Source organism: Salmo salar, chromosome 14, assembly GCF_965601325.2.
Source record: "Salmo salar chromosome 14, fSalSal1, whole genome shotgun sequence".
In the NCBI taxonomy this organism is placed as follows: domain Eukaryota; kingdom Metazoa; phylum Chordata; class Actinopteri; order Salmoniformes; family Salmonidae; genus Salmo; species Salmo salar.
The window spans coordinates 100,261,124-100,333,212 of record NC_138304.1 but is presented as its reverse complement, the minus strand read 5'-3'; the positions used below and the strand labels follow the sequence as shown (position 1 = coordinate 100,333,212).

Genomic DNA, 72,089 nt, shown 5'->3' with positions numbered 1-72,089 from the left:
AGACAGGACTGAATGTATACCAGATAGGTAAAGGAAATGTCCTAGTAAATCACGCAATGCCTGAGACCTGAAGACTTGCGGAAGGTCCTAGATCCATTGCGTAGGGCTTTAGCTCAGTGGGCTAACACACTCTTATTTTGTGCAGAATATGTCAAACCCAGTCGGTATGAGATCTAAGTGAAAGATGATGGAGAGTTTTATAACAGGAAGTTGCTCTCTCTCTCTCTCTCTCTCTCTCTCTTTCTCTCGCTCTCTCTCTCTCTTTTAATTCTATTCAACGGGCTTTATTGGCATGGGAAACATATGTTTACATCTCTGTCTCACTCTCTTTCACACACAGACAAATTGATTTCACACCTAAAGATGTAGGATCTTATTTTGAGACAGTTAATTTGAAAATAATCTTTCAGCAACAGTAAATGTGAATTATTATGTGGATTATTTTTGTAGGCGTTGATACATTTTTCCTAAGGGAAAATCAACTCTGAAATTGGTGTGGAAATTACAAACTTCAGAAGCCTTTTTTAAACCTCAAATACACTACAAGTTTAAAATGTCCCGCATTGCAGGAAGGTTATTAGGAGATATTCAGGACAAACTCGGCATGAGAGAAACACACACACAAACACACAAAACACACACAAACAAACACACAGTCCAGACATACTCTGTCTATATGCACCCTGAAATTATACATTGTTCATCCCCTATTCACCTCTTCAGAAGAAGAGGAAGGGAGAGAGAGAGAGAGAGAGAGAGAGAACACACACACACACACACACACACACACACACACACACACACACACACACACACACACACACACACACACACACACACACACACACACACACACACACACACAAACAAACACACACACACACACACACACACACACAAACAAACACACAATGACAAAAACATCAATGTACGCATTAAACCATCATCACCACTGGTGTGAATCTATACAGTACAGGTCTATATTTCTAAAAGCTTGAGGACATTTTCTCGAAGCTGGAGCCATGGCAACCATAGGGTGTGGAAGGCAGGGCTATTTAAGGAATTCTATAACAACCATAGAATATGGAATCCAGGATGATTGAATGGAATTCCAGAACGGTTTCTTGTCTGTTCCATTTCTCTCCTGCCTTACACTGGCCAAGTATTGAACAGAATCAAATTGAATTGAATTACATTTAATTGAACTGAATGAAATATAATTATTATATTTCATTCAGTTCAATTAAATGTAATTCAATTCAATTTGCAGTATGCAATATGATATGATACAATAGAATAAATGGAATGCAGGGAAAATATGTCCTGGGTCTGTTTCTCACCCTGGCTACAGGGTGTGTGAGCGGTCGTTACAGTCCATTCCCCTTTGAGACAGCTGCAGTTATCTGACCTCCTGTGTTTCCATCCCTCCGTTTAACACAATACTGATGATAAACTCTGTCTCTCCATCAGCTGTCCCTCCCTCTCTTTCTACTCGGCTCCTATGACCTTTCATCTTGACTTTGTGTTATTCTGATTTCATGGAATTTATTTCCATTTCGTTATCTGTTTAATCATTCTGTCATTATAATCTTCTTGTCTGTCTTATGACCATTCTCCGTTGTTTCAGACAGTGCTCAGGTCCTCAGGTCTTAGGCAAGGTTACTGGTCATTATACGAGCATGGTCGCTTCCTACACACTGAAAACAGTCTGTGTGTGTGAATCAGAATATATGTGTTGTTCAGATCGGATTCATCTTAAGACAAGACTGTCAACATACTAAAGGAATAGCAGGAAGTTCACTGATTGATTCTGCTTCCTGAGAAGAGAGCAGAGATGTCATGGTCCCATTATAGAAACATCATTCACATGGTGCTACTCTGCAATACCCTGCAGCTCTGCAGCTCTTTAAATTAGGGAGTGTCTTTCTAATGGTTGAACTCTCTGCAGCTCTGTAAATTAGGGAGTGTCTTTCTAATGGTTTAACTCTGCAGCTCTGTAAATTAGGGAGTGTCTTTCTAATGGTTTAACTCTGCAGCTCTGTAAATTAGGGAGTGTCTTTCTAATGGTTGAACTCTGAAGCTCTTTAAATTAGGGAGTGTCTTTCTAATGGTTGAACTCTCTGCAGCTCTGTAAATTAGGGAGTGTCTTTCTAATGGTTAAACTCTCTGCAGCTCTTTAAATTAGGGAGTGTCTTTCTAATGGTTGAACTCTGCAGCTCTGTAAATTAGGGAGTGTCTTTCTAATGGTTGAACTCTGCAGCTCTTTAAATTAGGGAGTGTCTTTCTAATGGTTGAACTCTGAAGCTCTTTAAATTAGGGAGTGTCTTTCTAATGGTTGAACTCTGCAGCTCTTTAAATTAGGGAGTGTCTTTCTAATGGTTGAAATCTGAAGCTCTTTAAATTAGGGAGTGTCTTTCTAATGGTTGAACTCTGAAGCTCTTTAAATTAGGGAGTGTCTTTCTAATGGTTAAACTCTCTGCAGCTCTGTAAATTAGGGAGTGTCTTTCTAATGGTTGAACTCTGCAGCTCTTTAAATTAGGGAGTGTCTTTCTAATGGTTGAAATCTGAAGCTCTTTAAATTAGGGAGTGTCTTTCTAATGGTTGAACTCTTGGCAGCTCTGTAAATTAGGGAGTGTCTTTCTAATGGTTGAAATCTGAAGCTCTTTAAATTAGGGAGTGTCTTTCTAATGGTTGAACTCTGAAGCTCTTTAAATTAGGGAGTGTCTTTCTAATGGTTGAACTCTCTGCAGCTCTTTAAATTAGGGAGTGTCTTTCTAATGGTTGAACTCTTGGCAGCTCTGTAAATTAGGGAGTGTCTTTCTAATGGTTTAACTCTGAAGCTCTTTAAATTAGGGAGTGTCTTTCTAATGGTTGAACTCTGAAGCTCTTTAAATTAGGGCCACTTGACCTGAATAGGAACTTCTGGGCACTAGTTATAATATGTGAAGGTTCTTTGACAGCCTCCCCTTTAAGACTGTAACATTTATAAAGCACCAAGACCAATCCGTTTACATCCAACAATGTTAGGGACCTCATTGTGGACAGGTTGAGAAGTGCTTGAGGAAGAGAAAGAGAGAAAGAGGAGAATGTAACACAGGAGGTTGGTGGCACCTTAATAGGGGAGGGTGGGCTCATGGTAATGACTGGAGCGGAATCAGTAGAATTGTATCAAATACATCAAAAACGTGGTTTCCAGGTGTTTGATGCCATTCCATTTGCTCCGTTCCGGACATTATTATGAGCTGTTCTCCTCTCAGCAGCCTCCAATGGAATGTAAGGATGAAGGCTTATGAGAACTTAACTACCATTAACTAAGTTTCTCCCCATCCGACCACAACCGCCCACTGGGAACAGACGTGAGTTCAACGTCTAGTTTTGATTTACATTTGGTTGAGTTGTCAACTAACGTGAATCCAATGTGAAACCAACAACAAATGTCACCATCTCATTGGTTTTAGGTGAAAAGTTGGGTGAATAAAAGACGTAATGCCTTTATGTTGATGACTTTCTGCAAATTCAATCTGTTTTTTTTTCACGTTGATTCAACGTCATCACATTTCATTTTTGGTTGAAATGACGTGGAAACAATGTTGATGCAACCATTTTTTTTTTGTTGCCCAGTGGCCGCTGCTTTGCTTTTCCTTTAAATCATGAGATTAGAAATGGTGCATGAAATGGTGCATGAAATGGTGCATGAAATGGTGCATGAAAGTCAGCCACAAAGACGAGTGACTGACTGACTTGTGTCTTGGAGCTGACTCTCTTCCGATTTATCTCAAACGAGTAGCCTACTAATCCCCAATCGTTTGAAATGCAAAGTAAAAGCTTATGTTCCCTATAAACCTCTCCCACGCACACACAGGAACCTCTGTACCCTGATTATAAAATCTGCATAGGGAGCGGTGGGTGTCGTTTCGGGCCTCAGAGTGTGATGGCACTACAGCAAGGGGTTGTGGGTAAAGCCTGTCAGTTAACGAGATGTAGCAGAATCTCCCAGGATCCTCCCTGACTGAGAGACAAGACGTCAAACCCCAGCCAGGAAGGTTAAACTCTCTCTCCTCTCTCTCTCTCTCTCTCTCTCTCTCTCTCTCTCTCTCTCTCTCTCTCTCAGAGCACCACTTTATCCCTATCCCTATTTTCTTCTCTCTCTCTTCCTCAGGACAGAAGACCACTGTGTTTGGAGATGGAGCACCATCTACTGGTCAGGTCTGGTAGGGTGGAGCAGCTGGATCACCATCTACTGGTCAGGTCTAGTAGGGCGGAGCAGCTGGATCACCATCTACTGGTCAGGTCTGGTAGGGCGGAGCAGCTGGATCACCATCTACTGGTCAGGTCTGGTAGGGCGGGGCAGCTGGATCACCATCTACTGGTCAGGTCTGGTAGGGCGGAGCAGCTGGATCACCATCTACTGGTCAGGTCTGGTAGGGCGGAGCAGCTGGATCACCATCTACTGGTCAGGTCTGGTAGGGCGGAGCAGCTGGATCACCATCTACTGGTCAGGTCTAGTAGGGCGGGGCAGCTGGATCACCATCTACTGGTCAGGTCTGGTAGGGCGGGGCAGCTGGATCACCATCTACTGGTCAGGTCTGGTAGGGCGGAGCAGCTGGATCACCATCTACTGGTCAGGTCTGGTAGGGCGGGGCAGCTGGATCACCATCTACTGGTCAGGTCTGGTAGGGCGGAGCAGCTGGATCACCATCTACTGGTCAGGTCTGGTAGGGCGGAGCAGCTGGATCACCATCTACTGGTCAGGTCTGGTAGGGTGGAGCAGCTGGATCACCATCTACTGGTCAGGTCTGGTAGGGTGGAGCAGCTGGATCACCATCTACTGGTCAGGTCTAGTAGGGCGGAGCAGCTGGATCACCATCTACTGGTCAGGTCTGGTAGGGCGGAGCAGCTGGATCACCATCTACTGGTCAGGTCTGGTAGGGCGGGGCAGCTGGATCACCATCTACTGGTCAGGTCTGGTAGGGCGGAGCAGCTGGATCACCATCTACTGGTCAGGTCTGGTAGGGCGGAGCAGCTGGATCACCATCTACTGGTCAGGTCTGGTAGGGCGGAGCAGCTGGATCACCATCTACTGGTCAGGTCTAGTAGGGCGGGGCAGCTGGATCACCATCTACTGGTCAGGTCTGGTAGGGCGGGGCAGCTGGATCACCATCTACTGGTCAGGTCTGGTAGGGCGGAGCAGCTGGATCACCATCTACTGGTCAGGTCTGGTAGGGCGGAGCAGCTGGATCACCATCTACTGGTCAGGTCTGGTAGGGCGGAGCAGCTGGATCACCATCTACTGGTCAGGTCTAGTAGGGCGGAGCAGCTGGATCACCATCTACTGGTCAGGTCTGATAGGGCGGAGCAGCTGGATTACCATCTACTGGTCAGGTCTAGTAGGGCGGAGTAGCTGGATCACCATCTACTGGTCAGGTCTGGTAGGGCGGAGCAGCTGGATCACCATCTACTGGTCAGGTCTGGTAAGGCGGGGCAGCTGGATCACCATCTACTGGTCAGGTCTAGTAGGGCGGAGCAGCTGGATCACCATCTACTGGTCAGGTCTGGTAGGGCGGGGCAGCTGGTGTTGTGAATCAGGCCGCTGTGGTGTTGAGACCGGCTACTTCCCAACACCAGGGTCTCTCCTTCACATCTCACCTACGACCCTCAACTTAACCCCTGACCTCCAAAGCTGTGTCTACATTTTTTTTGTTGTCAAATACCCTTACCCCCGCAGTGAAGAAGCTGGCGGCTACTTCCCAACACAAGGGGATCTCCCTATCCCTGACCTCTGGTGTTGTGTAATGTATGTTGTGGTTATACGTAATGAAATGGAATGCAATTTAATTACTAAACACTTTAATTGTCAGCTATTGCTAGCCTAGTATTACTTGTTGTTTTCCAATGGTCTTGTAAATTGCATTCGATGGACAATAAATACAGTATGTACTGAATTGTAGTAATAGTCCTGTGTATATTTTTGTCTTTATACCATGTTATCAATATGAGGTGTTAAAAACCTACTAGGTTGTAAGGTTGGGGCTTTAACATGCAACATTCTAACAACATTTGAACAACATTTGAATAATGAATAATCCTCAGCATTCAAACTGTATCTTCTCTGTTATTTTATCACCTCATATGTTTTACTTGGTCTTGATAGTGTGGCGTGAGCGGGTCCACTCCTTAGCTAGCTAACTAACTAGAACAGGGAGGGGCAACTCTGATGTGGGTGAGAGCCACGAAAAAATCTGAACTCATCATGAGTGGCTGCAGTGGGTCGGGGGTCTGCGTACCCACATCCGTACCCACATCCGTACCCACATCCGTACCCACATCTATACCCACATCCATACCCACATCCATACCCACATCTGTACCCACATCTATATCTACATCCATACCCACATCTATACCCACATCCATACCCACATCTGTACCCACATCCGTACCCACATCTGCACCCACATCTATACCCACATCCGCACCCACATCCGCACTCACATCTATACCCACATCCGTACCCACATCTGTACCCACATCTATACCTACATCCATACCCACATCCATACCCACATCCATACCTACATCTATACCTACATCCATACCCACATCTATACCCACATCCATACCTACATCCATACCTACATCCATACCCACATCTATACCCACATCCGCACCCACATCCATACCCACATCCGTACCCACATCCGTACCCACATCCGTACCCACATCCGTACCCACATCCGTACCCACATCCATACCTACATCTATACCCACATCCATACCCACATCCATACCTACATCCGTACCCACATCCGTACCCACATCCGCACCCACACATGCAGGCCATTGCCTTTTGGGGGCCATGTTGTTTTTAATATGATGTCTGAGTGACTAACAAAATCAATTTGGGCCCCACAGTCGGTAATTCAACCATGATTACTATAATTTTAGATAGCTGGCCGCTAGACTAATTGACCAATCTAGAAAACGTTAGCTGCATTGAGTGACTGTCAGTGACTGACATATAAAGACAATAACTGCTGATGCATAACAACATTTCAAAATCGCACCTTGTAAATTGCTGCATCCTCTGACCATCACCTGGGTCCCGTTCAGGGCCTAAAATTAACATCCACCACCTGCCAAATGCGGGTAGATTTTGTCCTACTCTACACATCGTTTCTTTCATACTGTAAGCTTTGCTCAGCTGTCATTTTTCCTTTTGAATTCTCATTCGATTTTTCCATCTTGATATTGTTAGCTCTATTTCACTTCTTGTTGCCTGTAATATTTATCATTCAAAATAAAGCTGTGATAGAGAATCGCCTATAGACTGACTTTCACAATTGTTCCCATTTAAAAGGTGCAACTTTAGGACATTAAACATTTAATTAGAATAGCCTATTTGGGAAATACTTGTAATTATTTTAACATGTCTTTATGCTTTTGATAGGCTATTTTAATTAGTAAGATTAGGCTTTTTTGCCGTTTGGTTTTCAACGGCATGGAGGTGGATGCATACGTCATCACACTAAACTTTACTCAACTGTAAGGTTCGTTCAAACTACTCCTTCGATTTTTCTATATTGCCATTGCTTGTTATATCTCTCATTATTACATAAGGGCCTATCATGTTTTTAGATGATTAAAAAACATTTAGGTAACTTCGTTAGATGAATTCATTGTTTGATTATAAAGTAGTGTGGCGGGAGAATGCCAGAAGCCAGGCACTCTAATGTACTTGTCCTCTTGCTCAGTTGTGCACCGGGGCCTCCCACTCCTCTTTCTATTCTGGTTAGAGCCAGTTTGTGCAGTTCTGTGAATGGAGTAGTACACAGCGTTGTACGAGATCTTTGGTTTCTTGGCAATTTCTCGCATGGAATAGCCTTCATTTCTCAGAAAGAATAGACTGACAAGTTTCAGAAGAAAGTTCTTTGTTTGTAGACATTTTGAGTCTGTAATTGAACCCACAAATGCTGATGCTCCAGATACTCAACTAGTCTAAAGAAGGCCAGTTTTATTGCTTCTTTAATCAGAATAACAGTTTTCAGCTGTGCTAACATAATTGCAAAAGGGTTTTCTAATGATCAATTAGCCTTTTAACATTTACATTTACGTCATTTAGCAGACGCTCTTATCCAGAGCAACTTACAAATTGGTGCATTCACCTTATGATATCCAGTGGAACAAACACTTTACAATAGTACATCTATATCTTGTTTGGGGGGAGGGTAGGGGGGGAGGGTTAGAAGGATTACTTAATCCTATCCCAGGTATTCCTTAAAGAGGTGGGGTTTCAGGTGTCTCCGGAAGGTGGTGATTGACTCTGCTGTCCTGGCGTCGTGAGGGAGCTTGTTCCACCATTGGGGTGCCAGAGCAGCGAACAGTTTTGACTGGGCTGAGCGGGAACTGTGCTTCCGCAGAGGTAGGGAGGCGAGCAGGCCAGAGGTGGATGAACGCAGTGCCCTTCTTTGGGTGTAGGGACTGATCAGACCCTGAAGGTACAGAGGTGCAGTTCCCCTCACAGCTCCGTAGGCAAGCACCATGGTCTTGTAGCAGATGCGAGCTTCAACTGGAAGCCAGTGAAATTTTTTTTATATAATTATAAACTTGGATTAGTTAACACAACGTGCCATTGGAACACAGGAGTGATGGTTGCTGATAATGGGCCTCTGTATGCCTATGTAGATATTCCATTAAAATCAGCCGTTTCCAGCTACAATAGTCATTTACAACATTAACGATGTCTACACTGTATTTCTGATCAATTTGATGTTATATTAATGGACAAAAAATGTGCTTTGCTTTCAAAAACAAGGACATTTCTAAGTGACCCCATAACTTTTGAACAGTAGTGTATATATATATATATATATATATATATATATATATATATATATATATATATATATATATATATATATATACACTGCTCAAAAAAATAAAGGGAACACTTAAACAAAACAATGTAACTCCAAGTCAATCACACTTCTGTGAAATCAAACTGTCCACTTAGGAAGCAACACTGATTGACAATACATTTCACATGCTGTTGTGCAAATGGAATAGACAACAGGTGGAAATTATAGGCAATTAGCAAGACACCCCCAATAAAGGAGTGGTTCGGCAGGTGGTGACCACAGACCACTTCTCAGTTCTTATGCTTCCTGGCTGATGTTTTGGTCACTTTTGAATGCTGGCGGTGCTTTCACTCTAGTGGTAGCATGAGGTGGAGTCTACAACCCACACAAGTGGCTCAGGTAGTGCAGCTCATCCAGGATGGCACATCAATGCGAGCTGTGGCAAGAAGGTTTGCTGTGTCTGTCAGCATAGTGTCCAGAGCATGGAGGCGTACCAGGAGACAGGCCAGTACATCAGGAGACATGGAGGAGGCCGTAGGAGGGCAACAACCCAGCAGCAGGACCGCTACCTCCGCCTTTGTGCAAGGAGGAGCAGGAGGAGCACTGCCAGAGCCCTGCAAAATGACCTCCAGCAGGCCACAAATGTGCATGTGTCTGCTCAAACGGTCAGAATCAGACTCCATGAGGGTGGTATGAGGGCCCGACGTCCACAGGTGGGGGTTGTGCTTACAGCCCAAGACCGTGCAAGATATTTGGCATTTGCCAGAGAACACCAAGTTTGCCAAATTCGCCACTGGCGCCCTGTGCTCTTCACAGATGAAGCAGGTTCACACTGAGCACCTGTGACAGACGTGACAGAGTCTGGAGACGCCGTGGAGAACGTTCTGCTGCCTGCAACATCCTCCAGCATGACCGGTTTGGCGGTGGGTCAGTCATGGTGTGGGGTGGCATTTCTTTGGGGGGCCGCACAGCCCTCCATGTGCTCGCCAGAGGTAGCCTGACTGCCATTAGGTACCGAGATGAGATCCTCAGACCCCTTGTGAGACCATTTGCTGGTGCGGTTGGCCCTGGGTTCCTCCTAATGCAAGACAATGCTAGACCTCATGTGGCTGGAGTGTGTCAGCAGTTCCTGCAAGAGGAAGGCATTGATGCTATGGACTGGCCCGCCCGTTCCCCAGACCTGAATCCAATTGAGCACATCTGGGACATCATGTCTCCCTCCATCCACCAACGCCACGTTGCACCACAGACTGTCCAGGAGTTGGCGGATGCTTTAGTCCAGGTCTGGGAGCAGATCCCTCAGGAGACCATCCGCCACCTCATCAGGAGCATGCCCAGGCGTTGTAGGGAGGTCATACAGGCACGTGGAGGCCACACACACTACTGAGCCTCATTTTGACTTGTTTTAAGGACATTACATGAAAGTTGGATCAGCCTGTAGTGTGGTTTTCCACTTTAATTTTGAGTGTGACTCCAAATCCAGACCTCCATGGGTTGATAAATTGGATTTCCATTGATTCTTTTTGTGTGATTTTGTTGTCAGCACATTCAACTATGTAAAGAAAAAAGTATTTAATAAGATTATTTCATTCATTCAGATCTAGGATGTGTTATTTTAGTGTTCCCTTTATTTCTTTGAGCAGTATATATATATATATATATATATATATACAGTATCTCACAAAAGTGAGTACACCCCTCACATTTTTGTAAATATTTGAGTATATCTTTTCATGTGACAACACTGAAGAAATGACACTTTGCTACAATGTAAAGTAGTGAGTGTACAGCTTGTATAACAGTGTACATATGCTGTCCCCTCAAAATAACACAACACACAGCCATTAACGTCTAAACCGCTGGCAACAAAAGTGAGTACACCCCTAAGTGAAAATGTCCAAATTGGGCCCAATTAGCCATTTTCTCTCCCCGGTGTCATGTGACTCGTTAGTGTTACAAGGTCTCAGGTGTGAATGGGGAGCAGGTGTGTTAAATTTGGTGTCATCTCTCTCACACTCCCTCATACTGACTGGCCACTGGAAGTTCAACATGGCAACTCATGGCAAAGAACTTTCTGAGGATCTGAAAAAAATCATTTTTGCTCTACATAAAGATGGCCTGGGCTATAAGAAGATTGCCAAGACCCTGAAACTGAGCTGCAGCACGGTGGCCAAGACCATACAGCGGTTTAACAGGACAGGTTCCACTCAGAACAGGCCTCACCATGGTCAACCAAAGAAGTTGAGTGCACGTGCTCAGCGTCATATCCAGAGGTTGTCTCTGGGAAATAGACGTATGAGTGCTGCCAGCATTGCTGCAGAGGTTGAAGGGGTGGGGGGGTCAGCCTGTCAGTGCTCAGACCATACGCCGCACACTGCATCAAATTGGTCTGCATGACTGTCGTCCCAGGAAGCCTCTTCTAAAGATGATGCACAAGAAAGCCCGCAAACAGTTTGCTGAAGACAAGCAGACTAAGGACATGGATTACTGGAACCATGTCCTGTGGTCTGATGAGACCAAGATAAACTTATTTGGTTCAGATGGTGTCAAGCGTGTGTGGCGGCAACCAGGTGAGGAGTACAAAGACAAGTGTGTCTTGCCTACAGTCTAGCATGGTGGTTGGAGTGTCATGGTCTGGGGCTGCATGAGTGCTGCCGGCACTGGGGAGCTACAGTTCATTGAGGGAACCATGAATGCCAACATGTACTGTGACATACAGAAGCAGAGCATGATCCCCTCCCTTCGGAGACTGGGCCGCAGGGCAGTATTCCAACATGATAACGACCCCAAACACACCTCCATGACGACCACTGCCTTGCTAAAGAAGCTGAGGGTAAAGGTGATGGACTGGCCAAGCATGTCTCCAGACCTAAACCCTATTGAGCATCTGTGGGGCATCCTCAAACGGAAGGTGGAGGAGTGCAAGGTCTCTAACATCCACCAGCTCTGTGATGTCGTCATGAAGGAGTGGAAGAGGGCGCCAGTGACAACCTGTGAAGCTCTGGTGAACTCCATGCCCAAGAGGGTTAATGCAGTGCTGGAAAATGATGGTGGCCACACAAAATATTGACACTTTGGGCCCAATTTTGATATTTTCACTTAGGGGTGTACTCACTTTTGTTGCCAGCGGTTTAGACTTTAATGGCTGTGTGTTGTGTTATTTTGAGGGGACAGCAAATTTACACTGTTATACAAGCTGTACACTCACTACTTTACATTGTAGCAAAGTGTCATTTCTTCAGTGTTGTCACATGAAAAGATATACTCAAATATTTACAAAAATGTGAGCGGTGTACTCACTTTTGTGAGATACTGTATATATTTTGCGACGGAAAAACACTTTGTGTAAACTTAAATGACTAAAACTGTCACGCTTGCTCCCGCTCTCCCTCTCTGGCGCTTAAGGGCACCAGGCTGGCCTTCATTACGCACACCTGTCAGCATCATTACGCGCAGCTCGCAATATTGGACTCACCTGGACTCCATTACCTTGTTGATTACCCCCTCTATCTGTCTGCTCCTCACTTTGTTCCCTGTGTCAGCGTTGATGTCGTTATTTTTTCCCCTGTCCAGACGCTGTTCCTGTTCTGTTTCATGGCCATGTTTCATGTCCGTGTTTCATTAAATGTCCACTCCCTGTACCTGCTTCTCGTCTCCAGCATCGATCCTTACAGAATGCTGACGCCGCCATACGAAGCATCAGGGAGGTTTTTTGTTTTGTTGGTGACGTTGGGTCCGGATGCCGCCGCCGATGGAACCGGACGTGCCTCAGCTGGCTCATCGGGCTTTCACGCCTTAGCTGGCTCGAGAGGTTTCCTTGCCCCAGTTGGGTCAGCAGGCTCCCATCCCACGTCATGCCTCAACCTAGCACTTCAAGCTCCCATGCCTCAGCGGGATCGCCAGGCTCCCATGCCTCTGCCAGCTCGTCGGGCTTCTACGCCTCAGCCAGCTTGTCCAGCGGCCATGCCTTGGTCCGTCAGGCTCGCTGTGCACCGCGGTTCAGCTTAATCGAACTCCCTCATTGACGTGTTCGTCACTCCAGGTCGACGCCAACTGAAGCTGCCAATCCTGAAGCCCTGAGTCTGGCCCGCTCTCTCTTAGATGTGGAAGTGAGATTCATCATTCCTGAAGCCTTGAGTCTGGCCCGCTGTCTCTTAGATGAGGAGGTGAGATTCATCATTCCTGAAGCCCTGAGTCTGGCCCGCTCTCTCTTAGATGTGGAGGTGAGAAGCATTCTACCCAGTTGGAGGACTGGGGGAGGTTTGGCGTGGTCTTCCGCTTCATATGCCACTCCCACAGGAGCCTTATGGAATTACGGGGAGACCAAAGACAGGCTGGCCCTTCGCCAGTTCCTTACTGACACCTAGACAACCAGGTGAGGGGAGTTCCTTACTGAGACCTAGACAACCAGGTGAGGGGAGTTCCTTACTGAGACCTAGACAACCAGGTGAGGGGAGTTCCTTACTGACACCTAGACAACCAGGTGAGGGGAGTTCCTTACTGAGACCTAGACAACCAGGTGAGGGGAGTTCCTTACTTATCAGTGACCTTAATTCATCAATTAAGTACAAGGGAGGAATGAAAATCTGCAGACAGTTGGCCGTCCGTGGACCCGCACTGTATCTGTGAGCTGTTGGCTAGAGCAAACATGCTAATACCACAATGGGAACACTTACTATATAAGAACCATCAGTAGAGTTGAAGATGCCATGGAAACCCATTTAACTTGGATTTTTTTATTCGGTACATGGGAATTTAACCACAAAAGGTATTTTTATGTGCACTACGTCATTAAGCACAGCCTTTTATCCGCAACAAGTCAATTCCATGGTGGGAAAATGCACATTGTTTTTCTGCAGATTTTAGAACATTTGCATGAAAATCTGTCGCCAGTTGGATGGAAACATAGTTAGTGGTGTGTGTGTGTGTGTGTGTGTGTGTGTGTGTGTGTGTGTGTGTGTGTGTGTGTGTGTGTGTGTGGGAGGATGTGACAGAGAGGACAGCAGTTCTGGTTCAACTGTCTGAGAAAACATCCCACACACACACACTGGAGGTCCTCACTAACCTGCCTCGTCTGAAGGAACCTACACACACACACACACACACACACACACCACACACACACACACACACACACACACACACACACACACACTGGAGGTCCTCACTAACCTGCCTCTCTGATGGAACCTACACACACACACACACACACACACACACACACAAACACACACAGGAGGTTGGTGGCACATTCCTTAATTGGGGAGAACTGGCTTGTGGTAATGACTGGAGCGGAATCAGTGGAACGGTATCAAACACGTGTCATCCATGTGGTTGACGCCATTCCATTTGCTCCGTTCCATTAATATGAGCCGTCCTCCCCTCAATAGCCTCCACTGACACACACACACGCACACGTACACGCACAGCGACCGTCTCACCAACCTACCTGGCCCAAGAGCGGAACCAGTGAGTCGCACGTTTATGACATCACCAACGGTATGCGTGTGTAACCCTCTGTCTGCCAGACTTAACAGACATCGTCATCTACAGGGGTCTGTTCAGCGGTCACCTCAAGTCGTGTGTGTGTGTGTGTGGACAGACAGTGCCTGTGGCCTCATGTTGTCTAAGCGCATGGCTGTTGACCATCCTCTGGGCAAGCAGAATATCTGGCTATGGGCTAGAGTCTAGTACCACTACATGTTATTCTACAGCAAAAATAACTTTCATATTTTGTTTATTTGTATTTTTTAAACACTGGACTTGTTTGAGAGCGGCAAGTGTGTGTTTCAGAGGTCCTTTCTGTAGACTATTACCTGGTGTGAAGGCTGGCTCTAACCGTACCCTGTTCCCAGGGGGAGATGGTTCTCACCACTACAACCATCCTCAACACTACAGACACACAACAGTCCATCATCATCATCACACTCAAGAGGTGAATGACTGGAGTGAGTGTCTAGGACTGGCGGTCACCTCTACATACTGACCGGTCTCTCTCTAGGGTTGAATGGCTGGAACTCGTTTACCGAGATTTACCGCCCAAAGCCCCTCTCTTTTCCCGGGATGAATCGAGAAACCAGTAAATCATAATCAAGTATTTATATGAACAGCATGGGGTGAAATGGAACTATTTTCTCTACAGCCTCTGCACGACGAATCATCAACGCTCAGGGTGGGGACAGACAGCTCATCTCAGGGTGGGGACAGACAGCTCATCTCATGGTGGGGACAGACAGCCCATCTCATGGTGGGGACAGACAGCCCATCTCATGGTGGGGACAGACAGCCCATCTCAGGGTGGGGGCAGACAGCCCATCTCAGGGTGGGGGCAGACAGCCCATCTCATGGTGGGGACAGACAGCCCATCTCATGGTGGGGACAGACAGCCCATCTCATGGTGGGGACAGACAGCCCATCTCAGTGTGGGGACAGACAGCCCATCTCAGTGTGGGGACAGACAGCCCATCTCAGCTATTTTGGGCTTAAAATGTCTTTCATGTAGGGCTCATTAAATGTCTTTCATGTAGGGCTCATCAGGGTCAGGTAGCATCAGGCTCAGGTAGCATCAGGCTCCGGTAGCATCAGGCTCAGATAGCATCAGGCTCTGGTAGCATCTGGCTCTGGTAGCGTCAGGCCCAGGTAGCATCAGGCTCAGGTAGCATCAGGCTCAGGTAGCATCAGGCTCAGGTAGCGTCAGGCCCAGGTAGCATCAGGCTCCAGTAGCATCAGGCTCAGGTAGCGTCAGGCTCTGGTAGCATCAGGCTCCAGTAGCATCAGGCTCAGGTAGCGTCAGGCCCAGGTAGCATCAGGCTCCAGTAGCATCAGGCTCAGGTAGCATCAGGCTCAGATAGCATCAGGCTCAGGTAGCATCAGGCTTGCATTTTAGATCAAAACTCTAATCAAATCCAGACATGGGTCTATTTATATGCTTTATTTGCTTTTGAATGACATTTTCTGGTTTTGGCGGGAAATACCGGGTTACCCAGGAGAAAAGGGATTTATTCTGGGGATGGAACATTTGTAAAATACCTCTTTCTTCTGTCGCTCTCTCCCTCCCTCTCTCTTGCTCTACAGGACAGCATAGTGAGTACTTGGCAGCAGTCTGTCGCCTCCTCTCAGCAGTGATCATCCCCAATCCCAAACTGACCGTCCACTACACAACGGTCGACTCCTGTCAGGAACAGCTGTTCAGTCAATCAAAGCGTCGGTTTGTGTGTCTCAATAAAATCACAGTGAGAGCATTGTAGACATTATTTCTTTAGCTTGATAAAGGTCCCAGCTAGATCGAAACATTGTTGGTTTGTGTCTCAATAAAATCTATGTGGGAACTTTCTGACTTTGTTCATTTTCTTTACATTCCGATTAGTTTCCTTTTCGAGTACGTTATCATTCTCCTTATTATTACCCTTCAAAGTTATTGTCGAGAACCCGGTTCTCCGTTCTATCTACTGTAGGTATGATGCTTGGTTGTATAATGCATTGATTGTTCTTCTGAAACAACAGTCTGTTATTTTGTGTTTCTTTATTAAAGTGAAAAATTAAACTCAATTACTGACTTTGTTATCAGTAACATGTGTTGGGGATTTGTTTGTTATGAGTAATGTGTTTTGTGGATTTGTTTGTTATCGGTAATGTGTTTTGTGGATTTGTTTGTTATCATTAATGTGTTTTGTGGATTTGTTTGTTATCGGTAATGTGTTTTGTGGATTTGTTTGTTATCAGTAATGTGTTTTGTGGATTTGTTTGTTATCGGTAATGTGTTTTGTGGATTTGTTTGTTATCAGTAATGTGTTTTGTGGATTTGTTTGTTATCGGTAATGTGTTTTGTGGATTTCTTTGTTATCAGTAATGTGTTTTGTGGATTTGTTTGTTATCGGTAATGTGTTTTGTGGATTTGTTTGTTATCGGTAATGTGTTTTGTGGATTTGTTTGTTATCAGTAATGTGTTTTGTGGATTTGTTTGTTATCGGTAATGTGTTTTGTGGATTTGTTTGTTATCAGTAATGTGTGTTGTGGATTTGTTTGTTATCGGTAATGTGTTTTGTGGATTTGTTTGTTATCAGTAATGTGTGTTGTGGATTTGTTTGTTATCAGTAATGTGTGTTGTGGATTTGTTTGTTATCAGTAATGTGTGCTGTGTATTTAAAAAAAAAAATATCAGTCATGTGTGCGGTGTATTTTTTTTTTTATCGGTACTGTGTGCTGTGTGGCTGTTGGTAAAGTCAAGGAGCTAGCAATGCAAAGTTGTGGGTCCAACCCCCACATACTAAAAATGGATGCAGTCACTCTACTACCAGTAGTTTGAGATGGATGTGCCTGCTGAGTGGAGTAATTATGTGGTGAAGATGGTTATGCTCCCTGAGCGCCACTAGAGGGCGTATCCTCTGCTTTAAAAAAAATATATATGTATATTTCACCTTTATTGACCAGGTAGGCCAGTTGAGAACAAGTTCTCATTTAGGTAGACCAAGATAAAGCATAGCAGTGCGACAAAAACAACAACACAGAGTTACACATAAACAAAAATACAGTCAATAACACAATAGAAAAACAAATAAAAGATCTATGTACAGTGTGTGTAAATGTAGAAGAGTAAGGAGGTAGGCAACAAATAGGCCATACATAGAAACAAGAAGGTGGAGTTGGTGTCTTGATATGTTCCCTCATTTAGAGAAAGACCCTAATCTGTGCAGGTTCACTGAACTATGGGAAGGGAAAGGGTCTAGGAACAGATGGAATGGAGCACAAAAGTTTGTAGGGGGAATCACATTAAACATGCTTAGGAATGGATTTTATCTGGTGTCTGTATATCCTACATGAAATATTCATCTCCTAAAGTCTATTCTAAAGAATATATTTCTCTTTGTGATGCATGCCTTTTCTACATCATGTTTTTCTATCTGCGTGTTCTGTAGCATTGCACCCCACTGACTCCTAGCATGTCTGTCTCGACAGTGTGTAGGCTTTTAAACCTCCCTCTCCTGTCATCTCTGGGGTCTTAGCATGGAGGGACACACATAATCATGTGATTTAATGGTTTGGAAAATACAATGTTAGGACAGACGCTGGCACTCGAGTCAGCTGAGGAGAGCACAGACACACCGGCTCTCTCCCTATGTCTCCAAACCCATGTTTTACTCCGTCTCTCTCCCTATGTCTCCAAACCCTGTTTTCCTCCATCTCTCCCTGTCTCCAAACCATGTTTTCCCCTGTCTCTCTCCCTATGTCTCCAAACCCTGTTTTCCTCCATCTCTCTCCCTATGTCTCCAAACCCTGTTTTCCTCCATCTCTCTCCCTATGTCTCCAAACCCTGTTTTCCTCCATCTCTCTCCCTATGTCTCCAAACCCTGTTTTCCTCCATCTCTCTCCCTATGTCTCCAAACCCTGTTTTCCTCCTTGTCTCTCTCCCTATGTCTCCAAACCCTGTTTTCCTCCGTCTCTCTCCCTATGTCTCCAAACCATGTTTTCCTCCTTGTCTCTCTCCATATGTCTCCAAACCCTGTTTTCCTCCTTGTCTCTCTCCCTATGTCTCCAAACCCTGTTTTCCTCCTTGTCTCTCTCCCTATGTCTCCAAACCCTGTTTTCCTCCGTCTCTCTCCCTATGTCTCCAAACCATGTTTTCCTCCTTGTCTCTCTCCCTATGTCTCCAAACCATGTTTTCCTCCTTGTCTCTCTCCCTATGTCTCCAAACCCTGTTTTCCTCCTTGTCTCTCTCCCTATGTCTCCAAACCATGTTTTCCTCCGTCTCTCTCCCTATGTCTCCAAACCATGTTTTCCTCCCCCTCTCTCCCTATGTCTCCAAACCATGTTTTCCTCCTCTCTCTCTCATTCTCCAAACCCTCTCTTCTTTCTAATTATATCGGGCAATAAATAACATTCTAAATCACCTGACATTTTTGTTATTGTTTTATCAGACGTAGGCCTATTTGCCTGTGCTTATGGCACACATCTCAATCCCCAGCACTAGAGCCTTCCTCACCCCAGCACTAGAGCCTTCCTCACCCCAGCACTAGAGCCTTCCTCACCCCAGCACTAGAGCCCTTCCTCACCCCAGCACTAGAGCCTTCCTCACCCCGGCACTAGAGCCTTCCTCACCCCAGCACTAGAGCCTTCCTCACCCCAGCACTAGAGCCCTTCCTCACCCCGGCACTAGAGCCTTCCTCACCCCGGCACTAGAGCCTTCCTCACCCCGGCACTAGAGCCTTCCTCACCCCAGCACTAGAGCCCTTCCTCACCCCGGCACTAGAGCCCTTCCTCACCCCGGCACTAGAGCCTTCCTCACCCCGGCACTAGAGCCTTCCTCACCCCTGCACTAGAGCCTTCCTCACCCCGGCACTAGAGCCTTCCTCACCCCTGCACTAGAGCCTTCCTCACCCCGGCACTAGAGCCTTCCTCACCCCGGCACTAGAGCCTTCCTCACCCCGGCACTAGAGCCTTCCTCACCCCGGCACTAGAGCCTTCCTCACCCCGGCACTAGAGCCTTCCTCACCCCGGCACTAGAGCCTTCCTCACCCCGGCACTAGAGCCTTCCTCACCCCGGCACTAGAGCCGTCCTCACCCCGGCACTAGAGCCTTCCTCACCCCGGCACTAGAGCCGTCCTCACCCCGGCACTAGAGCCTTCCTCACCCCAGCACTAGAGCCCTTCCTCACCCCGGCACTAGAGCCCTTCCTCACCCCGGCACTAGAGCCTTCCTCACCCCGGCACTAGAGCCTTCCTCACCCCTGCACTAGAGCCTTCCTCACCCCGGCACTAGAGCCTTCCTCACCCCGGCACTAGAGCCTTCCTCACCCCGGCACTAGAGCCTTCCTCACCCCGGCACTAGAGCCTTCCTCACCCCGGCACTAGAGCCTTCCTCACCCCGGCACTAGAGCCTTCCTCACCCCGGCACTAGAGCCGTCCTCACCCCGGCACTAGAGCCTTCCTCACCCCGGCACTAGAGCCGTCCTCACCCCAGCACTAGAGCCGTCCTCACCCCAGCACTAGAGCCGTCCTCACCCCAGCACTAGAGCCTTCCTCACCCCGGCACGCCCACGTGCAGCGCAAGCAATACGCCAAGCCCCTCCCCTCTTCCTAGCCACGGCTGAAGTGTGTGCCCATTCCTCCAAGTGGTATTAAAGGAGTTTTGTCTGGAAGGAATACAGCTTTTGTCAAAATCGGCATCTCATTGCAGGTTCAGGAGAATTTACGCAGCATGTTCGAATAATGAACGTTAAGGTTAGGAAGCTGTAACTCATCTAGACATGACTGTTTTTAGGGCCTGAACGAATTCACATCGGAAAACCGGCAAGGGATACTGGCAACGGAGGAAGTATCACTCTCTCGTCTCCTGAACCTGTGTTGGGATCAGATTGGCCTTTGTGACATTAAGAGAAGTAGAGTGAATATTATTTAGCGTAAAAATCTAATAAAAATGTAAGGTAGTATGATTTATTTATTTGTTATTGTTATTATTATTTTACTACCCCGTACAGTAGGTGGCAGCAATACACCTTATGGGTATTGTCTGCCAATAAACCTTGACGAAGAAGAAGAAAAATAATGTTTAAAGCATTGGAGGATCAGTGTACACATGCCTAAGGCCAGGCGTGAAGCCGGAAGGTCGGTGGAAATGGAGTCCCTAGAGAAAGGAAAAACAAGATGGCTGTCAGGAGAAGTGTTATCATAAGGAGACGTATACTTGGAAAATGGAGGAGGAATGGAGGGAAAAAGAGAGGGAGAGGAGGTCTAAGAGAGAGAGGGAAGAAGAGGGTGAGCTTGAGTCAGATAAAAACGGTGGAAAAAAGGGAGATGGTTTGTTAAAGAAGAATGGTAGAAAGTGTAAGCAGAGGGGGCTGAAGACAGGAGGAGAAATGGGAGTGAGGGTGAAGTATCGGAGGTGGTAGGTGTGGTGAAGTTATCGGAGACCGAGGTATGCACCGAGGATCAGGATGAAGATGAGTCTGTGACAGTAGGAGTGAAGTTTATGGAAAAAGTGGACTCTTGGCTTTTGGCTGATCCATTTGTGGTTTCACGGTGGGCGAAAAAAAGAGTTGGGTAATGTGGAATCGGTGAGGGTAACTAGAAGTGGTCTAGTGATAATTGTTTGTGTTTCTGTTGGTCAGAGGGAAAAGGCGCTCAGAGTAAAACGAATGGGAGCAAGAAAAGTGAATTGTTTCATTTTCAAAAAAAGGGCACCAATGGAAGGAGTGATAACTGGGGTAGCAGTAGATATAAAAGTTGACCAGCTGAGGGTAAAGAATCACGGTGTATGTGATGCTCGTAGTTTGATGAAAAGCAGACAGGGTGGAGAGAGTAGGGAAACAGAAGAGTCATTGTCTGTTTTTTGGGGGTTTTGAAGTTGTCTTTGCCCGACAAAGTGAATTTAGGATCTACAGTTGAAGTGGGAAGTTTACATACACTTAGGTTGGAGTCATTAAAACTTGTTTTTCAACCACTCCACAAATTTCTTGTTAACAAACTATAGTTTTGGCAAGTCGGTTAGGACATCGACTTTGTGCATGACACAAGTAATTTTTCAAACAATTGTTTACAGACAGATTATTTTACTTATAATTCACTGTATCACAATTCCAGTGGGTCAGAGGTTTACATACACTAAGTTGACTGTGCCTTTAAACAGCTTGGAAAATTCCAGAAAATGATGTCATGGCTTTAGAAGCTTCTGATAGGTTAATTGACATCATTTGAGTCAATTGGAGGTGTACCTGTGGATGTATTTCAAGGCCTACCTTCAAACTCAGTGCCTCTTTGCTTGACATCATGGGAAAATCAAAAGAAATCAGCCAAGACCTCAGAAAAAAATGGTATATCTCCACAAGTCTGGTTCATCCTTAGGAGCAATTTCCAAATGCCTGAAGGTACCACGTTCATCTGAACAAACAATAGTACGTAAGCACCATGGGACCACGCAGCTGTCATACCGCTCAGGAAGGAGACGCATTCTGTCTCCTAGAGATGAACATACTTTGGTGCGAAAAGTGCAAATCAGTCCCAGAACAACAGCAAAGGACCTTGTGAAGATGCTGGAGGAAACAGGTACAAAAGTATCTATATCCACAGTAAAATGAGTCCTATATCGACATAACCTGAAAGGCCGCTCAGCAAGGAAGAAGCCACTGCTCCCAAACCGCCATTAAAAAAAGCCAGACTACAGTTCGCAACTGCACATGGGGACAAAGATCATAATTTTTGGAGAAATGTCCTCTGGTCTGATGAAACTGTTTGGCCATAATGACCATCGTTATGTTTGGAGGAAAAAGCGGGAGGCTTGCAAGCCGAAGAACACCTTCCCAACCGTGAAGCATGGGGGTGGCAGCATCATGTTGTGGGGGTACTTTGCTGCAGGAGGGACTCGTGCACGTCACAAAATAGATGGCATCATGAGGTAGGAAAATTATGTGGATATATTGAAGCAACATCTCAAGACATCAGTCAGGAAGTTAAAGCTTGGTCGCAAATGGGTCTTCCAAATGGACAATGACCCCAAGCATACTTCCAAAGTTGTGGCAAAATGGCTTAAAGACAACAAAGTCAAGGTATTGGAAAGGCCATCACAAAGCCCTGGCCTCAATCCTATAGAATATTTTTTGGCAGAACTGAGAAAGTGTGTGCGAACAAGGAGGTCTACAAACCTGACTCAGTTACACCAGCTCTGTCAGGAGGAATGGGCCAAAATTCACCCAATTTATTGTGGGAAGCTTGTGGAAGGCTACCCAAAACGTTTCACCCAAGTTAAAAAATGCAATGGCAATGCTACCAAATACTAATTGAGTGTATGTAAACTTCTGACCCACTGGGAATGTGATGAAAGAAATAAAAGCTGAAATAAATCATTCTCTCAACTATTATTCTGACATTTCACCTTCTTAAAATAAAGTGGTGATCCTAACTGACCTAAGACATGGACTATTTACTAGGATTAAATGTCAGGAATTGTGAAAAACTGAGTTTAAATGTATTTGGCTTAGGTGTATGTAAACTCCAACTTCAACTGTATAAGTTATCCTGTATGAGCGTAGGTGCCGAATACATTACGATGTTACAGGTGTCCAGCTTATGGGCACGTGGCAGCAGTGTATAGGAGGGAGGGTCCAAGGTGTGAGAAGTGTGCAGAAGGGCATGAGACAAAGGAATGTGTAGTATTGGTGAAAGTTGTAGAATGTGTTAATTGTAGTGGTGATCATGGAGCTGGTATTCAGAAATGTCCCGTGCGAGAGAGGCAGGTTGAGATTTTCAGGGTAGAGTAGAGAAAAAGTTGTCATATGCTGAGGCAGTGAAGAAAGTAGAGGATGATGGGTTAAGGGGGAGGAGTGGTGAGAGTAGTAGAGATATACCAGTACAGAGGGACAGGACAAAAAGTGAAATACATTTCAGTAAGATTGGATATTTTGACATTTATAGTAATGGTTATCAACTGTACTGCAGGGATGGAACGTAAGTGGCAGAAAATAGAGGTTGTGGTGGAAGCTGCAGAGAGGTATTTGGGTGTGTGAGATTTGACGTCAGAAGAGTTACAGGACGTGTTAATTGGAATAAATACATTTAATTAGTGGAGTAGGGTGGTGTTAATTTTATTTTATGTCATTTAGAAATTAGTGAGCGTAGTGTTAGATGGTAGGGTATTTATTTACTACATTTTTATTTTTCAAGCAAAGTATAAGGGAGTTGTACTCCAGTCGAGTAGGTGGCGATAATGCAACTAATTGGATGCCAACCGCTGTTAAAACCCATAGAAGAAGTACAGACGCCTATATACAGGACGGGACGGAGAGCGCGGCCAGCGGTAGGAGCGCATCGGGTCCTGTTTATATTTTATACCCCGTTTATCAGAACGGAAAATAGAACTATAGAGCCCGATTGGGCCTACAGATTTGTTTTAAACCAGCATTTTGATTGGAGTTCCGTTTGGCTCATGCGATTGAAGGGGCTCGAGGGCTCGTACCTTTCCCCCCTCCAAGGTTCCAGAGAGGCGCGTGGAAAAGCCCTGTGCACAGATAGAAGGGGGGTCCTAGCGTATGTACGTAGCCTAAATGCATACATCCCCGGGTCTTCGACTGTGTGGTTTTAAAAACGGAAACGGTTTTGTTTATTTTGTCGCCAAACGTCAATGAGATCGCGTTGCTGGTGAGCCAGTGCTTTGATGAATAATTTACGGTCTTGTGGTCCGAAAGAGAGCGAACCACAGCCACAGCCGTTTGTAAACCTCTGACGACGTCGGAGAGGGCCCGGATGGTGGACTAGAGAGAGCCGACAAACCGGGTCTTGAAACGGGACGAAGTATTTTGACGTTTGTCGGTAAATTCATTAGGGGCGGTGAGAAGGGGTGATGGTGTGTCGTTGGAGGAGAGAAGGAGCTTTGGGCACCTTGCGGAGGATCCTATACAAACTCTGTTTTCGGTTTATTCTCAAACCCCGCCACATCTAAACCACAACAAAAAAATGAAAACTAATATCAATCAACTCTAAATTACTATTTTCGACATGCGCTCATTAAAATAGTCCATCCAAGAAATAATAGAGTAGGTGTATGTAAAGTTTATTCATTGTAATGAATAGTGAGTAGTCGCCAGTTGTTCTAAAGATTCATCCAAGTGTAGTGATTTGAATCATTGTGAACTGAAATGAATATTGCACATTTGATTTTCTATAGGAGAATATTTAAAAATCATGCAATACAGAATTTTAAAAGGGCGTTTCTCTCGGCCTGTATCTGCATATCTGGCGTCCGTTGAGGGTTATGTTTTGGAGAGAACACATACAGGCTTATCCTATGTGGACCATTTTGACAAATGTTTACTTAAAAAAACAACTTATCTACCTCAAACCTCTGCCTGTTTTCCACAGAACACGACTGGAGAAACAAACAAATGTTTACTAAATGAATACCTCTAATACCACTAATACCTCATAAGTTCTTAGAAAGCGTAGCCTTGTTTAAAGCACCTCCGATGGCTTCATTCTCAGAGTCCGACCTGCAGACCTGTCCTCTCTGCAAGGAGCTCTGTGGCTCCTCCTCCGCTCCCATCTCTTGCAACTCCTCCACTTCCTCCTCCTCCTCTCACTCGTCGTCCTCCTCCTCCCGGCGCCTCCATGTCCTCCCCTGCCTGCACGCCTTCTGCAGGCAGTGTCTGGAGGGCAAGCGCAGTCATGGGGACCCTCTCAAACTCAGCTGCCCCACCTGCAACCAGAAGGTCTCCATCTCCGAGGCCGGAGTGGACTCTCTCCCTTCCTCCAACTTCCTCTTGAGTAACCTTCTGGACGTGGAGCAGCTCCAACTCGGCCAAAATAAGAACGGTCACCGGGGGGACAGCGGGTGCTCCATACCCAGATTCCACCGCGCCCATAGCGGGCTCCGCCCGAACCGTCTGGGAGGGCCCCAGTGCAGCTCCTGTGACGAGGGGAACCCGGCCAGCTTCCACTGTCAGGACTGCCAGGAGTACCTTTGTGATAACTGCGTCCGAGCCCATCAGAGGGTCCGCTTGACCAAAGACCACTTCATCGAGAGGCTGGCAGAGAGCCAGCATGCAAGCCGAGGCAAGGCCAGCCCCATCGCAGGTGGAGGAAGGGGGGTAGGGTTGTCCCTGACCCAGCCCTTCCAGTCCAACTCCTCCCTGCTGCCTTTGTTCCAGGATAGGATGAGCTTCTGTCAGCACCATGACAACAAGGTAGGGACATGGGAATGATACACACACACACACACACAGCTATGTCGAAAACAAACACCAACATAAACTGTGTATAACCCCCCCCCCCCCCCATATCACAGCAACTTAAAAAAAACGGTCACTCATAGGTGTTGTTTACAAGATGGCTGCTGTTGGAAGTATTAACCTGTCACTCATAGGTGTTGTTTACAGGATGGCTGCTGTTGGAAGTATTAACCTGTCACTCATAGGTGTTGTTTACAAGATGGCTGCTGTTGGAAGTATTAACCTGTCACTCATAGGTGTTGTTTACAAGATGGCTGCTGTTGGAAGTATTAACCTGTCACTCATAGGTGTTGTTTACAAGATGGCTGCTGTTGGAAGTATTAACCTGTCACTCATAGGTGTTGTTTACAAGATGGCTGCTGTTGGAAGTATTAACCTGTCACTCATAGGTGTTGTTTACAAGATGGCTGCTGTTGGAAGTATTAACCTGTCAGTCATAGGTGTTGTTTACAAGATGGCTGCTGTTGGAAGTATTAACCTGTCAGTCATAGGTGTTGTTTACAAGATGGCTGCTGTTGGAAGTATTAACCTGTCAGTCATAGGTGTTGTTTACAAGATGGCTGCTGTTGGAAGTATTAACCTGTCACTCATAGGTGTTGTTTACAAGATGGCTGCTGTTGGAAGTATTAACCTGTCAGTCATAGGTGTTGTTTACAAGATGGCTGCTGTTGGAAGTATTAACCTGTCACTCATAGGTGTTGTTTACAAGATGGCTGCTGTTGGAAGTATTAACCTGTCACTCATAGGTGTTGTTTACAAGATGGCTGCTGTTGGAAGTATTAACCTGTCACTCATAGGTGTTGTTTACAAGATGGCTGCTGTTGGAAGTATTAACCTGTCACTCATAGGTGTTGTTTACAAGATGGCTGCTGTTGGAAGTATTAACCTGTCACTCATAGGTGTTGTTTACAAGATGGCTGCTGTTGGAAGTATTAACCTGTCACTCATAGGTGTTGTTTACAAGATGGCTGCTGTTGGAAGTATTAACCTGTCAGTCATAGGTGTTGTTTACAAGATGGCTGCTGTTGGAAGTATTAACCTGTCACTCATAGGTGTTGTTTACAAGATGGCTGCTGTTGGAAGTATTAACCTGTCACTCATAGGTGTTGTTTACAAGATGGCTGCTGTTGGAAGTATTAACCTGTCACTCATAGGTGTTGTTTACAAGATGGCTGCTGTTGGAAGTATTAACCTGTCACTCATAGGTGTTGTTTACAAGATGGCTGCTGTTGGAAGTATTAACCTGTCACTCATAGGTGTTGTTTACAAGATGGCTGCTGTTGGAAGTATTAACCTGTCAGTCATAGGTGTTGTTTACAAGATGGCTGCTGTTGGAAGTATTAACCTGTCACTCATAGGTGTTGTTTACAAGATGGCTGCTGTTGGAAGTATTAACCTGTCAGTCATAGGTGTTGTTTACAAGATGGCTGCTGTTGGAAGTATTAACCTGTCACTCATAGGTGTTGTTTACAAGATGGCTGCTGTTGGAAGTATTAACCTGTCAGTCATAGGTGTTGTTTACAAGATGGCTGCTGTTGGAAGTATTAACCTGTCACTCATAGGTGTTGTTTACAAGATGGCTGCTGTTGGAAGTATTAACCTGTCACTCATAGGTGTTGTTTACAAGATGGCTGCTGTTGGAAGTATTAACCTGTCAGTCATAGGTGTTGTTTACAAGATGGCTGCTGTTGGAAGTATTAACCTGTCACTCATAGGTGTTGTTTACAAGATGGCTGCTGTTGGAAGTATTAACCTGTCACTCATAGGTGTTGTTTACAAGATGGCTGCTGTTGGAAGTATTAACCTGTCACTCATAGGTGTTGTTTACAAGATGGCTGCTGTTGGAAGTATTAACCTGTCACTCATAGGTGTTGTTTACAAGATGGCTGCTGTTGGAAGTATTAACCTGTCAGTCATAGGTGTTGTTTACAAGATGGCTGCTGTTGGAAGTATTAACCTGTCACTCATAGGTGTTGTTTACAAGATGGCTGCTGTTGGAAGTATTAACCTGTCACTCATAGGTGTTGTTTACAAGATGGCTGCTGTTGGAAGTATTAACCTGTCACTCATAGGTGTTGTTTACAAGATGGCTGCTGTTGGAAGTATTAACCTGTCACTCATAGGTGTTGTTTACAAGATGGCTGCTGTTGGAAGTATTAACCTGTCACTCATAGGTGTTGTTTACAAGATGGCTGCTGTTGGAAGTATTAACACACACACATCCAGTAAGAGTTAACTTTTCCAGTAAGGGCTCTTTTTTTAGATTATAGATATATAGAAACTCAGCAAAAAAAGAAACGTCCTCTCACTGTCAACTGCGTTTATTTTCAGCAAACTTAACATGTGTAAATATTTGTATGAACATAAGATTCAACAACTGAGACATAAACTGAACAAGTTCCACAGACTAACAGTGACTAACATGTTACGACAGAAATTGAATAATGTGTCCCTGAACAAAGGGGGTGGGTCAAAGTAAAAAGTAAGTCAGTATCTGGTGTGGCCACCAGCTGCATTAAGTACTGCAGTGCATCTCCTCATGGACTGCACCAGATTTGCCAGTTTTTGCTGTGAGATGTTACCCCACTCTTCCACCAAGGCACTTGCAAGTTCCCGGACATTTCTGGGGGGAATGGCTCTAGCCCTCACCCTCTGATCCAACAGGTCCCAGACGTGCTCAATAGGATTGAGATCCGGGCTCTTCGCTGGCCATGGCAGAACACCATGACCATGACGGACCAGACCATGACGGACCCTCCACCTCGATCCCGATCCAGAGTACAGGCTTCGGTGTAACTCTCATTCCTTTGACGATAAACGCAAATCTGACCATCACCCCTGGTGAGACAACCGTAACTCGTCAGTGAAGAGCACTTTCTGCCAGTCCTGTATGGTCCAGCGACGGTGGGTTTGTGCCCATAGGCGACGTTGTTGCCGGTGATGTCTAGGCAGGACCTGCCTTACAACAGGCCTACACGCCCTCAGTCCAGCCTCTCTCAGCCTATTGTGGACAGACTGATCACTGATGGAGGGATTGTGCGTTCCTGGTGTAACTCGGGCAGTTGTTGTTGCCATCCTGTACCTGTCCTGCAGGTGTGATGTTCGGCTGTACCGATCCTGTGCAGGTGTTGTTACACGGCTCTGCCACTGCGAGGATGATCAGCTGTCCATCCTGTCTCCCTGTAGCGCTGTCTTAAGCGCCTCACAGTACGAACATTGCAATTTATTGCCCTGGCCACATCTGCAGTCCTCATGCCTCCTTGTAGCATGCCTAAGGCACGTTCACGCAGATGAGCAGGGACCCCGGGCATCTTTCATATCTCAATCTTTGCAAGAGGGAGGAAATCTGATTTCATTGGTCCTCAACTCACGGCTCAGACACTTCAGGATAGATGGAGTTGGTCCTGAGTTAGCCTACCCTGGAGCAGGTTCCTTTTCAAGGATTTGTTGTCATACCTGGCTAAACGGTGAGCTCCTTTTGTGGTACCGGTTATCCTGAGTTGAACTCGGCAAGGTAACTATGGTCAACTCTAACTCCTCAAACCTGGCGCGCAGCATAGGGCTCTGGCGCGCAGCATAGGGCTCTGGCGCGCAGCATAGGGCTCTGGCGCGCAGCATAGGGCTCTGGCGCGCAGCATAGGGCTCCTGCCTCACCCCTCTCACCCTGCAGGGGTTGGGGGGGGGGCGGTGTCGAGGCAGGGGTTGGGTTGGGTGGGGGGGTGTCAAGGTTGGGGGGGCGGAGTCGAGGCAGAGGTTGCATGAGGGGGCGGAGTCAAGGCAGAGGTTGGGGGGGCGGAGTTGAGGCAGAGGTTGCATTGGGGGTGCAGTGTAGTGTAGAGTGTTGGTTGGTATTCAAGCAGGGTTGGTGGGTCTGTAAAACGAGGAATGCAAGTTGTTTGGAAATGGTAGTGTGTGTTAGAGACACACACACACACGTGTAGCCTACTCCCCTCTTGGAAGTATTGGGTTGGGGGTGGGGATGTTGGGGGGTGGGACATTGTATCCAATTTTACACCCGTTTCCACAACACACAAGTCGCTCTCATTGTTGCCCTTTGTCACACACATCCTCCAACCTTTGTCCATGTAAAAGGAGAGAGCCAAGAGACCCATTCCCTTGTCTACTGGTTGAACAAAATCTTCTGCTCGTGGTTGTTAGGCTAAAACCAGTCGTGAAAACACACACACAGGGAAATTGAGAGGGGGAAGGGGTTTGCCTCTTAATCAACAATAACTGGTGTGCTCACTCGAGCACAGTGGAAGTGTCGACCCATTGGTCACCCGTCTTGGAATACCTGATGGTTAAATGCCGACGCCTTCTACCTCCCGAGGGTATTCCACCTCGGGACAAGAAATATAACAAGCTGGCACTTAACGAACTGTATGAGGCTGTAAACAAGCAGGAAAAAAATCCTACACCGCTGTTATTCTACCCACAAGCAAGCATTACAAGGCCCTGTCTCGTCCCCCTTTCGGCAAATCAGATCATGACTCCGTACTTTAGCTTCCTGTTTACAAGCAGAAGCTCAAACGGGAAGTACCCGTGACTCGCTCCATTTGAGAAATGGTCACCAGAATCAGAGATTATGCTACAGGACTGCTTTTGCTAGCACTGATTGGAATATGTTTTGCGACTCCGCCGATAACATCGACCAGCTAACCACCTCCGTCACCGGCTTCATTAGGAAATGCATCGTGACGTTGTCCCCACGGTGACGGTTCACTGCTTCCCCGATTAAAAAAAATAAATAAAAAATAAATAGAATAAATAAAATAAAATACAAATAAAATAAAATCCCTGGATCAACACTGAGGTTGGAGCTAAACTAAAGGACAGGGTTACCACACAGGGCGATCAGACAACCCTGATGCTACGGCTGAGGACAGGAACAAGTACAAGAAGGCCCATTATGACCTCCGCAGAGTCATCAAATGAGCAAAAGGACAATATAGGAATGAGGTGGGAATCCTATTACACAGGCTCCAACGCCCGCCCAGCCGTAATCTGCCCAACGATGCCTCTACCACACAAACACAATGCATTTTATGCACGGTTCGACAATAACAACATCGTTCCGGGTGTGAGGGCCGGCAGTGGCCGAACTCCTTGCCATCCAGGACCTCTGTCAGGTGGTGTGATACGAAGGACCAGAAAACTGTAAGACTCCAACCACCCAACCCATAGACTGTTCTCTCTGCTTCCACGCGGTACCGGTGCGTCAAGTCTGACACCAGCAAGTTCCGGAATAGCTTTTATCCCCAAGCCATAGCTATTTAGCTAACCAAATAGAAAACAAAATGGCTACAAGGATATGCACACTCACAGGACCCTACACACACACACACACGACCACACACACTGACCACACACCCACTCACATACAATCCTCACATAAGCAGCTGCTATTCTGTTTATCATATATCCTGATGCTTAGTCACCTTACCCCTATACATATCTACCTCTATCCCTCCTGTATCCCTGCACATTGTAAATATGGTACTGGAACTGAGCCTGTATATAGCTTGCTTACTTTCTCATGTTCTCCTTATTTTTTATTTCTCATGTGTTTTCGTTCTACCTTGTTATTTCTAGTATTACATTGTTATTGATTACTGCATTGTTTGGTTTAGAGCTGCAAGAAAGGTATTTCAGTGTACTTGTGTTGGTAGTACCCAGCAGAATTGTAGTGTAGCAGCTGTATCTGGCCTCCCACAGAGTCTCTTCCTGTGTTGCGCTGAAATGATTCCCCAAAGGAACGACTGGCTTTAGGTTCATACAGCCGTAACATGGACCTTTTCTCATTTGAGGGAAAAAATCTGTCCTCCATTCTTGCACCGCCGTCCCCTCTCCTCCGTGAGCAGGAAACTGATGAGTTGTTGAGATGTCAGTTCGTTAGTAGGCGACCTTGGACGTTTTACCAAGGATAGGTTGAATACATAGTCTTTTTTATATATATATATATATATATATATATATATATATATATATATATATAAGACTAAGTCCTTCATGGAAGAGTTTTGAAATCTGTCACACCCCCTTTGAATCAGCTTTTGTGTTGTCTGCGGAGAAAAGCATTCACACGTTTAAGGTACGATACGCTACTTAACGTTTTATCTAGAAAATGTCTTGCGCAACTAACAATTCATTATTTATTTTTTTATAGCTTTACATATTTATTTTGGGATCTACCCCTGTAAACGTCACTTGCCTGATGAGTCTCAGTTCATACGAGCACATTTTCATTCAAGTTCCCTCTCCTTGATTACCTTCTGACCTTTGTCAAAAGGAGGCGAGAGAGGATGCAGGAGTTGAGCCAATCCAATTGAGAAAAGGCCCTGATCAGAGAGACATCGCAAAGGAGAGCCTTATCTGACACACACAGACAGTCAGTTTGTGAGGCCTTAGGAGGAAACTTGACCCAGGGCTGAGACCGATACAACAGCAAAGGAATTCTCGTAACTGAATTTGGGCCTCCTCAAGTTTCTCCCTGTACACACACACACACACACACACACACACACACACACACACACACACACACACACACCACACACACACACACACACACACGTCTGGGATTCCCTAGCTCTCTGCAGCTCTGTGTTTCTCATCAGAAGTATGTTGAAGACAGTAGTTATGAAGGTGATGGAGTAGCTATTGACTGTCCATACACCTCATGGAATATACCTTTTTCTGGTCTGGGATTTTCACACAGAGACACACACACACAGAGACACACACACACAGAGACACACACACACAGAGACACACACACACAGAGACACACACACACACAGAGACACACACACACACAGAGACACACACACACACAGAGACACACACACACACAGAGACACACACACACACAGAGACACACACACACAGAGACACACACACACAGAGACACACACACACAGAGACACACACACACAGAGACACACACACACAGAGACACACACACACAGAGACACACACACACAGAGACACACACACAGAGACACACACACAGAGACACACACACAGAGACACACACTGTATTAACCTTCGGTGCTGTGTGTCTGTGTGTAGGACAGGCATTGAACTTTTGAGTTTGTTTTTCTTCCTGCATCTCCCATCTGTGGGCACTTATCCTACGAAGATTTGTGTGTGTTTGTGTTTCTGAGCGGCCAGCAGAGTTTGATTATGTGAAGTCTTGACTTCTAGGCTATTAATTCACAACATGTGCCTCACAATTTGGAGAACTGCCCCAATGTTTCCTCAGTGTCTCCCTCATGGTGTGTCAGGGCAGCTTTGATGTTGATCTGTCTGCTGTATTGACTTAATGGATAGAGAGACACATTTATGGAGTCTGACCGATTTTATAACAGTTCACCAATTGTATTATCGGTAATGGACAAACTCAACCGGTTGATATTCAATAAATATAATGGAAAAAAGAGAATCTCATGCTGATCAGAACACTTGCTGCCATTTTCATGTCATTATTGTCACAATGTATGAAATCAACATTTGAAGCATAATTATTGGACAATTGCTGTTTTGGATGGACATCTAGGAGGATTCAGGAATAATGACACTTTCATTATACATTAGTTTTGTCCCCCAAGAAATGGGTATCGGGACCCCCCCCCCCCAAAAAACCATATTGTTCGGGCTCTAGACATTGGTTATGTTTCCCGCTGTCGCTTCTGACCGCCCGCTGTCGCTTCTGACCGCCCGCTGTCGCTTCTGACCGCCCGCTGTCGCTTCTGACCGCCCGCTGTCGCTTCTGACCGCCCGCTGTCGCTTCTGACCGCCCGCTGTCGCCTCTGACCGCCCGCTGTCGCCTCTGACCGCCCGCTGTCGCCTCTGACCGCCCCCGCTGTCGCTTCTGACCGCCCGCTGTCGCTTCTGACCGCCCGCTGTCGCTTCTGACCGCCCCCGCTGTCGCTTCTGACCGCCCCCGCTGTCGCTTCTGACCGCCCCCGCTGTCGCTTCTGACCGCCCCCGCTGTCGCTTCTGACCGCCCCCGCTGTCGCTTCTGACCGCCCGCTGTCGCTTCTGACCGCCCGCTGTCGCTTCTGACCGCCCCCGCTGTCGCCTCTGACCGCCCCCGCTGTCGCCTCTGACCGCCCCCGCTGTCGCCTCTGACCGCCCCCGCTGTCGCCTCTGACCGCCCCCGCTGTCGCCTCTGACCGCCCCCGCTGTCGCCTCTGACCGCCCCGCTGTCGCCTCTGACCGCCCCCGCTGTCGCCTCTGACCGCCCCCGCTGTCGCCTCTGACCGCCCCCGCTGTCGCCTCTGACCGCCCCCGCTGTCGCCTCTGACCGCCCCCGCTGTCGCCTCTGACCGCCCCCGCTGTCGCCTCTGACCGCCCCCGCTGTCGCCTCTGACCGCCCGCTGTCGCCTCTGACCGCCCGCTGTCGCCTCTGACCGGCCCCCGCTGTCGCCTCTGACCGCCCCCGCTGTCGCCTCTGACCGCCCCCGCTGTCGCCTCTGACCGCCCCCGCTGTCGCCTCTGACCGCCCCCGCTGTCGCCTCTGACCGCCCCCGCTGTCGCCTCTGACCGCCCCCGCTGTCGCCTCTGACCGCCCCCGCTGTCGCCTCTGACCGCCCCCGCTGTCGCCTCTGACCGCCCCCGCTGTCGCCTCTGACCGCCCCCCCGCTGTCGCCTCTGACCCGCCGCCCGCTGTCGCCTCTGACCGCCCCCGCTGTCGCCTCTGACCGCCCGCTGTCGCCTCTGACCGCCCCCGCTGTCGCCTCTGACCGCCCCCGCTGTCGCCTCTGACCGCCCCCGCTGTCGCCTCTGACCGCCCCCGCTGTCGCCTCTGACCGCCCCCGCTGTCGCCTCTGACCGCCCCCGCGCTGTCGCCTCTGACCCCCCCCCCCCCGCTGTCGCCTCTGACCCCCCCCCCCCCCGCTGTCGCCTCTGACCGCCCCCGCTGTCGCCTCTGACCGCCCCCGCTGTCGCCTCTGACCCCCCCGCGCGTCGCCTCTGACCGCCCCGCTCTCATCTCTGACCCCCCCTGCTGTCGCCTCTGACCCCCCCCGCTGTCGCCTCTGACCGCGCCCGCTGTCGCCTCTGACCGCCCGCTGTCGCCTCTGACCGCAAGCAGTCACCTTTCTGCCAAAGAAAGCTCCTTTCTCCTTAGTCTTCTCTCCTTTTTTGTTTTCCTTTAATCTCATCAGGATTACAAATATTTGTGAGTAGTTCTGTTGATGTCGCACTCTGTCATTAATATTCTGTTTAATTATAACAATTTTCCGTGTGTGTGTGTGTGTGTGTGTGTGTGTGTGTGAGTGTGTACACTCTATGATACTCTTCACACACCCAAGGCATGCACTCATGTGAAAGTGTCAGCGTCCCTGTGTGAGCAGGACACTTCCCTGTGTGAGCAGGACACTTCCATGTACGGGTCACTCTCTTTAGGTTGACATACTGGTGTGTGTCAGGTCTCATGGCATCCCTGTGATGGAGGATAGTTGCCTGACCCTCAAATTTAGACACACACACACACACACACACACACACACACACACACACACACACACACACACACACACACACAGCATGCATGTCAGATGAGCAAAACAAAATACCTACCAGCTGCTTCACTACTCCCTTTTTCACACACCCCTCTTTCCTTCCCTCCTTTCTTCTCTTATCTCCATTGATCTTTTTCTCCTCCCCTCCCTCTTTCTCACTCTCTTTTTATCTTTCCCTCTTTCTTTCTCCCCATTTCTCATGTCTTTGTCTTGTTCTCATGTCTTTGTCTTGTTCTCATGTCTTTGTCTTGTTCTCATGTCTTTGTCTTGTTCTCGTGTCTTTGTCTTGTTCTCATGTCTTTGTCTTGTTCTCATGTCTTTGTCTTGTTTTCCTGTCTTGTTCTCCTGTCTTGTTCTCCTGTCTTGTTTTCCTGTCTTGTTTTCCTGTCTTGTTCTCCTTCAATCTCAATATTTTTTTCTTCTCTTTCCTCGTCCTCATATTTCTCTTATTTTCCTCGTCCTCTTGTCCCCCTCTTGTTTTTCACTCCACCCCTCCATCACCTGCTGCCTGGCTGAAGAGGCCAAGCTCACTGTTGTTGTAACCAGCCAATCATATTGCTCACTGCCAGCCGCCGCCCCCGTCTGTCGTATCTGGACCAGTTTACATCAGCGTTTGTGTGTGGCAGCAAGCCAACGGGAGTTCCCTAATGGGATTGAGAGCAGGAGTGTTGGAGAGGGAAAGGGAGGAATTGTAACAGGGCTGAATTGTCAGGATTGGAATGGGGGCAGGCTCTCTTTCTCTTCTTCTCCCCCTCTCCCATATATTCTTCTCTCTAATCAGGAAAGCCCAGATAAGACCTTGGTAAGGGCCGAGCAGGAAGCTATGCATCTGTGCGTGACAGTCCCATCAGGGTGTGGGTCATAGAGCGTGCATCAGTGATCCCTTCTCCTCTGGCACCTGCTTCTAAAGCTGTTAGAATGGTACTAGCCCCGTTCCACTAGAGCCACATAGGCAGACTCCCTCTCTATACCCTCATCTTTCCCTCCTTCTCCTCTCTTCCCTCTCTATACCCTCATCTTTCCCTCCTTCTCCTCTCTTCCCTCTCTATACCCTCATCTTTCTCTCCTCCTCTCTTCCCTCTCTATACCCTCATCTTTCCCTCCTCCTCTCTTCCCTCTCTATACCCTCATCTTTCCCCCCTCCTCTCCTCCCTCTCTATACCCTCATCTTTCCCTCCTCCTCTCCTCCCTCTCTATACCCTCATCTTTCCCTTCTCCTCTCTTCCCTCTCTATACCCTCATCTTTCCCTCCTCCTCTCCTCCCTCTCTATACCCTCATCTTTCCCTCCTCCTCTCTTCCCTCTCTATACCCTCATCTTTCCCTCCTTCTCCTCTCCTCCCTCTCTATACCCTCATCTTTCCCTCCTTCTCCTCTCCTCCCTCTCTATACCCTCATCTTTCCCTCCTTCTCCTCTCCTCCCTCTCTATACCCTCATCTTTCCCTCCTTCGCCTCTCCTCCCTCTCTATACCCTCATCTTTCCCTCCTCCTCTCTTCCCTCTCTATACCCTCATCTTTCCCTCCTCCTCTCCTCTCCTCCCTCTCTATACCCTCATCTTTCCCTTCTTCTCCTCTCCTCCCTCTCTATACCCCCATCTTTCCCTCCTCCTCTCTTCCCTCTCTATACCCTCATCTTTCCCCCCTCCTCTCTTCCCTCTCTATACCCTCATCTTTCCCTCCTCCTCTCTTCCCTCTCTATACCCTCATCTTTCCCTCCTCCTCTCTTCCCTCTCTATACCCTCATCTTTCCCCCCTCCTCTCTTCCCTCTCTATACCCTCATCTTTCCCTCCTCCTCTCTTCCCTCTCTATACCCTCATCTTTCCCTCCTTCTCCTCTCTTCCCTCTCTATACCCTCATCTTTCCCTCCTTCTCCTCTCTTCCCTCTCTATACCCTCATCTTTCCCTCCTTCTCCTCTCTTCCCTCTCTATACCCTCATCTTTCCCTCCTTCTCCTCTCTTCCCTCTCTATACCCTCATCTTTCCCTCCTTCTCCTCTCTTCCCTCTCTATACCCTCATCTTTCCCTCCTTCTCCTCTCTTCCCTCTCTATACCCTCATCTTTCCCTCCTTCTCCTCTCTTCCCTCTCTATACCCTCATCTTTCCCTCCTTCTCCTCTCCTCCCTCTCTATTCCCTCATCTTTCCCTCCTTCTCCTCCCTCTCTATACCTCATCTTTCCCCTTCTCCTCTTTCTCTATAGCCTTGTCTCTTCTCTTCTATACCCTATCTAGAGGAACAGTACCTTGTTGTTGACCCTGCTGGGCTGAGGCATGTAAACAAGGTGATAGAATTTCCTTACAGCTTGTGTGTGTGTGTGTGTGTGTGTGACAGACCGAGAGGGACAGTTTGAAACGATCTAAACCTGTGAATTCTGTATTCAGAGCAATGTACTCGATTGGTGTATTTCTATGCGGGCCGACACCCATGTCTCACTGGGCAATGGCTCCTGCAGACCTGCTCTGACTTGGGGCCTAGGCCACTGCTACTTTTCAGCTTTCATTTATGTAACAATGGCTCACTGTGGAACATGTGTTAACACCTTCTCACAAAGAACTGTCTTGACAAGTCCTCGGTTTCAGCCCTAGCTATATGGAAACACCGTTCCCCCCAAAAATAACACTAGGGCTACTTTAACATAATCATTGGTGACATAAGTGACCATAAGTAAACTATTCTTAGCCCTTGGGGACAAATGGCACTATTTGGCGCTAGCCTTTGTGTCCACCCGGCTGTTAGTCACTCTTCCATGCAATCTGGCATTAAGGAGTACACCACATCAGTCACTGGCTTCATCAATAAGTTAATCGATGACGTCGTCCCCACAGTGACTGTGCGTACATACCAGAAGCCATGGATTACAGGCAACATTCGCACTGAGCTAAAGGTTAACGCTGCTGCATTCAAAGAGCGGGACTCTAACTATGCCCTCCGACGAACCATCGAACAGGCAAAGCGTCATTACAGGACTAAGATCGAAACGTACTACACCGCTTCCAAAGCTCGTCGGATGTGCCAGGGCTTGCAAACTATTACAGACTACAAAGGGAAGCGCAGTCGAGAGCTGCCCAGTGACACGAGCCTACCAGGCGAGCTAAATAACTTCTATGCTCACTTCAAGGCAAATAACACAGAAACATGCATGAGAGCATCAGCCGTTCCGGACGACTGTGTCATCATGCTCTCTGCAGCCGATGTGAGTAAGACCTTTAAACAGGTCAACATTCACAAGGCCGCTGGGACAGACGGATCACCAGGACGTGTACTACGAGCATGCACTGACCAACTGACAAGTGTCTTCACTGTCAGTAAACTCCCTGTTTACTCATGACTGCACGGCCAGGCACGACTCCCAACACCATCATCATGTTTGCCAATGACACAACAGTACTAGGCCCGATCACCGACAACGATGAGACAGCCTATACACCTGACCGTATGGTTCAACGACGACAACCTCTCCCTCAACGTGATCAAGACAAATGAGATGATTGTGGACTACAGGAAAAGTAGTACCGTGCACGCCCCCATTCACATCGACGGGCTGTAGTGGAGCAGGTTGAGGTGTCCACATCACCAACAAACTAACATGGTCCAAGCACACCAAGACGTCACGACAAAACCTATTCCCCCTTAGGAGACTGAAAAAATGTGGCATGGGTCCTCAAATCTTCAAAAGGTTTTACAACTGCACCATCAAGAGCATCCTGACGGGTTGCGTCACTCCCTGTTATGGCAACTGCTCGGCCTCTGACTGCAAGGCACTACAGAGGGTAGTGCGTACGGCCCAGTACATCAGTGGGGCAAAGCTACCTGCCATCCAGGACCTCTATACCAGGTGGTGTTAGAGGAAGGCCCTAAAAATGGTCAAAGTCTCCAGCCACCCAAGTCATAGACTGTTCTCTCTGCTACCGCATGGTAAGCTCTACCGGAGCGCCAAGTCTAGGTCCAAGAGGCTTCTAAACAGCTTCTACCCCCTAAGCCATAAGACTCCTGAACATCTAATTAAATGGCTACCCAGACTATTTGCATTGCCCCCCCCCCCCCCCCCTTCTACGCTGCTGCTACTCTGTTATTATCTATGCATAGTCACTTTAATAACTCTACCTACATGTACATATTACCTCAATTACCTCGACACCGGTGCCCCCGCACATTGACTCTGTACCGGTACCCCCTGTTTATATCCCCTGTTTATAGCCACGTTATTGTTATTTACTGCTGCTCTTTAATCATTTGTTATTCTTATCTCTTACCTAAAATAAAAAAAAATTTAAAAAAGTATTTTATTAAAACTGCAATGTTGTTTAAGGGCTTGTAAGTAAGAATTTCACTATAATGTCTACAACTGTTGTATTCGGCGCATGTGACAAAATTTGATTTGATCTGTCAGGGTATGGAAATATCTGCGATGTGTGGCTGGTAACATATATAATATTATTATAGAAGACGACTCAATGTGAACAATAATGGTGGCTCCACAAATGTTTATTTTTTTTTCCCAAGGCAGCAGTTCCCCCCCCTGATGCTACAAGGAATGTAAACTCTGGTTCCAAAATACCCTCACAATGCTATTGCTAACCTTAGTAGTAACGTCCGGTGCGCTAATGAAATACAATAACTCACTTCCTCATTTTTATGGATGTGGTTGAGCGTGTGTGACATCCCCTTCCCAGAAGGCCCCCAGGCTCCCCAGTCCACACCCCATTTCACACATCATCCAGGTTTTCCTTTCTCTGGTGTGTGTGTGTGGATGCATTTGCATAGGTTTATGTGTAATGCCATTTCTTTTGGGTGTGTCTGCATGTGGGATCAAGTTGTCATCGTCTCCTGTCATTGGCAGTTGTAGCTTCTGAGTTTGTTTTAACATCACACACCAGTTGTACCACCTAGGATAGGGATCAACAACTAGATTCAGCCCCAAACAGGTATAATTCTGGACAAAAATATAGTCATTTCAGACCTTGCTTACATGTGTATATGATCACATACAGTATCTCTCTATTATGGATGGGATTACTTTTTTGTGAGTTGACTAGCTGGTGTTTTTAGTCCCAAAAAACAACTTGCTCAGAAATCTGCCAGTTTGGGACCCCTGATCTAGGAGTTGCACCATCACGCACCATGTAGGAGCTGCACCATGTAGGAGCTGCACCATGTAGGAGTTGCTATTGCGATGGGTATTTGAAATGTCACTATTCAAAGAAGGGCAATTCCATGGTAACAGAATTATGCTGAGACTTTTTAAAATGTAAGCCCAGCAAACTGATAATTTCATATTTTAATAAACCATTGTACTCAATGCATATTTACACAGTTAAAAAAAAAAAAATAATAATAATAATTTACTGGAAACAACTGTGCAGAAGCATCCAAACAGTTTCCAGTAAATGTGTTTTTGTAAAATTTTCTGTGTAAATTGTTAAAAGTAGTCCTTGTGCATAGAGGTCTATGATTTGTTAAACTTTTGAAATCAATGGTTTTTGTTCGGCGTACGTTTTATTCACATACTGGAACCACACCCGTCCCTAATGGCATCTCTTCTTTCTTTTGAAACGGTAATTTGTCATTTTTATTCGGATCCCCCATTAGCTAGCGTTACAGCGTTAGCTAATCTTCCTGGGGTCCAATACCAATTAACAAGATGTTACAAACAACAACAAATCGACTTTACAAACGTTCAACACAGACAATTAAAATACCTGACAGGAAACACATTTAACATTCAGTTGATTCTTTCTATTTCCTGTCCAGTCATATGGTCTATCGCATTAGATGTTCATTCTATTTCCTGCCCAGTCATATGTTCATTCTATTTCCTGTCCAGTCATATGGTCTATCACATTAGATGTTCTTTCTATTTCCTGTCCAGTCATATGGTCTATCACATTAGATGTTCTTTCTATTTCCTGTCCAGTCATATGGTCTATCACATTAATGTTCTTTCTATTTCCTGTCCAGTCATATGGTCTATCGCATTAGATGTTCTTTCTATTTCCTGTCCAGTCATATGTTCTATCACATTAGATGTTCTTTCTATTTCCTGTCCAGTCATATGGTCTATCGCATTAATGTTCTTTCTATTTCCTGTCCAGTCATATGGTCTATCGCATTAGATGTTCTTTCTATTTCCTGTCCAGTCATATGTTCATTCTATTTCCTGTCCAGTCATATGGTCTATCACATTAGATGTTCTTTCTATTTCCTGTCCAGTCATATGGTCTATCACATTAGATGTTCTTTTGTTTTTTTCTTGATGGATTTACTTTTTGCCTGAGAAACATTCAGCTATGGCTCTATATAAAACTGTAGATTTAAGGCGATTTTTGTCCTTGGGTTGTCTTCACCGACCCTGAATTTGCCTGTCTGGTTTGGTGGTTATGCGTGTTATGTTAAAGCTTTATTGGGACCTGAGAGCTGAACACAGGGAGCTGGTCTTAGCTTTATGGTGGAGGGTGACACAGCCTGCGTGGAGGGGTCATAAACAGTTATAAAGCAGTTATAAATGCTACAGACGTACAGTGGTTGTGATCAGGAGTGGATTGGGGTGGTGGTGGTGGTGGTGGTGGTGGTGTCGTGACTTTTGTCGATTAATAATTTTTCCCTAAAGTCCTCGCCTGGTTTTAGAATGTCCGGTGTGGATTTTACCCCTTTACCTTGGTAGTACACCTGTCGTCTGTTTTTCTCTGAAACACACCTCCTGTTTTTCATGTTTCTGTCTGTTTTGTTTGTTGTGACTCAGGCTTGTGGAATGCCTAGAGAGAGAGAGGGAGAGGGAGTGTGTGTGTGTGTGTTGGAGGCTATATGAAGCTAATCCTCCTGCTGCAGGGGTGGGCAACTCCAGTCCTCGGGGGCCTGATTTGGTCTCACTTTTTTCTCCATCTCTAGCAAACACACCTGATTAATCAAATGTCATTCTAAACTGAAGATCATGATTAGGTGATTATTGGAGTCAGGTGTGTTAGCTGGGGCTGCGGGCAAAAGTGTGACACCAATCAGGCCCTGGAGGACTGGAATTGCCCCCCCTGTTAGAGGATCCTGTGATAGTCTGTCAATAATATTGACTCCATTGCAGGAACCGTGTTATATAATCCACAACAAACCCCAGCCGTGTGTGTGTGGCAGCTGACACATCATAGTGGTGGTGAAGTCTCTATAGTAAGTAGCAGCTGACACGTCATAGTGGTGGTGAAGTCTCTATAGTAAGTAGCAGCTGACACGTCATAGTGGTGGTGAAGTCTCTATAGGAAGTAGCAGCTGACACATCATAGTGGTGGTGAAGTCTATAGGAAGTAGCAGCTGACACATCATAGTGGTGGTGACGTCTCTATAGGAAGTAGCAGCTGACACATCATAGTGGTGGTGAAGTCTCTATAGGAAGTAGCAGCTGACACATCATAGTGGTGGTGAAGTCTCTATAGGAAGTAGCAGCTGACACATCATAGTGGTGGTGAAGTCTCTATAGGAAGTAGCAGCTGACACATCATAGTGGTGGTGAAGTCTCTATAGTAAGTAGCAGCTGACATGTGATAGTGGTGGTGAAGTCTCTATAGTAAGTAGCAGCTGACACATCATAGTGGTGGTGAAGTCTCTATAGTAAGTAGCAGCTGACACATCATAGTGGTGAAGTCTCTATAGGAAGTAGCAGCTGACACATCATAGTGGTGAAGTCTCTATAGGAAGTAGCAGCTGACACATCATAGTGGTGAAGTCTCTATAGGAAGTAGCAGCTGACACATCATAGTGGTGGTGAAGTCTCTATAGTAAGTAGCAGCTGACACATCATAGTGGTGAAGTCTCTATAGGAAGTAGCAGCTGACACGTCATAGTGGTGGTGAAGTCTCTATAGTAAGTAGCAGCTGACACATCATAGTGTTGGTGAAGTCTCTATAGGAAGTAGCAGCTGACATGTGATAGTGGTGGTGACGTCTCTATAGTAAGTAGCAGCTGACACCTCATAGTGGTGGTGAAGTCTATAGGAAGTAGCAGCTGACACATCATAGTGGTGAAGTCTCTATAGGAAGTAGCAGCTGACATGTGATAGTGGTGGTGAAGTCTCTATAGGAAGTAGCAGCTGACACATCATAGTGGTGGTGAAGTCTATAGGAAGTAGCAGCTGACACATCATAGTGGTGGTGAAGTCTCTATAGTAAGTAGCAGCTGACACATAATAGTGGTGGTGAAGTCTCTATAGGAAGTAGCAGCTGACACATCATAGTGGTGGTGAAGTCTCTATAGGAAGTAGCAGCTGACACGTCATAGTGGTGGTGAAGTCTCTATAGTAAGTAGCAGCTGACACATCATAGTGGGGAAGTCTCTATAGGAAGTAGCAATGACACGTCATAGTGGTGGTGAAGTCTCTATAGTAAGTAGCAGCTGACACATCATAGTGGTGGTGAAGTCTCTATAGTAAGTAGCAGCTGACACATCATAGTGGTGGTGAAGTCTCTATAGTAAGTAGCAGCTGACACGTGATAGTGGTGGTGAAGTCTCTATAGTAAGTAGCAGCTGACACATCATAGTGTTGAAGTCTCTATAGGAAGTAGCAGCTGACACGTCATAGTGGTGGTGAAGTCTCTATAGGAAGTAGCAGCTGACACGTCATAGTGGTGGTGAAGTCTATAGGAAGTAGCAGCTGACACATCATAGTGGTGAAGTCTCTATAGGAAGTAGCAGCTGACACATCATAGTGGTGGTGAAGTCTCTATAGGAAGTAGCAGCTGACACATCATAGTGGTGGTGAAGTCTCTATAGGAAGTAGCAGCTGACACATCATAGTGGTGGTGAAGTCTCTATAGGAAGTAGCAGCTGACACATCATAGTGGTGGTGAAGTCTCTATAGGAAGTAGCAGCTGACACATCATAGTGGTGGTGAAGTCTCTATAGGAAGTAGCAGCTGACACATCATAGTGGTGGTGAAGTCTCTATAGGAAGTAGCAGCTGACACATCATAGTGGTGGTGAAGTCTCTATAGTAAGTAGCAGCTGACATGTGATAGTGGTGGTGAAGTCTCTATAGTAAGTAGCAGCTGACACATCATAGTGGTGGTGAAGTCTCTAGTCACGTTATACAGCTGGCCGTATAATTTATCTCCAGTTAAAACATGACACCACTGTTCTCACAAACATTGGTCTTCTCTCTGCAAGTCTTAAACTCTACTAGGCTAAATACTGTAGATAATCTCATTTCAACATCTCAACCGTGCTTGACACAACAATGGTCAAAATCTTTCAGCCAGTTTCTCTCTTCTCGGAAAGGTGAAACATGTTCTTCTCTAATGATCAACTAGAATATGGGAATATGAACGAGCATCTAGAATATGGGAATATGAACGAGCATCTAGAATATGGGAATATGAACGAGCATCTAGAATATGGGAATATGAACGAGCAACTAGAATATGGGAATATGAACGAGCAACTAGAATATGGGAATATGAACGAGCATCTAGAATATGGGAATATGAACGAGCATCTGGAATATGAACGAGCATCTAGAATATGGGAATATGAACGAGCAACTAGAATATGGGAATATGAACGAGCATCTAGAATATGGGAATATGAACGAGCATCTAGAATATGGGAATATGAACGAGCATCTAGAATATGGGAATATGAACGAGCAACTAGAATAGGGGAATATGAACGAGCATCTAGAATATGGGAATATGAACGAGCATCTAGAATATGGGAATATGAACGAGCAACTAGAATATGGGAATATGAACGAGCAACTAGAATATGGGAATATGAACGAGCAACTAGAATATGGGAATATGAACGAGCAACTAGAATATGGGAATATGAACGAGCATCTAGAATATGGGAATATGAACGAGCATCTAGAATATGGGAATATGAACGAGCAACTAGAATATGGGAATATGAACGAGCATCTAGAATATGGGAATATGAACGAGCATCTAGAATATGGGAATATGAACGAGCATCTAGAATATGGGAATATGAACGAGTAACTAGAATATGGGAATATGAACGAGCATCTAGAATATGGGAATATGAACGAGCATCTAGAATATGGGAATATGAACGAGCATCTAGAATATGGGAATATGAACGAGCATCTAGAATATGGGAATATGAACGAGCATCTAGAATATGGGAATATGAACGAGCATCTAGAATATGGGAATATGAACGAGCATCTAGAATATGGGAATATGAACGAGCATCTAGAATATGGGAATATGAACGAGCATCTCGAATATGGGAATATGAACGAGCAACTAGAATATGGGAATATGAACGAGCATCTAGAATATGGGAATATGAACGAGCATCTAGAATATGGGAATGAATGCAATATCTACCATATTAAAACTGAATATATATATATTGAATATTCAATTGAATATTTTTTTAACTGAATGAAATATTTATTAAATTCTCTTTCAAATCATGAAATATAAGTTCAGTTTATGAATTCAATTTGTGCATTACAAATCCCAAAATATTTCGTTCAAATTAAATATCTTAATACAATTTGAAAAATGATAGAATTCAAAAACAATTTTCTTTTAGCACTAAAATCACTCCACAATGATGATTGAGACCCTTAGTCGGAGATGTAAGACTTTCCCTGCTGTCAGACCCTCACCCATCCCACAATCCATACCTCCCCTCCTCCACCAAATGAAGCCGCATTCCATCCCTTTGTTTTGCCCCTCCCCTTGGAATTTTGGAGAGGTTGAAGAAGGCGGGGCTAGAAGAGGAGAAGAGCGGGGTGGAGGAGAAAAGAAAGAAAGGGGAGGGGCTCAAAGGAGCAGACAGGAGTGTGCGCATGCCTCATTATATCATGCCTCCCCCTGGGACCATAGCCATTATCAATGGATTGATTGCTGTTCCCACCCCCTCCCCTCAGCTCTACTCCCATTTGATAACATTGATCCCTGTCGCTCTGGGATTTTATGTTTGGCGCATATTTAATTAGTGTCTTGTTACAACCCGTCAGTGTAGAGGAGATTTTGGTCATGCTAATGGTTACGTGTGACTATTAATGAGTCAACATAAAATATTTATATTTGTTATTTATTGAAATGTGATTGTGTTTAGTATTACAGATTGATCAATGCATTTTGTTATGATCAGTTGTTGATAAACCAGGTTCTTAAACCGTGTGTGTGTGTGTGTGTGTGTGTGCGCGCATTAAGTCCTCTGATTTGGTGTATTGATCCGGAAAAGCCCCAGAATGCCCGGTCTCATCTCAATGTCACCCCTCTGAGCCTGAAGAGAACCAGGGGATGTGTTCAATCAAACATGCGCTGCAGAAATGTACACGTCAACACACCTCATAGTCAATCACAAACCATTCTCCCAATGGTGTCTGGTCTCATATAGTCACCATCATGGTTCATTGTTTAACATATTAAAGCACTTAAACCCTTTTAAATAATATCTTCTAATGTATGTTTTCTTTTTGATCAAGTTTTGATAGGAGGCTTGAACTCTCTCTCTCTCCCTCTCTCGTTTAGGTGTTTCTGTTTTTCTGTGAGACGTGCTCTGTGCCTGTCTGTAGGGAGTGTAGTGTGGGCAGACACATGGGCCACAGCTTGGTCTATCTACAGGACGCTGTCCAGGACTCCAGAGACATCATCATCCAGCTACTGGCCGATGCACAGCAAGGAAGACAGGCTGTACAGGTGAGCATGTCTGTGTTTTTGACCCATTACCGGTTCAGAAATGTGTGATATTCTGCATATCATCCACACTCTCCTTTAGGCTGCACTGAAGCCTGTGATTTAGAGGTACCCAGCTGGCCCAGGAAGGGGGTGGGTCACCTGGGGTGACGGGGGTCAAAGGGGAGTGACAGGGAAGGGAGGAGAGGAAGGGAAAAGGTCATCTAGGAATAGAATCTTAGACCCTTCCACCCTTCTCTTTTTCACACACACACACACACACACACACACACACACACACACACACACACACACACACACACACACACAGAAAGGAACATATTATCTCTACGTAAATGCTTGTAGAGTAAATAGATTCTCTGACTCTGTTTCGTCTCTAGCCGTGGTCACTAGAAGAAGTTACAGACGTGAAAGGAAAAAGGAGAGGGGGGAGGAGGAAGGGAGAGACGAGAAGGGTAGAAGATGGGTGTTACTAATAATGTTAGATGATCTATTCAGTCACGGTGTTAATACCCATGTCCTCCCTCACAGCCACATGCTCACTGACAATCTAGCTGGGACTGAGAACTCTTACACATAAATAGTATTATATTCATTCTAGTTCTATGGTTTTAAGAAACATAGCCTTCGTTGTTATACAGGGTTGTGTTATCGGTAATGGATTCTGAGACGGTAACGTTCACTCCCCATGATCTGTTGAGAATTGCTTTGAAACGGATGGGTATGTTGCTGAATGAGATGCTTTGTTACAGTACTTCCTGGAAACCAGAGTTACCAGGAAGTGTGAGATGTTGTGTAATCTCCCTGGAAGGTGCGTGTCTGACCCTGGTTCAGGACTCAGCGTAACCCGGAAACATGATCTAGTTCAGCAAGCCAAGGTTACGTTACGTCATAACCGTGCACATCGTCACTGTTCAACTACCGCCTAGTCCCTCCATCTCCTGATACAGAACACACACACACACACACACACACACACACACACACACACACACACACACACACACACACACACACACTCTCTCTGTTCAACTACCGCCTAGTCCCTCTATCTCCTGATACAGAACACACATACACACACACACACTCTCTTTCTCGGGGAAGGATATTTCCGCCCACTCCACACCCATTATCTCCCATGACCTCCGACCCTGAACTTGTGACCTGCTGGTTGAGTATGCTGCTTTCTGATTGGCCAGTTTGACCTCCTTTGTGTCTCAAGCTGCTGCTGTATTAGCCTGCATCAGCCTTGTTTCACAATGATATGGGCACTAAACAGTTAAATTATGAAATCTCATTAGTTACACATTTGAGCTTACGTTTTAGTGGCAAATCTTTCTCTCTCTCTCTCTCCTATTGCTCTCATGCTATCTTTTTTCTCTCTCCCCCTCTCCATCTTCCCCCTTGCTCTCTCTCTCTCTCTCTCTCTCTCTCTCTCGCTCTGTCAGTATTGATGAAGCCCCTCCCCTCTCTTCCTGCTGTTCTCTCCAGACGTCCTGATTATAACTGACCCTTTAGCGGTCTGTCCCAAATGGCCAGCGGGAGAAGGGACCCTGCTGCCCAGGGGGGAGGGTCTTAAGCCATGGGTCAGGAGGTCAATGACCTCAGGGGGATTTGGGTGACTTTTGACCCCCCCCTCCCCTCCCTCTGGGTAATGTCACAAAGGAGCCCTCCCCCCTCGGCCCTGTGGGGTCCAGACCACCCTCTAACCACCCAACTCAGAGGGAAACAGAGAGTGTAACGAAGTGATAGAAAGGAACGAGAGGGAGAGACATAAATGACCAAAAATATAGAAAGAAATCTCGAATTGAATGTGTTTGAAAATCAATTTAAATGCTTTTTGACATTGAAGCCAAACTTCCAAATTAAGCCAAATTTCCATTAGGTCCCCTTGACGTCGACGTTTTCTTAAAATGTCACTCTCCTCTCATACACAGTGAGAACAGCATGGCGGTCAGTGACGCTACCTCTCTCTACTAGCTCCTATCTCACACTCTGACTTCAAAGGCCACTGCTCATGTTTCTTTAAAAACCTTTATTTAACTAGGTAAGTCAGTTAAGAACAAATTCTTATTTGACGGCCTACCGGGGTAACTGCCTTGTTCAGGGGCAGAACGACAGATCTTTACCTTGTCAGCTCGAGGATTCGATCCAGCAACCTTTCGGTTACTGACCCAATGCTCTAACCACAAGGCTACCTGTTGCCCCTAATGTTGAATAAGATAAGTGAAGTGAGGAGTTGGTATCTACCCCTTAATGTTAGGAGGGATGTGAGATTTTGTGGTAATCCTCAGATATCCTCCTGTACTGTCTACTTCCTGTATTTTAGTGTGTCATAACAGAGGAGGTGCCTGGTCACATGATATGGTCATATAATCTGTCTTTACGTCATATAATTCCTGGCCACTTCCTGTTTCATTAATGACATAGTTGATATTCCTGTGGAGTTGACTATTGGCCACCCAGGACGTGTTATGTGATAACTCGAACTGCTGTTATATCCTGTTACCCTGCTGCAGTTTTCATTTTAGCAGCTATTTTAGTTTTCGTTTTAAGATATATTTTTAAGCCTTTTTAGTCATTTCATCCTTCGTTAGTTTTAGGTATTATCAGTTGACTAAAACCCTGGACAATTTTTGTCTAGTTTAAGTCAGTCATTTAGTCACATAATAGTGCTTTTTTTTCAGCATTTAAATAATATGTACCTTGTAACTTCCATCATGTGCACAGATAGCCTTGTCCAACGAGGCCTCTTATCCCCTTGTATACCTTAGCTGGCGACATTGCTATTGTGGTAGATTGTAACCAATGCCAGTCATAATTAACCATATAACTCTTACCCCTACGAGGTCCGGAGCCTGGTGGTGTCTGTTCTACCTAATAATGAATTGCACCCACCTGGTGTCCCAGGTCTAAGTCAGTCCTTGATTATAGGGGATTTTAAAACAGTGGAACTGGCTTCGAGTTCCAGAGTTGAATTTGAGGGATATAGGTTATACAGGGCCGTGAAAAAGTATTTTCCCACTTTCTGATTTTCTGTATGTTTGCTACCGAATGTTATCAGATCATTAACAAAAATCTGATATTAGATAAAAGGAACCTGAGTTTAAGTATAATTTTTTTTTGTTATTTGTATTTTATTTATTTAATTAACAACGTTACGCAACACCCAATTGCCCTGTGTGAAAAGTAATTGCCCCCTTACACTGAATAACTGGTTGTGTCACCTTTAGCTGCAATGACTGCAACCAAATGCTTCTTGTAGTTGTTCAGTGTCTCACGTCGCTGTGGAGGAATTTTGGCCCACTCTTCCAACTGCTTTAACTCAATGACATTTCGTAGTTTTTCGAGCATAAACTCCTTGTTTCAAGTCCTGCCACAACATTTTAATTAGGATTAGGTCTGGACTTTGACTAGGCCATTCCAAAACTTAAAATGTGTTGCTTTTTAGCCATTTTCATGTAGACTTGATTGTGTGTTTTGGATCATTGTCTTGCTGCATGACTCAGCTACACTTCAGCTTCTGCTTCCTGACAGATGGCCTGACATTCTCCTGTAGAACTCTCTGATACAGAGCAGAATTCATGGTTCCTTCTATTAAGGCAAGTCGTCCAGGTCCTGAGGCAGCAAAGCATCCCAAAACCAGCATACTACCACCACCATTTTTGACCGTTGGTATGAGGTTCATAATGTGGAATGCAGTGTTTTAGTTTTCACCAGACATAATGGGACCCTTCTCATCCAAAAAGTTAACTCAAGTTTGCCAAAAAGCATTTGAATGATCATCAAGACTCTTGGATGGACAGATGAGTCAAAAGTATAACTTTTTTGGACGACACGGTTCCCGTTATGTCTGGCGAAAACCAAACAGGAAGCATGAATTCTGCTCTGTATCAGAGAATTCTACAGGAGAATTTCAGACCATCCGTCTGTGAACTGAAGCGCATCTGGGTCATGCAGCAAGACCGTGATCCAAAACACAATCAAGTCTACATGAAAATGGTTAAAAAGCAACACGTTTTGGAATAGCCTAGTCAAAGTCCAGAGCTAATCCTAATTAAGATGTTGTGGCAGGACTTGAAACAAGCAGTTCTGCGTGCCAGAGTGGGCCAAAATTCCTTCACAGCGACGTAAGAGACGATCAACAACTACAGGAAGCGTTTGGTTGGAGCAGCTAAAGGTGGCACAACCAGTTATTGAGTGTAAGGGGGCAATTTATTTTCCACCCAGGGGCATTGGATAACTTTGTTTAAGAAATAAGTATGTCATTGCTGTGTTATTTGTTCACTCAGGATCCCTTTATCTAATATTAGGTTTTGCTTGAAGGTCTGATTTACATTCAGTATAACAAAATATGCAAAAGTAGAGAAAATTAGAAAGGGGGCAAATACTTTTTCACAGCACTGTACAGCTTGGCTACAGGTTAAACCATCTATCTTATTTTCTCATCGTAACCATTGGAACGGGGTAAATAAGTGATTTCCTTGAAAGGGGGAGAATCTGAGCATTCCCTGCAAAATGGAGCTTCTGATGTGATCAGCGCAAAAAAAATTGCCTAAATGAAAGCAAAGTTGATCAAATACCTTATTGTTTTGTACAGTTGTGACCTGGCTTGCTGTGCATCAGAGACACCAGGGATTGAAATGACCGCCTAGTTGTGTGTCTGGGAGGAGCCCGTGCAACTGAAAGACGTTATTGGCCGATGAGTGGATTGATTGCATTAGATATTCTGCGACGGCATGGACAAAACAGATGGAAAGGAGATTCGACCAATTTGAATGTTGATTAGTGTCACGTGGACTTTTCGTCTCGTTACATTTTCATCAACCAAAGTCATTTGTAATAGTTAGTGTTATTTTTATTTTTTTCAGGCGTCTCGTTATTAGTTTTTGTCTAGAAAAATAGTTTAAGATTTTGTCATAGCTGGGTAGAAGTGTTATGTGGGTATTTTTAACGTGGTTAATTCTTGTTAATCTGAGAATGGCGACGGTCCAGTGGTGTTGTATTATATGTTTTGACCCTATACCCCCAATTGGTCCTGTATCCTAGAGATCAAGGTGGTGTGTGTGTTATTTCTAACCCTGTAATATCCCCTGTTCTAGTTGAGTATGGAGAAGGTCCAGGCCATAGCAGAGCAGGTAGACATCAAGGCCAAGGTGGTTCAGACAGAGGTGAAGAACATGGTCCTCAGACACCTGAAAGCCCTGGAGGACAGAGAGAGTCAGCTACTCTGGAAGGTAAAGCTTTTCTCCATCTGTGTTGGTGTGTTTGTCACTCTCTCTTTCTCTCCCTCTCTCTCTGTCAGTCTCTGCCTGTCAGTCTCTTTCTCTCTCACTCACTCATATGTTTACGTGGTTAGAGGGCTCATCCGACAGGTGTTGTCACTGTTTGACTAACATGTTTTGAAGGGAAGGTGTTTTTACAGTAGACGTGTTCTACATGTTTGTATACACACTTCACGGTGCATGTCCTGATTCTCCCTGTCTGCCCACATGATTTATGCCTTTTCTATTGCTTTGTGTGTGTGTTTATGACTTATGACTGGGGGTTTAATCCTTCCCTTTAACATGGAACCAGACAGGCTAGGCTGGGGGTTTAGTCCTTCCCTTTAACATGGAACCAGACAGGCTAGGCTGGGGGTTTAGTCCTTCCCTTTAACATGGAACCAGACAGGCTAGGCTGGGTGTTTAGTCCTTCCCTTTAACATGGAACCAGACAGGCTAGGCTGGGGGTTTAGTCCTTCCCTTTAACATGGAACCAGACAGGCTAGGCTGGGGGTTTAGTCCTTCCCTTTAACATGGAACCAGACAGGCTAGGCTGGGGGTTTAGTCCTTCCCTTTAACATGGAACCAGACAGGCTAGGCTGGGGGTTTAGTCCTTCCCTTTAACATGGAACCAGACAGGCTAGGCTGGGGGTTTAGTCCTTCCCTTTAACATGGAACCAGACAGGCTAGGCTGGGCGTTTAGTCCTTCCCTTTAACATGGAACCAGACAGGCTGGGGGTTTAGTCCTTCCCTTTAACATGGAACCAGACAGGCTGGGGGTTTAGTCCTTCCCTTTAACATGGAACCAGACAGGCTAGGCTGGGGGTTTAGTCCTTCCCTTTAACATGGAACCAGACAGGCTAGGCTGGGGGTTTAGTCCTTCCCTTTAACATGGAACCAGACAGGCTGGGGGTTTAGTCCTTCCCTTTAACATGGAACCAGACAGGCTAGGCTGGGCGTTTAGTCCTTCCCTTTAACATGGAACCAGACAGGCTAGGCTGGGGGTTTAGTCCTTCCCTTTAACATGGAACCAGACAGGCTGGGGGTTTAGTCCTTCCCTTTAACATGGAACCAGACAGGCTAGGCTGGGCGTTTAGTACTTCCCTTTAACATGGAACCAGACAGGCTAGGCTGGGCGTTTAGTCCTTCCCTTTAACATGGAACCAGACAGGCTAGGCTGGGGGTTTAGTCCTTCCCTTTAACATGGAACCAGACAGGCTAGGCTGGGGGTTTAGTCCTTCCCTTTAACATGGAACCAGACAGGCTAGGCTGGGGGTTTAGTCCTTCCCTTTAACATGGAACCAGACAGGCTAGGGGTTTAGTCCTTCCCTTTAACATGGAACCAGACAGGCTAGGCTGGGCGTTTAGTCCTTCCCTTTAAGATGGAACCAGACAGGCTAGGCTGGGCGTTTAGTCCTTCCCTTTAACATGGAACCAGACAGGCTGGGGGTTTAGTCCTTCCCTTTAACATGGAACCAGACAGGCTGGGCGTTTAGTCCTTCCCTTTAACATGGAACCAGACAGGCTGGGGGTTTAGTCCTTCCCTTTAACATGGAACCAGACAGGCTGGGCGTTTAGTCCTTCCCTTTAACATGGAACCAGACAGGCTAGGCTGGGGGTTTAGTCCTTCCCTTTAACATGGAACCAGACAGGCTAGGCTGGGGGTTTAGTCCTTCCCTTTAACATGGAACCAGACAGGCTATGCTGGGGGTTTAGTCCTTCGCTTTAACATAGAACCAGACAGGCTAGGCTGGGGGTTTAGTCCTTCCCTTTAACATGGAACCAGACAGGCTAGGCTGGGGGTTTAGTCCTTCCCTTTAACATGGAACCAGACAGGCTAGGCTGGGGGTTTAGTCCTTCCCTTTAACATGGAACCAGACAGGCTAGGGGTTTAGTCCTTCCCTTTAACATGGAACCAGACAGGCTAGGCTGGGGGTTTAGTCCTTCCCTTTAACATGGAACCAGACAGGCTAGGCTGGGGGTTTAGTCCTTCCCTTTAACATGGAACCAGACAGGCTAGGGGTTTAGTCCTTCCCTTTAACATGGAACCAGACAGGCTGGGGGTTTAGTCCTTCCCTTTAACATGGAACCAGACAGGCTGGGTGTTTAGTCCTTCCCTTTAACATGGAACCAGACAGGCTGGGGGTTTAGTCCTTCCCTTTAACATGGAACCAGACAGGCTAGGCTGGGGGTTTAGTCCTTCCCTTTAACATGGAACCAGACAGGCTGGGGGTTTAGTCCTTCCCTTTAACATGGAACCAGACAGGCTAGGCTGGGGGTTTAGTCCTGCCCTTTAACATGGAACCAGACAGGCTAGGCTGGGCGTTTAGTCCTTCCCTTTAACATGGAACCAGACAGGCTAGGGGTTTAGTCCTTCCCTTTAACATGGAACCAGACAGGCTAGGCTGGGCGTTTAGTCCTTCCCTTTAAGATGGAACCAGACAGGCTAGGCTGGGCGTTTAGTCCTTCCCTTTAACATGGAACCAGACAGGCTGGGGGTTTAGTCCTTCCCTTTAACATGGAACCAGGCAGGCTAGGCTGGGGGTTTAGTCCTTCCCTTTAACATGGAACCAGAAAGGCTAGGCTGGGCGTTTAGTCCTTCCCTTTAACATGGAACCAGACAGGCTAGGCTGGGGGTTTAGTCCTTCCCTCTAACATGGAACCAGACATGCTGGGGGTTTAGTCCTTCCCTTTAACATGGAACCAGACAGGCTGAGGGTTTAGTCCTTCCCTTTAACATGGAACCAGACAGCCTCAGGGTTTAGTCCTTCCCTTTAATATGGATCCAGACAGGTTGAACTTTTAAGTGTTGTGTAGTAATGTTAACCCCTAGCTTTTGATTCACCTCACACCCTTCATCCCCCTGTTGAATGGTCTGTTTTGTCTGTTAGTCAATGCTGTCACTATATGTCCAATATCCCACTGTAACCTGGTACACTGATCTACAACAACCTGAGATTTAACAAACTACTGTTTTCACACTGCTGGATTTAATTAATCTCTCTCTCTCTCTCTCTCCCCCCCTTCTCCCTCCCTCTCCCAGGTTGAGAAGATCCACCAGCTGAAAGCCAAGTCCCTGTACCTACAGGTAGAGAAGCTGCATCAGAACCTGACCAAGCTGGACAGCACCATCGCAGCCGTCACTCAGGTATGTTAAAAGGTGCATGTCCGGGGGGGGGGAAGACGACCAGGTTTATAAATACTATGTTGAAAGTCATTCATGATTATTGCTAACTATGGCATCCATGTCTCCCCACCTCATAACTCATCAGGTGCTGGATGAGGGTTGTCACCTGGACGTGCTGCTAGCCAGAGAGCGCATGCTGACCCAGATCCAGGAGCTCAAGTCTCTCAGAGGCCTGCTGCAGCCACAGGAGGACGATCGTTTATTGTTCACCCCTCCAGACCAGGTAAATAACAGGTTCCTGTTCGCCCCTCCAGACCAGGTAAATAACAGGTTCCTGTTTACCCCTCCAGACCAGGTAAATAACAGGTTCCTGTTTACCCCTCAAGACCAGGTAAATAACAGGTTCCTGTTTACCCCTCCAGACCAGGTAAATAACAGGTTCCTGTTCGCCCCTCCAGACCAGGTAAATAACAGGTTCCTGTTTACCACCTCCAGACCAGGTAAATAACAGGTTCCTGTTTACCCCTCCAGACCAGGTAAATAACAGGTTCCTGTTTACCACCTCCAGACCAGGTAAATAACAGGTTCCTGTTTACCACCTCCAGACCAGGTAAATAACAGGTTCCTGTTTACCACCTCCAGACCAGGTAAATAACAGGTTCCTGTTTACCACCTCCAGACCAGGTAAATAACAGGTTCCTGTTTACCACCTCCAGACCAGGTAAATAACAGGTTCCTGTTTACCACCTCCAGACCAGGTAAATAACAGGTTCCTGTTTACCACCTCCAGACCAGGTAAATAACAGGTTCCTGTTTACCCCTCCAGACCAGGTAAATAACAGGTTCCTGTTTACCCCTCCAGACCAGGTAAATAACAGGTTCCTGTTTACCACCTCCAGACCAGGTAAATGACAGGTTCCTGTTCGCCCCTCCAGACCAGGTAAATGACAGGTTCCTGTTTACCACCTCCAGACCAGGTAAATAACAGGTTCCTGTTCGTCCCTCCAGACCAGGTAAATAACAGGTTCCTGTTTGTCCCTCCAGACCAGGTAAATAACAGGTTCCTGTTTACCCCTCCAGACCAGGTAAATAACAGGTTCCTGTTTACCCCTCCAGACCAGGTAAATAACAGGTTCCTGTTTACCCCTCCAGACCAGGTAAATAACAGGTTCCTGTTTACCACCTCCAGACCAGGTAAATAACAGGTTCCTGTTTACCACCTCCAGACCAGGTAAATAACAGGTTCCTGTTTACCCCTCCAGACCAGGTAAATAACAGGTTCCTGTTTACCCCTCAAGACCAGGTAAATAACAGGTTCCTGTTTACCACCTCCAGACCAGGTAAATAACAGGTTCCTGTTTACCCCTCCAGACCAGGTAAATAACAGGTTCCTGTTTACCCCTCCAGACCAGGTAAATAACAGATTCCTGTTTACCCCTCCAGACCAGGTAAATAACAGGTTCCTGTTTACCACCTCCAGACCAGGTAAATAACAGGTTCCTGTTCGCCCCTCCAGACCAGGTAAATAACAGGTTCCTGTTTACCACCTCCAGACCAGGTAAATAACAGGTTCCTGTTCGTCCCTCCAGACCAGGTAAATAACAGGTTCCTGTTCGCCCCTCCAGACCAGGTAAATAACAGGTTCCTGTTTGTCCCTCCAGACCAGGTAAATAACAGGTTCCTGTTTACCACCTCCAGACCAGGTAAATAACAGGTTCCTGTTTACCCCTCCAGACCAGGTAAATAACAGGTTCCTGTTTACCCCTCCAGACCAGGTAAATAACAGGTTCCTGTTTACCCCTCCAGACCAGGTAAATAACAGGTTCCTGTTTACCCCTCCAGACCAGGTAAATAACAGGTTCCTGTTTACCCCTCCAGAGCAAGCGAGAGGGGTTAGAGACTCTTGTGTCTCTTTTGGATGACTGGAATTATCGACATGTCAGCTAATTTCATATACGTTATATTAATGTTGCTATTTCCACTTGTTCCTAGTCCATGGCATATTAATAGTATTATTGATAATATTATCTTCACCAGGCCCTGTACATAGCCATCCAGTCCATGGGGTTGATCAGTAGCGGAGCGTTCGCTCCCGTCACCAAAGCTCACGGAGAGGGCCTAAAGACCGCACTCTGTGGCAAGACCGCCTCCTTCACCGTAATTGGCTACGACCACGACAGGGAGCCCTGCCTCTCGGGCGGTGACGCAGTGTCAGCGGTGGTGATGGCAGCGGCGGATGGTAACCTGTCGGCTGCGGAGGTGTGTGACAACCAGAACGGGTCGTACACGGTCAGCTACTTGCCCAAGACTGAGGGAGAAGATTTGGTGTCAGTTCTGGTCTGTAACCAGCACATCATGGGCAGCCCCTTCAAGGTAAAATATATAGTATTATAATAAATGTAACAACCAAGTAATATATTTACACTTCAACATATTCTATTCACATCTCTTAAGCAACAACAAAGTAATACAACTTGAATATTGCTGTAGATAGGATGAAATGCTAAGTAGCATTCTTCCTGCCTGTGTTCCAGGTACTGGTGAAGTCTGGGCGACGCTACGGGGCTCTGGGTTCACCGGTGTCTGCGTTTGGCAGTGAGGGGGAGGGTGACGGTCAGCTGTGTCGTCCCTGGGGCATCAGTGTGGATAAAGAGGGATATGTGGTGGTGGCCGACCGCAGTAACAACCGCGTACAGGTCGGTTTCATTCATTTCACTTCTTGGGTTGATGTCGACTCCGTAAACCATAATCCTAAAGAGAAATGGTTTTATGATGCTAGCAAGCTAACTCTTGCTAAGTCGGTGTCAGTTTGTTTGCTTTTAACTTGCCAGCGATCTATCTCTCAGTAGCCCTCTTATTGAGAGCTGAAGCATAGTGTTTACAGTGCCCTAGCTAGCCATCTTTAGAACAGTGAAGCATAGTGTGTACAGTGCCCTAGCTAGCCATCTTTAGAACAGTGAAGCATAGTGTGTACAGTGCCCTAGCTAGCCATCTTTAGAACAGTGAAGCATAGCGTGTACAGTGCCCTAGCTAGCCATCTTTAGAACAGTGAAGCATAGTGTGTACAGTGCCCTAGCTAGCCATCTTTAGAACAGTGAAGCATAGTGTGTACAGTGCCCTAGCTAGCCATCTTTAGAACAGTGAAGCATAGCGTGTACAGTGCCCTAGCTAGCCATCTTTAAAACAGTGAAGCATAGAGTGTACAGTGCCCTAGCTAGCCATCTTTAGAACAGTGAAGCATAGTGTGTACAGTGCCCTAGCTAGCCATCTTTAGAACAGTGAAGCATAGCGTGTACAGTGCCCTAGCTAGCCATCTTTAGAACAGTGAAGCATAGCGTGTACAGTGCCCTAGCTAGCCATCTTTAAAACAGTGAAGCATAGCGCGTACAGTGCTCTAGCTAGCCATCTTTAGAACAGTGGCTCTTTAATTATTTCCTTTCTTCTGCGACTACCTCCTACTGTCCAGATCTTCAAGCCGTGCGGTGCCTTCCACCACAAGTTCGGCTCTCTGGGCTCTCGCCCCGGTCAGTTTGATCGTCCAGCGGGCGTGGCGTGCGACAGCCAACAGCAGATCATCGTAACGGACAAAGACAACCACCGTGTGCAGGTGTTCACCTTTGACGGACAGTTTATGCTCAAGTTCGGCGAGAAGGGCACCAAGGTACAAACTCTTTCAATCGCACGCTCTCTCACATACAATAGTATAGACACACACTCATCAGAGCTGAACTAATAACTATATTCTACTGTACTCTATTATAGAACGGTCAGTTCAACTACCCCTGGGATGTGGCAGTGAACTCTGCGGGGAAGATCTTGGTCTCTGACACCAGGAACCACCGCATCCAGCTCTTTGGCCCTGATGGCTCGTTCATCAACAAGTACGGCTTTGAGGGCGCCCTGTGGAAACACTTTGACTCGCCGCGTGGCGTCGCCTTTAACCATGAGGACCACCTGGTCGTCACCGACTTCAACAACCACCGTCTGCTGGTGATTCGGCCAGATTGCCAGTCTGCCCGGTTTCTGGGCTCCGAGGGTACCGCTAACGGGAAGTTCCTGCGTCCCCAGGGCATAGCGGTGGACCAGGAGAACCGGATCATCGTTGCCGACTCGAGGAACCACCGGGTGCAGGTGTTCGAGCCCAACGGGAACTTCTTATGCAAATTTGGCACCCATGGCAGTGGCTTCGGACAGATGGACCGCCCCTCCGGCGTTGCAGTGACACCTGACGGAGTCATCGTGGTCGTCGACTTCGGAAACAACCGCATCCTCAAGTTCTGATCACTTTTCGCTTTCTTTCTTTCTCTCGCTCTGTTTTCTCTCCGTTTCTCTGTTAGGGAGAGGAAATTGAAGAGCGAGGAAAAGGATTCAACAAACAGACACAAAGAGAGGACAGTTTAAAGAGAGATAGTCAGAGCAGGTAGAAATGCGTTATTACAAATTAAGGGAAAATTAATTTGTTTGTTTTGAAATAATTTTTTACTTTTAGGTTTTAGTTTGTGTAATCAGATTCCTGTGGTATACTGTATGACAAAGGGGACCACTAAGACATTGATAATCAGTAGTGAATTGCTCTCTCAACTCTCCTCACGTCGCCTTCTCAGGGATTTTTCTCACTTTTTCTTGAAATATTGAATCCTCTGCTCCACCACCTACCTCATCTAGTTCTTAATGAATGTACTCACCCTCTCCGAGCAGAGGTATACTGTAGTCTGTCAAGTTTTACAAAGAAGAAAATAAAAAAAGTCTACCTCAATACTTTTTTTATTTAAAGAGGGACATAAAAATGAAAAGACATTTTGACCTGAGCTGTAGTGGAGTCTAGTGTGTTTAGGGTAGCTTGTTCTGTAGATCTTGGTTTAGCATGTCCCCTCATCTCTCCATGTGTAGTGTCACTGCAGACTGACAAAATAGAGGTAAGAACGGAGGGATTTATGTAATGCCAAACCCGTTAGACTGACTCTGTGTTAGTTAGCTCAGGTCAGAGTACCAGATGGACCAAAAGAATCTCCTTTTAGCTTGACTGGTTTATTGATCGCAGCGGCGCCGGGAGTCTGACCTGGGACAGATGCAGTTTGATGATTGGTTGAAATCATGAGCTAGTCGTTGTTGTTGTGGGGAGATTCTCTTTTCTGTCCCAAAGTATCCAATTATCAATTGAACATTGTTGATTCCTTTTAGGCATCAGCAAGCTGCTCTATTATGAGGAGAAAAATTATGAAAATCAATATGAAAAAACAAACAGCATTTGTGTACTCTCAAACGGAGGCCCCACCAAAGTATTTTAGAAGTTTATCAGGAATTATCAGGATGTATTGGTTGTTGATTATGAATTCTGTCTGAGTGACATCTCGTTGTGAATGATGCGGAAGGATAACAATGCCTCCAGAAAGCAGGCGTCTTGATTGGCTCTCACTCCTGTGGACAGCCAATCAGAGTGATCCTGTGTGCTTGAATTGTGGGGCACTGATTGGCTCTTGGGGGCTAGGATTTAATCCAATCCCCTTCTGACGTCACTGCCCCACCCTAGTTATTGACGCCCATTCTGAAATGCTGGAGAGAGAGTGTTCCGGAACATGTGCATGCTGACCAGACCTCTAAAAGATGGAGGTCTAGAGACCAGCTAGTGGAGTCAACCAAAGGTAGAATTTCGAACCAACTGTGTGTTTGGCATCGAAAGAACTACAAGTCCCATTGAAGACATTTTGTTGTTTAATCATTTATGTTGGAGGTCTAAAAACGCTCACCAGCTGTCACCAAAAAGATCCGTTCAAAGCACTGTCAATGGGGAGAAGAAGAATATAAGGCCTACTTTTAGCTTTTTAAAATGGAAGTACCTTTCAAGCCTACTTCCTGAGGAGAACGTTGTAGAAAGGTCTGAAAACAGACCATATCTCACAGCAACCAAAGAGTATCTTTCCAGGCCACTTTCCATCTCACACCCCTGAGAGGTTCAATCTAGTTCCACTACCCATGCTAACCGTGACACTGCTCCATGTCTAGCATCCCTTATCTAGCATTAGCTAAACCCATTTAACCATTGAGTGCAAACAGATTCCTGATTTATCACCTGTGGAAGGGGTTGTAAAAGCTCCCTTTCTCTTGTGAAGTTAGCCACTTTAGCGTAGTCTAGCCTAGCGGTATGGGTGTTTTTTTTATTAGTGGGTTTCTGACCGAGCTTCTTACCTCAGAGGAAAGTGCAGGCCTGCACTTTAAATCCTAATTTACGTAAACTTTCACATCCCTTCGTTTATCTTAACTGTCAGATACCTCAACATTTTATATACTTTCATATTCCTCACAGTTACTCATGTGTAACTCAGTTGTAATGCAGCCTACCTTAACCAGTAACTGGCAACAGTACCTCAATTCTCAGACCTCATCAACATACAAATGTCATTTTACAAATCTACCTCAACACACCTTTTACCTAACTTTAAATGCCGTGTGTGTGTGTGTGTGTGTGTGTGTGTGTGTGTGTGTGTGTGTGTGTGTGTGTGTGTGTGTGTGTGTGTGTGTGTGTGTGTGTGTGTGTGTGTGTGTGTGTGTGTGTGTGTGTGTGTGTGTGTGTGTGTGTGTGTGTTATCTATATCAGTTGAAGTCGGAAGTTTACATACACCTTAACCAAATACATTTAAACTCAGTTTTTCACAATTCTTGACATTTAATCCTAGTACAAATTCCCTGTCTTAGGTCAGTTAGGATCACCACTTTATCTTAATAATGTGAAATGTCAGAATAATAGTAGAAAGAATGATTTACTTCAGCTTTTATTTCTTATCACATTCCCAGTGGGTCAGAAGTTTACATATATTTTACATTTTAGTCATTTAGCAGACGCTCTTATCCAGAGCGACTTACAGACAAAACCAAGGAAATGTGAAGATTGCTCTTACTTTAAGATACAAAAAAAAAAAAATCCCGTACATACACTCAAACGAAAAGGGAAAAAGGGATCGGTGGCAGCTAGTAGACCGGCGACGATGACCGCCGAGCGCCGCCCGAACAGGGAGAGGAGCCACCCTCGGCAGTAGTCGTGACATCTGTAAACAATTGTTGGAAAAATGACTTGTGTCATGCACAAAGTAGATGTCCTAACCGACTTGCCAAAACTATAGTTTGATAACAAGACATTTGTGGAGTGGTTGAAAAATGTGTTTTAATGACTCCAACCTAAGTGTATGTTAACTTTCGACTTCAAGTGTGTGTGTGCATATTGGCCTACCTCTTCAAATATTTTGACTAGTAACTTCTAAATATCAAGTCTCTTATACTGTATGTATACTTCAGTTTCCAGACCTTTTTAAGTTAGTCTTTATTTTGTATTTAAACATACCTCATATTACTTTTACCTCAACTGACACTTTAAGTCATGTAACATTTACCTGTCACCTGTTGGACCAAAGATCTTCATCCTGGTGGCTCCTTTTCATGTAAAATTACAAGTTACAAATGGCCGTCTCCACATTGTGTCCATGAGTGGTCTGTTCAGCATTGTGGTGCATTATGCCTTTTAATCATATGGAGAAACCAAATAGTGAAGATCAGAGCATTGTGCCAAAAAATATATTTGTGGGAGTTTGGTGTCAAAACGGAGTTGGCGTCGGGATGACACTGTCATAGACGGTGAATGTCATTGGACCATTATATCATAGATATTAGTGTTTAACGAATCAAAGCAGCCAAGGACAGATCCCTGTGCTTTGATTGGATGCACTTATATGGCCTGACACCCCCCCCCCCTTTTTGCATCACCTCAGTAGAGCTGTAACCTGATTGGCCAATGGTGAGAATGATGGTGACGTCACTGTTGGCTAATTTGAGGCCTTCATCATACCCCCCTTTAGACCTACAAGAATTACCTCTAATATCAGCACAGTTTCTCCTCAGTAAGAACATCTTAGAAATGTGTACTTAAGAGTTAGCACAATGTTGGTTGGTACTAACTTATTTGAAAACTCACTCTTTGACAATGCAAAAAAATGTGGTGTGTGTAGGAACACATTGCGTGAATAAGATGTTTATTACGAGTTAATAAGCCTGTTTGTTGCACGTTAATAGACGGGAGACGTTAGCACATTAGAGGCCCAGACCCTGCTGCTTAGAACCCACAGGCGTGTCACTGATATGATCTGTCAATGTGTTTCAGTATTACTATATGAAAAAGTCTGCAATCTTTTACATTTTAATAAAAAAATGACAAAATTCTATCTTTAACATTCTTAGGTTTTCACTCTTAAAGAGGAAAAACATGTATTTGAAACTTTTTGTTTTTGTTCCTTTTTAAAAAAATGTATTTGTTGCATGCTTCCATTTTTTATTTTTTTTAAAGTGAAACAACGTCTCACAGATATAGGTGTTGTAAACTCGACGCGTTGGTAGCTGAATCTGGGGATGGTTTTATCATGATCATATACCCACAGGTGTGTATGTGTTAGGAGTGCGTTGGATTGATTTAACGTTTTGACCTTTGCGATTGTATTTCATGTTCCCAAGAGGCTCTGCAGAGGCCAATCGGTGCTTGGCCGGCCATGTCTGGAATCTGTAGCAGAGTGCAGTTTGTACAACAACTTTTAGAGCCGCACAGTTTAATCATTCCTAAACACACACACGATGAAGATTGTTTACACTGTAGACATTTTGTTTTTGGCCTAGTAATGACAACCTCATACTCTCTATCAAAATAAGATAGGTTTCTTCACAGGATTAGCCGCGAAGCATCATTAGAATCGCTTGATTAAAAAAAATCCCTCACAAAAATATCCAGGAAGTGTGGTGCTGAGCACGTGATTGGTCTCCTGTACTCCTGTTGGGCAGGGTTTTATTGGCCCCTATGTTTCTGTCCACCATTTTGTTTCTGGCATCTCACGGCTTTAAGAGAACAGAAAAAGAAGAGAAAAGTTGGTAAAAGCGAAACTGCACCAGGTGGAAGGTGTGCAACATGTTAATGATTGTATCTTTTAAAGAAAAGTTAAAATACAACATTTTTAAAAGGAAGAAAAAAAATAGAAACTCAGGTAGTTCTATGGTAGTTCTATGTCCCTGCGGGTGTCACAGTGAAATGTTTACCCCCTAGTGATGCGGGTGTCAGTGAAATGTGTCCCCCATAGTGATAATGTAGTGAACCTTTCTGTTATGACCTCAGTACGAGTCTCATTGGTCATGTTCCAGGACCCTCTTTCTTTGCAGTTGGGTTGTGAAAATGCTGAGATTTCTGCGCGTGTGTGTGTGTGGTAAAGACGGGCTGGAACGCGACCAATCTTTTCTGTGTCCGTTTTTGCATATTACACATTAGCTCTCAATCTCGAAAATGGAAACATTTAGCTTTTTGAATGATTTCCCTCAAATGTATTGTTTTATGTTTAATTTTCAGATTTAATTTTTGTTAAATGTTCCAGTTGTTTGTTTGATGAACACCAAAGGACATACTCCAGACCACATGACTCTTGGCGACCCTTTTGGAATGTATTTGTATTATTTTTTTTGTTTTTTTTAAGAAAATGGTTTGCTGGGAGTGATTCTCACTCACACTCTACTCATTGCTAGCAGGATCACAAAACAGAACTGATACTGTACTACCAATCAATCTGTGTCTGGAGAATTACAATGGACGCCATGTTACCCAATGTTCCATTCCAGTGAGAATGCAATTTAGAATCTTACTGTCATGGAGCCTTTGGTGACAAAATGGCCTCTTCTTAGTCTGTTTATCAACAGTCACTCTGTAGGCCTATCTCGAAGGCTCTGTTCTGTCCTGTGTGCAGTAGGTAGTGTGTGAGAGTGTGTTTGTGTGCTGCATCGTGTTGTTGTTGAACCCAAATCCACTGAATGTATTCTCCTCTGTCGGCGAGGCAGGAGGACAGCAGGGACCAGCTGAGTTTAGATGGGTGCTGCTGGTGTGCGTTTTGTGTTGGTGTACTACCACATACACACTGAAATTATCTGTAAGGAGTGTGTATGTGTGTATGCACGTGTTTCCCCCTCCCATCTCCTGTGGAAGTGCAGTTGTCAGGTCTTCAGTTGAAATAAAGAAGAGGAGACTAATTTACCTGCCGTCTTCTGTTACCTTCCCTCGTCTGTTACCTTCCCTCGTCTGTTACCTTCCCTCGTCTGTTACCTTCCCTCGTCTGTTACCTTCCCTCGTCTGTTACCTTCCCTCGTCTGTTACCTTCCCTCGTCTGTTGCCTTCCCTCGTCTGTTGCCTTCCCTCGTCTGTTGCCTTCCCTCGTCTGTTACCTTCCCTCGTCTGTTACCTTCCCTCGTCTGTTGCCTTCCCTCGTCTGTTGCCTTCCCTCGTCTGTTGCCTTCCCTCGTCTGTTGCCTTCCCTCGTCTGTTGCCTTCCCTCGTCTGTTGCCTTCCCTCGTCTGTTGCCTTCCCTCGTCTGTTGCCTTCCCTCGTCTGTTGCCTTCCCTCGTCTGTTGCCTTCCCTCGTCTGTTGCCTTCCCTCGTCTGTTACCTGCTGCCTTCTGTGGACTTTACACATTTCCTATGCAGTTTATTTGTTTACACTTAAATAAACGTATTTCTTTGATTTCGGACTGGAGTTCATTTTTCTCATCAATTGCAAAGCTATCAAATGATTTAATTGAAAATGTTTGATTCTTACATTATTTATCTTTTGAGAGAATATACAGTACTGGTTCTGTCGGGCGTTCTAATTCATCCCAAAGGTGTTCGATGGAGTTGAGGTCAGGGCTCTGTGCAGGCCAGTCAAGTTCTTCCACACCAATCTCAACAAACCATTTCTGTATGGACCTCGCTTTGTGCATGGGGGCATGCTGAAACAGGAAAGGGCCTAAACCAAACTGTTGCCACAAAGTTGGAAGGAGAGAATCATCTAGAATGTGGATCTAAGGGGCCTAGCCCAAACCATGAAAAACAGCCCCAGACAATTATTCCTCCTCCACCAAGCTTTATAGTTGACGCTATGCATTCGGGCAAGTAGCATTCTTTTGGCATCCGCCAAACCCAGATTTGTCCGTCGGACTGCCAGATGGTGAAGCGTGACACAAGACGCAGGCCTCCTAATTGTCGCTAGAATTTCTAAGCAAACGGCTGGAGGTAGGGCTTTCTCCTATAGAGCTCCATTTTTATGGAATGGTCTGCCTACCAATGTGAGAGACGCAGACTCAGTCTCAACCTTTAAGTCTTTACTGAAGACTTATCTCTTCAGTAGGTCCTATGATTAAGTATAGTCTGGCCCAGGAGTGTGAAGGTGAACGGAAAGGCTGGAGCAACGAACCGCCCTTGCTGTCTCTGCCTTGCCGGTTCCCCTCTTTCCACTGGGATTCTCTGCCTCTAACCCTTTTACAGGGGCTGAGTCACTGGCCTACTGGTGTTCTTCCATGCCGTCCATGGGAGGGGTGCGTCACTTGAGTGGGTTGAGTCACTGACGTGGTCTTCCTGTCTGGGTTGGCGCCCCCCCCCTTGGGTTGTGCCATGGCGGAGATCGTTGTGGGCTATACTCGGCCTTGTCTTAGGACGGTAAGTTGGTGGTTGGAGACATCCCTCTAGTGGTGTGGGGGCTGTGCTTTGGCAAAGTGGGTGGGGTTATATCCTGCCTGTTTGGCCCTGTCCGGGGGTATCATCGGATGGGGCCACAGTGTCTTCTGATCCCTCCTGTCTCAGCCTCCAGTATTTATGCTGCAGTAGTTTGTGTCGGGGGGCTAGGGTCAGTCTGTTACATCTGGAGTATTTCTCTTGTCTTATCCGGTGTCCTGTGTGTATTTAAATATGCTCTCTCTAATTCTCTCTTTCTGTCTTTCTGTCTTTCTCTCGGAGGACCTGAGCCCTAGGACCATGCCTCAGGACTACCTGGTATGATGACTCCTTGCTGTCCCCAGTCCACCTGGCCGTGCTGCTGCTCCAGTTTCAACTGTTCTGCCTGCGGCTATGGAACCCTGACCTGTTCACCGGACGTTCTTGTTGCACCCTCGACAACTACTATGATTATTATTATTTGACCATGCTGGTCATTTATGAACATTTTAACATCTTGACCATGTTCTGTTATAATATCCACCCTGCACAGCCAGAAGAGGACTGGCCACCCCTCATAGCCTGGTTCCTCTCTAGGTTTCTTCCTAGGTTTTTGGCCTTTCTAGGGAGTTTTTCCTAGGGAGTTTTTCCTAGCCACCGTGCTTCTTTCACATGCTTTGCTTGCTGTTTGGGGTTTTAGGCTGGGTTTCTGTACAGCACTTTGAGAATATCAGCTGATGTACGAAGGGCTATATAAAAATAAATTTGATTTGATTTGATGCTGCATGAAGTGCTACTTGTTTTTTTTTTTTTTTTTTATATAACTTTTATTCAACTAGGCAAGTCAGTTAAGAACAAATTCTTATTTACAATGACGGCCTACAAAACCCTAGCGATGCTGGTCCAATTGTGGGACTCCGAATCATGGCTGGTTGTGAAACAGCCTGGAATCGAACCAGGATCTGTAGTGACGTCTCTATCTCTGAGATGGAGTGCCTTAGACCGCTGCGCTACTCGGACAAGGACAACGCTGCTCTGAGTAGGCCTACTCACAGGGGTTGAATGAAGAGAAGGGTAGAGAGAAGGCTTGTGAAACCAGCGAACGGTACCTTGAACAGAAATCTTAACAACCACAATGACTTATCAAAACATTTTCTCTGACGTTTCATGTCCCTTCCCTGAGGCACAGAACTGAGGCGAGTGTGCGAGTGCACGTCATAAAAAAATCTGTTTGTTTTCAAAGTGTGTTTGAACTCTGGTACCCTCTCCCTTTTGTGCTAGAGGGGACAGTGGCATGTGTGCAAGGTCATTAACAGCTATAGTCATATGGTTATGATGTCTGCAGGCTATGTTTCTAGACTCATCTCTCTCCCTCTCATCCACCCTCTCTCCCCTCCCTCCCTCCCTCTCTCTCTCTCTCTTGCACTATCATGTATAATAAACAATTCATTTTCCTGTATCTCCATTCAGAAATACCATTGGAGGCTTGAACAGAGTAAATACCATTCCACCCATTCCGCTCCAGTCATTACCACGAACCTGTCCTCCCTAATTAAAGTAGGTTGAACCTCTTGTGGCTCATACAGGTCATTGGTTTAGAGTAGTTATTGGAGAATGAAAGGAACATTGGATTACTAGAACTCTTTGATGCTGCAGCGGGGAGGACGCAGTCATCCATCAAACTAGTTGAATGTACATTTCGGTACAGGGGTGTACTTCTAACCCAGAAAGTACACTTACTACAACATGCATACTGGTGTCACTCTGGTCCCCCCTAGTGGAGAAAGGAGGAAGTTGCAGGATATGGGATTACCCATCCTCAACTCAACTAGGGCCAAATCCTGAAATGAGATCTGCTTTTGTATAACTGTATTTTTTTTTTATCTCACAAAAACTCCCATCGACATGGTTGCATGATTCAAATACAAGTATGCATGCACATCTCAACTTGCCCATCCCTTACTAGACATTGATTGTATTCTTCAACTCTGGTCCAGGGTTGGTTTACTCTGTACCAGCTGTAGTTGACCACTGGTTTACGCTGTACCACTGGTTTACGCTGTACCACTGGTTTACTCTGTACCACTAGTTTACTCTGTACCAGCTGTAGTTGACCACTGGTTTACTCTGTACCACTGGTTTACTCTGTACCAGCTGTAGTTGACCACTGGTTTACTCTGTACCACTGGTTTAATCTGTACCAGCTGTAGTTGACCACTGGTTTACTCTGTACCACTGGTTTACTCTGTACCACTGGTTTACTCTGTACCACTGGTTTACTCTGTACCAGCTGTAGTTGACCACTGGTTTACTCTGTACCAGCTGTAGTTGACCACTGGTTTACTCTGTACCACTGGTTTACTCTGTACCAGCTGTAGTTGAACACTGGTTTACTCTGTACCACTGGTTTACTCTATACCACTGGTTTTCTCTGTACCAGCTGTAGTTGGACTCCCGAGTGGCACAGTGGTCTTATGCACTGCACCTCAGTGAAAAAGGCATCATTACAGTCCCTGGTTTGAATCCAGGCTGTATCACATCCGGCCGTGATTGGGAGTCCCAAAGGGCGGTGCACAATTAGCCCAGCATCGTCCAGGTTTGGCCGTGGTAGGCCGTCATTGTAAATAAGAATTTGTTCTTAACTGACTTGCCTAGTTAAATAAAGGTCAAATAAAAATAAACAATTAAGTTGATCACTGGTTTTACCAGGGTTGTAGTGCTGCTGGAACAGCAGGGGAGCAGCCTGGTCTCGTACACTAGACAAAACATAGTAAACGTAATCTGTGACACTCAAATTCGTATGATATGTTACATTTGGTATGGTTACATAAGACAGAAGCTTACCTAAGGCAACAATTAAAGTAGGGTGGTTGGTCGTGGTGGATGGGTAGCCATATAAGCTTTGCACACTTGGCATTCTCTCAACCAGCTTCACCTGGAATGCTTTTCCAACAGTCTTGGAGGAGTTTCCTCATGCTGAGCACTTGCTGGCTTCTTTTCCTTCACTCTGCGGTCCAACTCATCCCAAACCATCTCAATTGGGTTGAGGTCGTGTGATTGTAGAGGCCAGGTCATCTGATGCAGCACTCCATCACTCTCCTTCTTGGTCAAATAGCCTTTACACCAGTGATGGAAAAAGTACCCAATTGTCATACTTGAGTAAAAGTAAAGATACCTTAATAGAGAATGACTCAAGTGAAAGTCACCCAGTAAAATACTACTTGAGTAAAAGTCTAAAAAGTATTTGGTTTGAAATATACTTAAGTATCAAAAGTAAATGTATAAATTGTTTCAAATTCCTTATTAAGCTCATCTTTTTAATTTATGGATAGCCAGGGACACACTCCAACACTCAGACATAATTTACAAACGAAGCATTTGTGTTTTGTGAGTCTGTGAGTTCGCCAGATCAGAGGCAGTAGGGATGACCAGGGATGTTCTCTGTTTAGCGAGTCCTCCAGATCAGAGGCAGTAGGGATGACCAGGGATGTTCTCTGTTTAGTGAGTCCTCCAGATCAGAGGCAGTAGGGATGACCAGGGATGTTCCTTGATTAGTGTGAATTGGACCATTTTCCTGTACTGCTAAGCATTAAAAATGTAATGAGTACTTTTGGGTGTCAGGGAAAATGTATGGAGTAAAAAGTACATTTTATTTAGGAATGTAGTGAAGTAAAAAATGAATAGTAAAGTTAAGTACAGATAAGTCTTTTTTTTTAGGGTAAGTAAAAATATACTGCTCAAAAAAATAAAGGGAACACTGAAACAACACAATGTAACTCCAAGTCAATCACACTTCTGTGAAATCAAACTGTCCACTTAGGAAGCAACACTGATTGACAATAAATCTCACATGCTGTTGTGCAAATGGAATAGACAAGACACCCCCAATAAAAGAGTGGTTTTGCAGGTGGTAACCACAGACCACTTCTCAGTTCCTATGCTTCCTGGCTGATGTTTTGGTCACTTTTGAATGCTGGCGGTGCTTTCACTCTAGTGGTAGCATGAGACGGAGTCTACATCCCACACAAGTGGCTCAGGTAGTGCAGCTCATCCAGGATGGCACATCAATGCGAGCTGGGGCAAGAAGGTTTGCTGTGTCTGTCAGCATAGTGTCCAGAGCATGGAGGCGCTACCTGGAGACAGGCCAGTACATCAGGAGACGTGGAGGAGGCCGTAGGAGGGCAACAACCCAGCAGCAGGACCGCTACCTCCGCCTTTGTGCAAGGAGGAGCAGGAGAAGCACTGCCAGAGCCCTGCAAAATGACCTCCAGCAGGCCACAAATGTGCATGTGTCTGCTCAAACGGTCAGAAACAGACTCCATGAGGGTGGTATGAGGGCCCGACGTCCACAGGTGGGGGTTGTGCTTACAGCCCAACACCATGCAGGACGTTTGACATTTGCCAGAGAACACCAATATTGGCAAATTCGCCACTGGCGCCCTGTGCTCTTCACAGATGAAAGCAGGTTCACACTGAGCACACGTGACAGTCTGGAGACGCCGTGGAGAACGTTCTGCTGCCTGCAATATCCTCCAGCATGACCGGTTTGGCGGTGGGTCAGTCATGGTGAGGGGTAGCATTTCTTTGGGGGGCCGCACAGCCATCCATGTGCTCGCCAGAGGTAGCCTGACTGCCATTAGGTACCGAGATGAGATCCTCAGGCCCCTTGTGAGACCATATGCTGGTGCGGTTGGCCCTGGTTTCCTCCTAATGCAAGACGATGCTAGACCTCATGTGGCTGGAGTGTGTCAGCAGTTCCTGCAAGAGGAAGGCATTGATGCTATGGACTGGCCCGCCCGTTCCCCAGACCTGAATCCAATTGAGCACATCTGGGACATCATGTCTCGCTCCATCCACCAACGCCACGTTGCACCACAGACTGTCCAGGAGTTGGCGGATGCTTTAGTCCAGGTCTGGGAGGAGATCCCTCAGGAGACCATCCGCCACCTCATCAGGAGCATGCCCAGGCGTTGTAGGGAGGTCATACAGGCACGTGGAGGCCACACACACTACTGAGCCTCATTTTGACTTGTTTTAAGGACATTACATCAAAGTTGGATCAGCCTGTAGTGTGGTTTTCCACTTTAATTTTGAGTGTGACTCCAAATCCAGACCTCCATGGGTTGATAAATTGGATTTCCATTGATTATTTTTGTGTGATTTTGTTGTCAGCACATTCAACTATGTAAAGAAAAACAGTATTTAATAAGATTATTTCATTCATTCAGATCTAGGATGTGTTATTTTAGTGTTCCCTTTATTTTTTTGAGCAGTGTACTTTAAAGTACTACTTAAGTACTTTACACCACTTCTTTACACAGCCTGGAGGTGTGTTGGGTCATTTGTCCTGTTGAAAAACGAATGATAGCCCCACTAACCGCGAACCAAATGGGATGGTGTATCGCTGCATAATGCTGTGGTAGACATGCTGGTTAATTGTGCCTTCAATTCTAAATAAATCACTGACAGTGT

At 45.9% G+C, this 72,089-nt stretch overlaps 1 protein-coding gene across 1 annotated transcript; it reads left to right on the top strand.

Annotated features, from left to right (window-relative positions):
• Positions 1 to 23,603: 23,603 nt before the first annotated feature.
• LOC106570646 (E3 ubiquitin-protein ligase TRIM71) lies at positions 23,604 to 65,670 on the top strand. Its single transcript, XM_014143117.3, has 9 exons — positions 23,604 to 25,521; positions 46,583 to 46,750; positions 51,850 to 51,984; positions 55,055 to 55,159; positions 55,284 to 55,421; positions 57,176 to 57,511; positions 57,673 to 57,834; positions 58,605 to 58,799; positions 58,901 to 65,670. Exons 1-9 carry the CDS (start codon positions 24,805 to 24,807, stop codon positions 59,417 to 59,419), a joined length of 2,475 nt encoding a protein of 824 aa, XP_013998592.1. The 5' UTR covers positions 23,604 to 24,804; the 3' UTR covers positions 59,420 to 65,670.
• Positions 65,671 to 72,089: the final 6,419 nt, after the last annotated feature.

Coding starts and splice junctions, on each gene's coding strand:
- LOC106570646 (XM_014143117.3), top strand. CDS start 24,805: ATGGCTTCATTCTCAGAGTCCGACCTGCAGACCTGTCCTCTCTGCAAG. Junction 55,422..57,175: donor TGTTCACCCCTCCAGACCAG/GTAAATAACAGG, acceptor TATCTTCACCAG/GCCCTGTACATAGCCATCCA. Junction 57,512..57,672: donor TCATGGGCAGCCCCTTCAAG/GTAAAATATATA, acceptor CCTGTGTTCCAG/GTACTGGTGAAGTCTGGGCG.